The sequence below is a fragment of the Monodelphis domestica genome, chromosome 1 (genome assembly GCF_027887165.1).
Source record: "Monodelphis domestica isolate mMonDom1 chromosome 1, mMonDom1.pri, whole genome shotgun sequence".
Classification (NCBI taxonomy): Eukaryota; Metazoa; Chordata; class Mammalia; order Didelphimorphia; family Didelphidae; genus Monodelphis; species Monodelphis domestica.
The window spans coordinates 714,564,613-714,636,701 of record NC_077227.1 but is presented as its reverse complement, the minus strand read 5'-3'; the positions used below and the strand labels follow the sequence as shown (position 1 = coordinate 714,636,701).

Genomic DNA, 72,089 nt, shown 5'->3' with positions numbered 1-72,089 from the left:
CACCAAGAGGTGGAGATAGGGATGGAATGAGAATCTAGTCCAGTGATGGTGAGTCTTTTAGAGATGGAAGACTGTGCCCCACTCCCACTCCACTCCCCAGATGGAGTGCCTTGTTCCCCCCTTTTACCCCACACAGGGGAGGGAGGAAGTGCTCCCATTGGGCTGCTGGGCAGAGGGGTGGGGCATGTGAGAAATGTCTTTAATGAGTGTAGAGAGGAGGAGAGGAGTGACCTGAGTGCTCTGCTCCCCTCCAACTCTGCCACCTGTGGGCTTCCCACCTTACCCACTGTGGGCTGGACAGAGGACAGAGGGGTGGGGGATGGGAAAAATGTTGTCGGACACTATGGAGAGGGGGAGGGTAGTAGTCCCACCAGTGTCCCTCTGCCTTTCTAGTAATAAACTCTTGAGTGGATAGGGGAGGCCAAGAGTCCACAGAGAGTGCTCTGTGTGCCATCTTTGGCACCCATGCCAAAGGTTCGCCATCACTGGTCTAGTCAGTGGAGGGGTGATGGCCTAGGAAAGAACTAAGGAGTGATAGGAATAAAAGTCCCATTGAGGGCGAACAACTGGGCTAAGACAATGGGAAAGATATAATGATACCTATCTTCTTTGTGGACCCATTGGTGCTTTATTTCCTTTGTTTTTTATCATAAATGGTTCACTTGTTTAGAAAGGCAGTGAGAAGAATACATTTAGAAATTAGATAATATAAAAACAAATACTTTTAGAATAATTTTAAGTAATAATGGCTAGCATTTGAAGGTTTGCAATTTTATCTTCTCAACAACCATGAGACACAGGTGTTATTTTTTATAGATGAGAAAATTGAGGCCAACCAACATAGGTTATACTGTAGTACATGTCTGAAGCTAGATTCTAACTCAGTGCTATCACACTAAATCCTCCTCCCTTCTTGACTCTCAATTTTGTCACTTGTTCAATAGGGCAGGGAAGATGGGAGTAGACAATCTTGAAGGTCCTTCCCAATGCTAAAATCCTATAAGGTAGAGCATTCTGTTTGTCTCTGTTGCACATTTGCTTGGGTCAAAGCTATGAAGGCCACTTTCATGGACACTCAATAGATTCATCAAATGCAGCTGGCCTCTGTGGGTAGAGTGGGTGGAGAGAGGAGTCATAGGGAAAGGGAGGGATCAAGTCTATTGTGTCTTATAGAGCTCCACAGAACAAGGGTGGCTTCTTCCCTATCCAACACCGCCTTGTTCATTGTGTGATGCTTTCCCTAGGAATCCTAGGAGGCTTCAAGGCCAAATCCAGGTCCTCTAAGCTGGTCTGGCCAAGACGGGCCCCATTCTCAAGGGGAGGGAAATTCCAGGAAGCAAATGCCAAGGGAATGGAGAGAAAACTGATACTGGATGGGCATCAATTCCATTCTGGATGGGCAGAGAGGGGGGCAGTGAGTCTGCTTATTAGAATAAATAATCATTTTAGCCAGGGGTGTTATGAAGTTCAAATGAGATAATGAATTGTAAAGTCCTTTGAAATCCTTAGAAGGCCTATGTAAATATCAGTAATTATTATTATTAGCCTCTGGGTTGGTGGTGACTTCATTTCCTGAGCCTTCTGTGTTCCTCAGCTAGCTCAGCTCAAGAAATCTTTATTGACCAATATGGGGGTATGCTGGGAAATGTTTAAGAACTGGACTCCCTTGCTCTGCTGCCTGTAAAGATTAAAATTTAGGGAGACTGAGGCAGGTAGAAATTAGTTTCTCTCTGCAAGGAGTATTATATTTTTTAGAGGTTTATTAAGGATTAAAGAATATACAAGTAAGAAACATGTGCCTAGGCCAGAGGCCTAGACAAAATAACCTCACATCATGGAAGAGACCCCTCTGCTCCAAAACAGAAGTCCAAAAGAGCCCCCAAAACCTTTGCCACCAGTTTAAAACCTTCCTCGATCTCGGCCCACCTCAGAATTCCCATGAGATTACAAAGCATTTTGGGGAAGTGGAGCAAAGGCTTGTGGGGATTGTAGTCCTGTATTTGAGTCTATTTTTTACATGCCTTAGAACTGATGCTTACTAGTGATTCTAAGACAGAAGAAAAGGGTTACAAAAATTAAATAAAATGTTTCTAAAGGATAGGGGCATGATGAAGTGGCTCAGTGCATAGAGTGCCAGGACTGGAGGTAGAAGGTTCAAACATGGGTTCAAATATGACTTCAGACACTTCCTAGCTCTGTGACCTTGGGTAAGTCACTTAACCCTGATAGCTTAGTCATTGCCACTATTCTGCCTTAGAATCAATACTTAGTATTGATTTTAAGACAGAAGGTAAGAGTTTAAAGAAAAAAAAGTACCAGGCTCTCTAGCAAATATGTACACACATATATATTTTTCAGTTTAATCTACGTTGTTAATATTTTCTTAGTCTAGACAATCAACAGAATGATAAATCATGTACTTCTCTGTAGCAATTTCTGTGGCATAAATTCTCACACCAAGAATTTAACAATAAGTCTACAATACAAGTTGGTAGAGCTGGTTTCTGCATACCACAGGCTTTGTTTTTGATATCTGGCTCTTCATGATTCCATTTGGAATTTTCTTGGCAAAGATCCTGGAGTGATTTGCCATTTCTTTCTCCAGCTCATTTGACAGATGAGGCAAACAGGATTAAGTGACTTGTCCAGAGATCCACAAGTAGGATGTATCTGAGGTCAAATTTGAACCCAGATCCTCTCAACTTCAGGACTGGAACTTTATCTATTAAGCCACTTTGCTGCTCCTTATATCTTTTTTTTTTTACTCTTATGTTCTATCTTAGAATTAATACTGTGTGATGGTTCCAAGGCAGAAGAGTGGTGAGGATTAAACAATGGGGATTGTGACTTGCCCAGGGTCCCCCATCAAGGAAGTATCTGAGTTGACATTTGAACCCAGGACCTCTCCTTTCCAGGTCTGGCTCTCAATCCATTGAGCCATCTAGCTACCCCCCATCCCCCCGCCCTAGTGTCTTAATAAATACTTATTAGATTAATTGATTGTAAGCCATAATCCTAGAAGCACAGAATCTCAGCATTATTCTTATCCCTAAGAGTAGTCGCTGCTTTCTTGGGACCTCCCCTTGGGGTGTTAGCCATGGCATTAGGCTCAAAGAGTGCCACTGTAGGAACTTTCACAGATGAGTATGGAGGACAAAGTAGGCAAAGGTGATGGATGGAGTTGGGGGGGGGGTCACGTGAAGTGGATCTGGACAGAGAGATGGCAGCCAGCTTGTAAGGGTCAAGCAAAGGGATGTTTGCTTTATTTTGTGTGTGTGTGTTTTTCCCCCTCAAGAAGCAATAGAGAACCTTTCTGGCTTTTTGAGACTGTGCTTTAAGATTGTTTTGACATCTGTGCAAAATATTGGAAGCAGGAGGATCAGTTAGAAAGCAATCGCAATAATCCAGACAAGAAGAAATGAGAGCCTGAAGTAGGCTAAAGGCCATCGGAGCCAAAGGGAGAGATGTGCGACATGTGGAAGAAGCAGGAACTATGAGCCAAGACAAAAGAATCTAAGACGGTGCCCAGCTTCAGGGATGAAAGCATGGCAGCACAGAAAACCATGTTGGCCATCGGTTACCTAGGCAGCTCGGGAGGGCCACAGGGCACAGAGAGCTGGACCTAGAGGCTGAAACCTCTCAGTTCAGACCTGACCTCAGACCCTTCCCAGCTGGGTGATGCCATGCAAGTCGCTTCACCCATCTACTTTGGTTTTCTCATCTGTAAAATGGGAATAGTCCCAGCACCTGCATCCCAGAGTTGATGCGAGGATGAAATGAGATGATATTTGTAAAGTGACTGGCAAACCTTAAAGGGCTTTTATACATGTTAGCCATTATTAGCATGAATTTGAGTCATTTGCTTGACTTCTCCAGGAACTGGTTTTCCTCATCAGTAAAATAAGGATCTAGGTGGCCTCTGAGATCCCTTCCAATTCTAAATCTGTTGCCCTATGAGCCTTGGTCCTCTTACTCTGAATCTACTTCCCTTGCCACCAAACCACTGCCCAAAAGTCAGGGAGAAAGGAGAAAGGAAAGGAAGACAATTAGCATTTATATGGTACCCATTATGCACCAGGCACTCGCTAGCTGGGTGACCCTGGGCAAGTCACTTAACCTCCATTGCCTAAAGTACCAATTCAATTACCACTCATTTACTTCTCACAGTGACCCGGGGAGGTAGGTACTAATATTATCCCCCATTTTCTAGATGAGAGAACTGAGGTAGACAGAAGTCAAGAGATTTGCCCAGGGTCCCAGGGCTAGTACAGTATCTGAAGCCAGATTTGGACTTGGGTTCTTCTGCCTCCTGTAAGGGGTAAATATAGGGGGTTTTGACTAATATATTATTCTTATGGTCACCAGGGATTCATTCAAATCCCAATAAAAATACTCAAGTCAGTTTGGGAATTTTATGGTGGTTTAATTAATATAGAGGGAAGGAATTAAGAAGAAGAGAGAGCGAAAAGGGTATAAGATTTCTCCGGCCTAGCCTGAGCCAAGGGGAGTTCAGAGACCTTTCAGTCACAACACCTCCTCCAAGATGAGGGGCCTCCTAGGAGGATGGCATTTTTAGGAAAGGTAAAGGAAAAAAAGGAATCAGCCTAAATTCCGAGAGAGCTCAGGGAAGATGCCTCACCTGAACCACGCTACTAAGCTTCTCCCAGTTACCTCATCAAGGATGCTCACCACCAAACCTGGACAAGAGCTGCAGCCACACCAAGATGCCACCAGCCACCTCTCCGCTGCAAAAAAAAAGAGCCACCTCTCCACCAAAAGAGACCGGAGAGAGGAAGTGATGCGAAATATATAGATCGTTTTTTAACATCACTTCCTGAGTCTCACATGTGCCAATGGTAGCTTAAGCTTGACTTAGGACAGCCCAGGGGTCTGTCAGTTGTTTCTGATTTGTCATTTGCTAGCACATGTTTGTCATAGGCCATCCTTCTCAACACTTAATCCTTAAGTAGGGGTGTAGACATTCCTGTTTGTTAGACTAAGAAGGGTGGAGTAAATCTAAAATTCACACTCCAGACCTAGCATACTGCTCACTGTGGGACCATCTTGATATACAAAGGGACACAACAGGGGCAGTTGCTGGAGTTGAGGCTTTTGGTAGCAGTGAGGAAGCATTCTGAATCTGGAGTCAGGAAGTTCAAATTCTTGCTTGGGCCATCTGTATGATTTTGGGCAAGTTGTTTAATCTCTGGGGCTCAGTTTCTGCATTTACAAAATGAGGAGGGCTAGAGAGAGAGATGGCATATTAGAGTGGAGAGATCAGTGAATAGGAAATGATAAAAGGAGGATCTGGTTCAATTTCTGACTCTGTCTTGCTACCTGCGTCGTGTTGGGGTAGTTATTTAACTAAGACAAGCCTCAGGGTTATCAGCTATAGCGTGATGAGGTTGGACTTCAGTGATTTCCAAGGTCTCTTCCTAGTTCTATATCTGGGATCTCAGGAAGAGAGCTACTAGCTTTTTGTGGTGGCAGAGAATTAGAAATTGAGGGGATGTCCATCCATTGGGGAATGGCTGAACAAATTGTGGTATATGTTGGTCATGGAATACTATTGTGCTATAAGGAATGATGACTATTTCAGAAAGAGCTGGAAAGATCTACGTGAACTGATGCAGAGTGAAATAAGCAGAACCAAACGAACACTGCAGCCAGTAACAGCAATAGTGTGGAACTATAAAATGTAATAGATTTAGCTACTTTCAACAATACAATGATCCATTCTCAAAAAGATGATGTCTATAAGCAAGGTGTCCTGCCTAAGCTAAATTATGGATAGATCTGGTACTATAATCTACTGTCCTGATTTCCAATTCAGTATTCTATGCACTGGAACAAGATAGAGTACATTTTAGTTAAAGAATGCTCATTCCTTAAATGTCCTTTGGTCCCTGATGAAGCCTTGTCTATCTTTAAATTTAAATACTTTGGGGAAAATTCTAAGGATTCTTTTTTTTTTTTTTGAAATATTCTTCCAGACAGATGTACAAATGTTTAACATGACTGTTGAAAGCAATCATTTTCATTACTCTATTATGTATCTTTTCCCACAAATCAAAATTTCATTGTCTAAATAAATAATAATAAATAATAAATTAATACAATAAATACAATTTATTATATTTATTTATATTTATATATAATATATAAATATAAATAAATGTAAAAATAAAAATAACAATAAATAATAAATTAATAAATAATGAAAATAAAACAATATGATGATCCAGGACAATCCTGAGGGACTCATGACAGAGAATGTTCTCTGCCTCCAGAGAAAGAACTGTTGGAATCAGAATGCAGATAAAAGCCGACGATTTTTCACTTTGGTTTATTTGGGGGTTTTGGTTTTATGTGATTATTCTCTTACAAAAATGAACAATATGGAAAAATGTTTTGCATGTAATACATGTATAACCCAGACTGAATTGCTTGCCAGCTCTGGGAAGGGGGAGGAAGAAGAGGAAGGGTGACAATTTGAATCATGTAACTCAAAAACATATATGGAAATTTGTTACATGGAGTTGATAAAATATATTTTAAAAAAGAACAGAGAAGCACAACCAGAATGTGAGAGCAGATGGAATGAGTGCTGAGCCTGGAGTCTGGATGACCCATGTTCAAATGGGGTCTCCAATCCTCACTAGCCTTGATCGTTGCCCATCTCCATTTTCTCAGCTGTAAAATGTGCTGTTATGAAATGATCCGCCACCATAACAGTTCCTTTTCATTTTGTGTCTGAGCAAATTTGGATAATAATGTCATCTACCTTGTAGAGGGGTTGTTGTAAGTTTCAAATGAGATTAGCACAGAGGCCGGCATGCAGTAGGCATTTTGTAAATGATTGATAGGTTCATTTGGATGAGGAGAGATTATCATCAGAGGATGGTGGGAGGGATGCTGACAGGTGCTATTCAGCAGCAGAATTTCCTTCCTGGTCAACGTGATGGGTGGATCACTTGGGGCTGTGAGTGGTGGTTGATTGCTACACTCTGTGCAGGGTTCTCAGATGACAGGCTCAGAGGATGCTGCAATATGATATAATAGCTGGTGCTGGGTGTGTGAAATAGAACCCATTATTCAGCCTGGGGGAGACACTAAACCCTGGGGAAGGTTGAGGGTGAGGTTCAAAAACTGCATTTTTTACAGGAAAGGGCAAGAGCTATCCCCCATTTTAGCAGCAGAGGGCAGCTTTGATTCACTCCTGGATCCCTAAAAGACAAGAACAGGTAGCTGCCAACACTACCCTTTTTTTGATATTCTTGGGATTTCCTTCTGTAAGTCTGCCCTGAACCAACACTGTGGCCAGGGGATGGACCCCATCATCCAAAAAGGAACAGAGCCTGGGCTCTGGAGTGCTGGCACTGCCCATATTCTTCCCCTGCCAAGTGCTCCTGTTTTACATGTCACCATAAACCCTACACAGGCAGCTAGGTAGCTCAGTGGATAGAACACAGGCTCCTAGAGTCAGGAAGACCTGAGTGCAAATTTGACCTCAGATACTAATCGTGATGCCAGGGAGGTCATCAGACCCTATATTCCTCAGTTTTCTCATCTGTAAAACTAAAAAGCTAGAGAAGGAAATGGCAAACCACTCCAGTGTCTTTGCCGAGAAAACCCATTGAGCAGTGGGATGTGGTCCACAAGAATACTATGTGAAGAGTCACATATGACCAAACAACTAAAGGACAATATCAACATACTAGACTAGAAGGTCAAGGACACTGCTGGTCCCTGAGCCTGGAGCAGGAGTGAGAATCAAGTTAGGTCCTTGTCCTTTTAAGGAATAAAACTTCACATGCATCCGTCACCCTCACTGCTTGCCCTTTCTTGTGTCTTTTGGCACAAGGTATGCTGGTTTGCTAGATGGTAAAATCCTTAAGCATCCAGTTAATGAAATGCTGCTTTATTATGATTGCAAGTAGTCACTAATCTCTGTAGGTTTACTATCTCTTAGCTCAGAGCTCCTTACCTCTCTAATCCTCATCTCATTGGAACTTCAGAACCTGCATCTAAGAGTTATTTTAAAAGGACTTTTCTGCCCTTCTCAAAAGGAAGGCAGAAAAGCTTGAGAGAGAGGTGTGAGGGGTAGCGAGTTGTCTCGTTCAATAGAGACCCAAGATTCTGGGTTCAAATCTGGCTTCAGATACTTCCTAGCTATGTGACCCTGGGAAAGTCATTTAACCCCAATAGCCTAGCCCTAACCACTCTTCTGTCTTAGAATCAGTAGGTAGTATCAATTAGGACAGAAGGTAAGAGTTTAAAAAGAGAGAGAGAGAAGGGTGGGGGGAGAGGGAAGGAAGGAGAGAGAGAGAAAGAGAGGAAGAGAGAGAGAGAAGAGGGAGGGAGGGAATTAGTGAGGGAGGGAGGGAGGGAGAGAGAGAGAAAGATGGAAGGAGGGAGAGGGAGAGGGGGGTGTTCTGGAGAACAAAGATCTCATCTTGAAAAGAAAATATAGCACAGTAAATGGATCACTAGATTTGGGGTCAAGGAAGAACTGAATCTGAATCCTGATTCAAATACTTCTGTGATCTCAGCCAAGTCACTCAGCCTTATTCTCCTCAACTGAAAAATGGGGATAATAATAGTATTTATCTTACAGAGTTGTGAGAATATTTTAGACTTGAAAGAGCTATGTAAATACTAGCATCAGGAAGCAACATGAGACAATGGAAATCACTCTGAATTAAAGTACAAACTCAGAGATTCACTAGTATAAGAGGAGCTAGACAGGTATGTGAAAAGCCAACCACTTATACCTGACTTAGTGCTGCCCTGTTCAACCTCTTGCTAACACAGGAACCTGTCCAAGTGCCTTAAGTTCTCTGAGCCTCAAGTTCTCCACCTGTTAAATGGGCACAACAGGAAGATAAATGTTTGTTTGCCTCACCTACCTCACAGGGTCATTGTGAGAAAAGCATTTTATAAACTTATCATCCCATTGCCATCTCCCAAAGTCCAGGATGTCCTGGGTCAATCAGGATGGAAGAAGATGGCTTGAGGAGGAAATGCATTCCAGATGAAATCTAGAGAAAAGACCATTTAAAAGAAAGCAAGAAGTCACTCACTCAAAGTCATGGAAGCTTACCCAGCCCAAAATGATGAAAGGAAAGTGAGTCAGCCCTTTTCTAAGACTCTCATTCTCTAAGAGTTAATGAGACTAAAGCATGGTGGTAAAGGAAGGGAGTAAACATTTATAGAGCACCTGCAATGTGCTTAACACTTTATCATACCTCCTTTGATCCTCACAACCACCCTGGAAGGTAAATGCCATTATTTATGGAAATATATGTCTTGATCTGTGACACAAGTAAAACCCAATGGAATTGCATGTCGGCTATGGAGGGAGGAGGGGAGGGAAAGAACATGAATTATATAACCATGTAAAAATATTCTAAATTAACTAATTAAATAAAAAAATTTCAATTTGGAAAATAAAAGAATAAATGCTATTATTATCATCAAGTTGAAGAAAGTGAGGCAGATGTAGATCAAGTGACTTTACCAGGGTCTCTACCAGGAAGTGTCTAAGGCTGGATTTTAATTCGAGTCTCACTGAATCTGAATCCAGAGTTCTATCCACTGGACCACCTAGCTACCTCCCAAGAGGGGAAGCACATACACATATAAGTATATACAAAGTGAATGCAAAATGGTCATTTTGCAGGGAGGAGAAATTAAGTAGCTAGAGGGATTGAGAAAGACTTCTGGTAGAAAGTAATTTTTGAGTTGTTTGGAAGGAATCCAGGGAATGATTCTAAGATACAGAGATAAGGATGAACTATATTGCAGGGATAAGGGAAGCCCAAGAATGCAACATCATAGAGCCAGGAGATAGAAGGCTTGTGTGATGCAAGAAAAGAAGGCAAAGTGGATGGGTGAATGATATAGTCAGTAGAGGGGAATAATGAGTAAGACCTTTGGGAAGGTAGGTGGAGAACCAGGTTGTGAAGGGTTCTAAGTGTCAATCTGGGCAGTTGATATTGGATGTTACAAGCAATAGGGAGTTGATGGAGTTTGTTGAGAAAAGAAATGACACAATTAGAATTTCCTTAGGAGAAGATCTTTGGCATTTGGATGGAGTATAGCTTGGAGTAAAGAAAGATTTGAGCCTGAGAAACCAGTTAGGAGATTCTTGCATTACTCCAGGCCAGAGGTATGACTATGGTCAGGACAGAGAAGAAAATGGATGCAAAAATATTGAGGAGGTAGGAATGGCAAGATTTAGCAACTGATCAGACACAAAGGAGAGAGGTAAGAGTTGAAGATCACCTCCCGGACGAGAACCTGAGTGACTGGGAGGATGGTGCGGTCATTGACAGAATAAAGGAACTTCAGAAAAGGCATGGGTATGGGGGGAAAGTTAATGAGTTCTGCTTTAGATACGTTGAGTCTACTCACTAGCTCCCAATAGATTATATTCTCTAGTCACTATTTCTAGTGAGATGTCTTTGGGGCCACCTGTCTGAATGAACAATGGGTAGTTGGTGATATGAGACAGTTCAGGAGAGAGATTAAAACTAGATATGTAGATATGGGAATCATATGAAAAGAACTTATCATTAAACCAATGGGAGAAGATGAGATCATCAGGTGACTGAGTAGAGAGAGAAATGGGTCCAAAAAAGAGCATTGGGGAACATCCATAGTTATAGTTATGACTCATTTAAGGAATTTTAGAAGGAGGAGTCATTCACCCATCCATCAAAGAAGCCCAGTTCATTCACTGTATCCTGAGCCATCACCAGTCATCTTGACTTTTGTCTTTTTTTTTTTAGTTAACTACTTTTTATTTTTTTAATAGAATTTATTACAGGTATCTCAGCCCCACCATCCCATCCCCTCATCATAGAAAGCATCATCCAGCAAACAGATATGTATAAATAGATTATGAACTTTGTGATTCTCTGGAGGTGGACATTTTGTAATAAATAATAAGAGACTATATTTGATTGGTAATTGATAACTAATAGATCAGGCAGTTATTTTTCAAATATTAAATGTGTAGCAATTGTACAAAAAATCAAGCCATTCTCCAGTTGACAAATGGGCAAGGGACATGAACAGGCAGTTCTCAGCCAAAGAAATCAAAACTATTAATAAGCACATGAAAAAGTGTTCTAAATCTCTTATAATCAGAGAGATGCAAATCAAAACAACTCTGAGGTATCACCTCACACCTAGCAGATTGGCTAACATGACAACAATGGAAAGTAATGAATGCTGGAGGGGATGTGGCAAAGTGGGGACACTAATTCATTGCTGGTGGAGTTGTGAATTGATCCAGCCATTCTGAAGGGCAATTTGGAACTATGCCCAAAGGGTGATAAAAGACTGTCTGCCCTTTGATCCAGCCATAGCACTGCTGGGTTTGTACCCCAAAGAGATAATAAGGAAAAAGACTTGTACAAGAATATTCATAGCTGTGCTCTTTGTGGTGGCCAAAAATTGGAAAAATCAATTGGGGAATGGCTGAACAAATTGTGGTATATGTTGGTGATGGAATATTATTGTGCTAAAAGGAATAATAAAGTGGAGGAATTCCATGGAGACTGGAACGACCTCCAGGAAGTGATGCAGAGCGAAAGGAGCAGAACCAGGAAAACATTGTACACAGAGACTGATACATTGTGGTACAATTGAAGGTGATGGACTTCTCCATTAGTGGCAATGCAATGTCCCTGAACAACCTGCAGGGATCTAAAAAATACTATCCACAAGCAGAGGACAAACTGTGGAAGTAAAAACACCGATGAAAAGCAACTGCTTGACTACAGGGGTTGAGGGGATATGACTGAGGAGAGACTCTAAATGAACACTCTAATGTAAATACCAACAACAGGGAAATGGGTTTGAGTCAAGAACACATGTGATAACCAGTGGAATCGTGCATCGGCTATGGGAGAGGGAAAGGAGGTGGGCGGGGCGGGGAGGAAAAGAAAATTATCTTTGTTTCCAGTGAATAATGTTTGGAAATGACCAAATAAAATAATGTTTAAAATTAAAAAAAATGTGTAGCAGCATATAATGCTCTCTTGGTTCTACTTGTTTCACTCTTTATTATGCCATGTGTTTCTTCACAAGTTTTAAAAAAATTCATCTGCTTGCCACTTCTTATGGTACAGTAGTATTCACAATCATATATCACAATTTGTTTAGCCATTCCCCTCAATTGATGGACATCTCAATTTCCAGGTCTTTGTTTCCACAAAGAGAGCTGCTTTATAAACATTTCACAATATATGGGTTCTTTTCCTTTTCTCCTGGATTTCTTGGGAGATGGACCCAGCAGTGGCATTGCTAGGTCTGGGAATATACACAGTTTAATAGCTCTCTGGGTGTAATTCCAAATTGTTCTCTGAAATGGTAGGATCAGTCCACAGTTCCACTAACAGTGTATTGGTGTCCCCACTTTTCCACATCAATTTTTTTTCTTGCCACTGGACTTTGATAACTCTTGAAGAGAAAGGGAGGCTGACAACATTGCACAATGCTCCCTCACTTAAATCCAATTTTTTCTAAGTCAAAAGACATAATCAGTGATGTAATTTTGGTTTTCTTTGAGTACAAAGGGTAACAACCATCAGGAAAAAAAACCCAAACATATGGATAGGATAATCAAGAGAGAACAAAATGTAAGACTTTATATTTAAATCTATTAAATTCATCTAGATTTGGTCCAGTGTTCTTATTCAGTCCAGTCATCTGGTCTACCCCCTATCTTTGCTCTGCTTACCATTTGATAAGCAAGTAATCTATGATTTTATCTAGGTCAGTAATAAAAAGAGCCACTAGCAAGGGACCAACATAGGTCCCCAGGAAATTCCAATTGAGAGATTTTCTTTCAAGTTAACATAGAAACATTGATAATCACTCTTTGGGTCCAGCTATTGACCCAACCCCTGACTCTTCCTCACTGTATAATCACTTGTGGCTTGTATCTCTTCACCTTTTATGAATAACATGAGGTGCTTTGTGATAGTCTAGGTAAACTCTTCCTCTGATATAATTATGATAATAATAGTTATCATTATATATGCATATATACATATATTTAATACTATGAGGTTTCCAAAGCACTTTACAAATATTATCTCATTTTATCTTCCCCACAACCAGGAGAGTTAACCTGTCAAAAAGGAAATGAAGCTTCATCTGGCATACCTTATTCTCAAGGGAGCCATGTTGACTCTTCATGATGTCTTTCTCCTTTACTAGCTAATCACTCATGATCTTTTTCATAGTGTATCTTAGAATTTTGCTATGAACAAAGTCAAGATCATTGGCCTATAGCTTGCAAATTCCATTATCTCCCTTTTTTTTTTAATTTGGGACATTTGCTCTTCTCCAGTCCCACATGGCCAATCTGCTTCTCCACAAACATTCAGAAGACACTGACAATTAGCTGCTCATTATTTTGGTCCTCTAGAATGGAGTTTATCTGGGCCAAGTTGATTTGAACTCACCAAAGGTGTCAGAGAGTCAGAGAGCACTCAGCAGCCTTCCATGAGGTCAAGTGTGCCTAAAATTGAGCAGGCACTTAACTACTCCTTCAACTGAGTTAAACTTCTTGACTTAAAACGGTTAAGAAATCTCTTATGCCTCTACAGAAAATAGTAACCTCACACCTGTTCTAACCCTACAAGGATTGGTTTCTCCTATTAACCCCAAGTAGGAGAATGGAGGGATGGAATTTTGGTCCATGTCACCCACAATGAAGGGATCAATAATGGATGTCCTGATTCTGTCAGTTTTTTGTAACCTGAGTCTCCTAGTTTGAGCCTCCCTAGCTCCGGGAAACCTGAGTTGATATACAGCCATCCCATGGGGCTTTTTGGGGAGGGGATGTGGGGAGCAGAGATGGTTGGAGGACTGTCTGGAACTGGATCTAGGCGGAGCTTGCTACTTGTGGGCTCTGGAATTTCATGGATATAAGGAAGGAGCAAAGAAGCCCTAGGGACAAGAACCATCTCTCAAACGTCTTGCTCTATTCTCTGTCTGGCGGGGATGGCCACCTTTGTCCCAGTAAGTAGTATGATTTCCGCTTCAGAAAGGGCTTGGGGAGCAATGCCTAGACAGGTATCCTGGAAATTTATTTTCTTGGCAAAGCTATCAGTCCCTTAAAGGCAGCATCCAACGAAGTAACTCCATCTTAGCCAGAAAGCCAAGAACTCCTAAATTAGATCATCACCGAGTCTCCATCTTTAATTTTTTTTGTTCCTTAAAATGCAAAACTAGTCCTTGAAGACATGGAATTTTGAGGGGGGGGGGGAGAGGAGCTAGCCCATAAAAAATAAGATGCTTGTCAAAGGCAGGTCCTAGAGAGGACAGAAACTTCTATGCCCACTCATGTGCATGAGAATTTCTCAGCCTTTAAAGGGTGGCCAAAGGTCCCTACCTTGAGGAATATTCCAGACTGGGCTCACTCTCCAGAATTTCTTTTGTAGTCACTTTGCATTTTATTGATGCGTTTTATTTTCACATAACGATCATTTACATACAGGTCTTTATCTGTCTATCAGGGTCCATCATTTGAGGAGAATATTGTTGATATGGCAGATGCAAGCATGGAGGCATGGACCATTCATGCACAAACTCTTCTCTCTTTCTGTGTCCCTTATAGTACGCATCCACTTCTCACCAGAAGAAGCGAGCCATGCAGCTGCTGGGACATGGGAGCTATTTGTCTCTCTTGTCCAGGCCTCCCTGCCTTGTTGGCCCCCAGAAGCCACTGACCTGTCCAGCCCCGGAGATGACTCTGCGACAGATCATTCGACTCACCCGTGGGCTAAAGCAACTAAGGCTCCAGGACAGGACATCCCACTGTCTGAACCCTCCGGGTGAGTTTCGGGAGATGAGCAAGGCTAGAACTAGGATGGGGAGGGGATGGCTTTGCTACAGAACAATGATCCTGGGGGGTTGGTGCATTTCTTCCTCCTGGAGCTCCCCTGCCTCATTTCATGCCCTTCTATAGGGCTATGTTGCTAAGCCTGGCATGATTTCTCCTAGGCTATCTCCTGAAGGCAGTAGTTCTTAATGTGAGGTTCAAGCATAGATTTCAGGGATCCATGAACTTGGATCTATAACTGATATTTTGTATTTCTCTTCAATCATTTAAAAACTGGGGAGCAGCTGGGTAGCTCAGTGGATTGAGAGCCAGGTCTAGAGATGGGAGGTCCTAGGTTCAAATCTAGCCTCAGACACTTCCCAGCTATGTGACCCCGGGCAAGTCACTTAACCCCCATTGCCTAGTCCTTACCACTCTTCTGCCTTGGAACCAATACACAGTATTGATTCCAAGATGGAAGGTAAGGGTTTAAAAAAAACAGAATAATTTAAAAACCATTCTCTTGAAAAGGAGTCCTTAAGTTTCATCAAAATGCTAAAGGGGATAAGAGCCCTCACCTAGGATTCTGTAGCAGTGGTGCTTCTCATGGGTAGAGAACTAGATCTTAACCCCTCAGGGGGCAAGGGTCAAACTCCTCTTGACATGACTATGACCATGATTGGACCATATCTTCCATGCCACCACCTTTTCCCTCTCCTAATTGTTTCTGCCTTGGGCAAAAATATTCCTAGTTATGACCTGGCATTAGGGAATTCCCAGATGGACCTGTTCTCCAGCATGAATTAGAGGGGCTGACCACTCTGGTCACTTTCCCCCTCTATAATAAGCCTCCTCTCCACCTGCAACAAGTTTAAGATTGAGATATTGGCAAGTTTTGCTAATTGGGAAGGTATGGGAGGACTCAGTATTTAGTTTCATTAAAAGCTGCCATTTTGTTGCCCATATCTCCCGCAGGGAAATGACTTTAAGACCTGAGTTGTTCATAACTCCTCCATCACCTAAGAGCAGAGGGCAGGACTTCCCTAAAGCTGACCGTTCTTCCCCTTCTTCCAACAGTTGAAGCCATGCAGACAGCTTCCAGACATACCAAGAGTCCTAAGGAGTCTAGCGGTGGTGCAGTCCAAGCCCTGTCTACAAAGGATGAAGAAAAAAGGTCTCTGAATTCTGCCTTGGGAGTGCAGAGTGAAATGATTCTTATACACACACCCTGAGCTAGCAGAATGGGCCTTAATTTCCTCATCTCTAAGGAGAAGTTGGTCTTAAATACCTTTAAAATCCCTTAGAGCTCCAAATCCTTTGATCCCGAGAAGAAATCTCAACCTAACCCTTCCCAACCAAAGTCCACTTTACTTTGTAAAATCCACCTTCCAAAGATGCTACCTCTCTTCTTCCCCAATACATGCTCATAGAAAATCCGCTAAGCCTCTCCTTATTTCAGTTATGCATGGGATATAAGCTCCTTAAGAGCAGGGACTGACTCATTCGTCTCTGAATCCCTGGTACCCAGCACACTGCCTGGCAAATAGTAGGCAATAAAAAAATAATAGGTCAAGCCCTAATTTGTAGCAATTGCTGATTTTTGAGGTATATTGAATATGTAACAATCAAGGGGCAGTTGGGTGGCTCAGTGGATATAGAGCCAAGCCTGGAGACAAGAGGTCCTGGGCTCAGATTTGACACTTTTTAGCTGTGTAACCCTGGGCAAATCACTTAATCTCAATTGCCTAACCCTTACTGCTCTTTTGCTTTGGAACCAATTCTGAACTTGATTCTAGGATAGAAGGTAAGGATTTTAAAAAGAAAAATTTAACAACCAGCTATCGAGTTAGAGCTGGCTCCAGCACACCTCTGTTACTCTTTCTCTCATCTCTAGGGATTCTCTCTGATTAGCTGAATAAGTCACTTCAATTCAATCTAACGCAACTCAATTTAATAAGCATTTATTTAAGTTCTAATTTGTTATAGGCACTGGAAGCATGTTAAGTCCCCAAGCATTTCTCCCTCTAAGTGCCAGACACTGTGCTAAGTGCTAGGGATCAAAAGAAAAGCAGAAAAACATCTCTCTCTCTCTCTCTCTCTCTCTCTCTCTCTCTCTCTCTCTCTCTCTCTCTCTCTCTCTCTCTCTCTCTCCATCTTCCTCCCTCCCTCTCTCTCTCTCTCTTCTCTCTTCTCTCTCTCTCTCTCTCTCTCTCTCTCTCTCTCTCTCTCTCTCTCTCTCCCTCCCTCTCTCTCTCTCTCTCTCTCTCTCTCTCCCTCTCTTCCTCTCTTCCTCTCTCTCTCCCTCTCTCTCTCTCTCTCTCTCTCTCTCTCTCTCTCTCTCTCCCTCTCTCTCTCTTCTCTCTCTCTCTCTCTTCCTCTCTCTCTCCCTCTCTCTCTCTCTCTCTTTCCCTCTCTCTCTCTCCCTCTCTCTCTCTCTCCCTCTCTTTCTCTCTTCCTCTCTCCCTCTCTCTCTCCCTCCCTCTCTCTCCCTCTCTCCCTCTTTCTTTTTCTCTCCCTCTCTCCCTCTCTCTCTCCCTCTCCCCCTCTCTCTTTCTCCCTTTCTCCCTCTCTATTTCCATCTCCCTCCCTCCCTCCCTCTCTCTCTTCCTCTCTCTCTCAGTCTCTGTGTCTCTGTGTCTTTCTCTGTCTCTGTGTCTCTGTCTCTCTCTGTGTCTCTGTGTCTCTGTCTCTGTCTCTCTCTCCTTCCCTCTGTCCCTCCCTCCCTCCCTCCCCTGTTTCTCTGTCTCTGTCTCTGTCCCCAGTTCTTTCCGTTAAGGAGTTTATATTCCCACTGAGGAGTAACCTCTTTGGTTTATTTGTAAAATGAGAAGGTTGGACACCTAGACTTGTGAGGTCCCTTATAACCCCAAATCTGATTCTAATAATCTAGGCTTCCCTGAAAGCATGCTACCCTATTTAAACGTGTTGACTTGTACCAAATCAGGAAGATGAATGTGAGTGAAGACCCACGATGTTGAGTGAAGGTGGGGAACCGAAAGCAAAGAAAGTCTATCCAAATAAAGTAAAATAAAATATACTTCAAGAAGAATGCCACTGTGTCACTGTGGTCACCTCTTGATTTTCCAGTGTACTGGGTTTCCTAAGTGAATTTTCTATCTCTGGAGGTGCTGGTAGATCCTGCCACAAACAGGCTACCTTGGGAGTTAGTAGATTTTAGCAGAGACTAGATGCCCTTTGGTTTAGGATATGGTTGGGACATCCCTGGTCAGGTGGGGGTTACACCAAGTGATCTCCATCTGTGGCTTCTCTCAACTTGGAGATCCTCCAATTCTGGTAACGCCTCCCTCAAGTCTTCCTTTTCAGCTTTGTCATGGCATAGAAGTGAGCCTCGGTTCTTGAAGGCTTCTCCAGCAGCATATCTATGTGTGATGTCGTGTGGCATAATGGAAAGACCAGAAGTTGAGTCCTGGCTCCAACCACAGTTAATAGCCATCTGGCCCTGGGCAAAGCACATAACTGATGTCTTATCTATAAAATGGAGGAGAGTCCTTATACTACCTCCCTCCTGGGATCATTATGAGGAAAGCCCTTTGTAAACATGAAATGTCAATGAATACGAGTCCTTCTATTCAGGTATTCCCCTGATGCCTCCTCTTAGTGGTTCCATGACCCTGAATTCTTGAAGGTCATGTCAGTGGCTAATGGACTACCAAATTGGAAAAACTCTGAGTGTGAATCCTATCACAGATAATGTATCTGTTTATCCACTGACCAACCTAAATTCAGAATGATTTATCTCCAGCTCACCTACAGGGTAATTTTTTAAAAAAGGTTTGGTTCAGCAACTCATAAAAGAAGATCATCTAATTAGTTGCGGTTAAATTGGTCTCTGGGTTGGTGGACCAAAGAATCACAGACCTTGAAATATTGAATATAAATATTAGTTTTTCTTTCTATTCTCCTCTTCCTCCTCACTGCTAAAGAAGGACTTTTGAACTTTGGGAATTCATTAATATGAAGGAATTAATGGATGAGGATCGAAGTTCATTTCATACTTCCTCACATTTAGAGGTCCCAGAGTGTGGGGGTTCCAAAAATGTTTATATTTGCTAATACCATCAAAGCCTAGGATTGGGAGCTAAAAGGAACTTGAGGAATCATCTCCTTCCATATCAACTCATTTGTTCTGGACTGGGCTTGAGTCAGGCCAGTCTCCTGGAAGTTTAGGTTTAACAGTAAAATGAAATAACATACTGGTAAGTTGGTCGTACAATGGTTAACAAAGGGAAATTTGCTTAGTCAGATCAGGAGGAGATTCAACAAGGATATGTACTGAGAACAAGTGGCCCAAGCTGATTCTGATGAAGGGAGCAAAGAAAGACCCTGAAGAGATCCAGCTGCTGCAGCTGGTCCTTAGGTTCAGTTCATAGCAAAGATGAGTAAAGATCTCCTGCCTGAGTTGTCCTCTCTGGTTCACTAGCCACCTGTACACCTGAGGAACATTCATCCTTCTTTTAAATTTAAATTTGTTTTTATTCCAGTAACAAATTTATACATAAATTTTCCAAAGGTACACGATTCATGTTGTCTCCCTCCCTTCTTCTCTCCCCCTGCCCAGAGTTAACAAGCAATTCCATTGGGTTATACATGTATTATCATGCAAAACATATTTCCATATTATTAATTTTTGCACTAGAGTAATCTTATAAAACCAAAACCCCAAATCATATACTCAAAGAAGCAAATGATAAATTGTATGTTTTCTTCTGCATTTCTACTTCCACAGTTCTTTCTGTGGAGGTGATAGCATTCTTTCTCTTAAGTCCCTCAGAATTGACCAGGATCATTGCATTGCTATTAGTAGCAAATTCTATTGCATTTGATTGTTTGATTGTCCCACAATGTTTCAGTTACTGTATATAATGTTCTCCTGGTTCTGCTTATTTTACTCTGCATCAGTTCATATAGGTTTTTCCAGCTCTTTCTGAAATCCTCCAGCTCATCATTCCTCATAGCACAGTGGTATTCCATCACCATCCTGTACCACAATTTGTTCAGCCATTCCCCAATTTAGGGACATCCCCATAGTTTCCAATTTTTTGCCACAACAAAAAGCGCTGCTATAAATATTTTTGTACAAACAGATCCTTTCCCTTTTTTAATCTCTTTGGGATATAAACCTGGTAGCGGTATGGCTGAATCAAAAGGCACACATTCTTTTAAAGCCCTTTGGGCATAATTCCAAATTGCCTTCCAGAATGGGTTAATCAATTCACAATTCTACACATGTAAAACCCAGTGGAATTGAGCGTCAGCTATGCGGTTGGGGGGAGATGGGGAGGGAAAGAACATGAATCATAGAACCATGAAAAAATATTCTAATTTAATTAATTTAAAAATTTTGCAATTAAAAAAATTCACAACTCTGCCACCAAAGCATTAGTGAGGGACATTCATCCTTGACCTTGATAAGCAGTCTTCTCCATAAGAAGGTAAGCCAGGGAGAGTCTTTGTATTTCCAGTGCTTAGGACAGGGTGTAATTCTTTTGTACTCAGGCTACTAGGAACAGAATCTGAGCTTTTAGTCCCTCCAGCCAATCTACTCTAACAGGTGTTAAAAGTTGTTTCTCCTTCGTTTGGAGGAGGACCAGTGATACCATAGGGAGATGTCTTGACTTTCCAGTGAAGTGGATCTCAGTAAGGCAGAGTTGCATAAAGTCATCAGCCTTACCATTTTGTACAGTCAACAAAGTCCAGTGACAAGGCAAAAGTCAAGACAGTTGGCCTGAGATGTCTTGATGGCCTGAGATACAGTGGATAATCTTGGCATCTCTTATGTCTGACTGTACTCTAAAGCACTCCACTGAGCTGGCTTCAGCCACCTTCATTGCTATTGGAATAAATTGTTCTCATCTTCCCATTTTGCCAGAGGAAGTCCTCTCATGCTTGGGATAGACCCCCACCCCCAACTCATTGACTCTCAACTGGCAAGGGTGTGTCCCCCACCCATGCTACAGCTTCTTGAAAGCACAAGTGAGATTTGGGTGAAAGGTGGATAAGAGTCTCTGAAAAGGGCTCAGCAAGCCCTCACACCAGAGGTGTTAAAGTCCTCCCTGAACACCCCACATATTCCATGGTCAAAGACCATTTAAGAAAGAAAACAAGCAAACAGCCTAACGTGCTGGAGAGAGAATAGGACAGGTAGAACATTTCATACTATCTTAGAGATCAGCCAATCCACAAACTGGTATTGAGTACCCACTCTGTGCCAGGCACTGTGCTGGGGATCCCAACACAAAAAGGAAATCTCTAGGGTCTCAAGGAGTTTACTGTTTGGGGAAAGGCGCTATGTATAAAATATAAGCATAGAATAAATTCCAGGTCATTTGTCACAAGAGGGCACTAACAAATGGGAGATCAGGAAAGGCGCTGGAGTGGAATCTTGAAAGAAGCGAGAAATTCTACAGGGTGGAGATGAGGAGAAAGCACACTCCAGGCCAGGAGAGATGGGGAGTGTAAAGGAGATATCCTGCCATGTGGGAGAAATAGTCAAAAAGCTGGCTTTCCTGGACTGCGGAGTGTAGGAAGATGGGATAAGGGACAGGTTGTGAAGGGCTTTAAAAGCCAAATAGAGAGAACAGCTGGGTGGCTCAGTGGATTGAGAGCCAGGCCCAGAGATGGGAGGTCCTAGGTTCAAATCTAGCCTCAGACACTTTCCAGCTGTGTGACCCTGGGCAAGTCACTTGACCCCCATTGCCTAGCCCTTACCACTCTTCTGCCTTGGAACCAATACACAGTCTTGATTCCAAGATGGAAGGTAAGGGTTTAAAAATAAATAAATAAAAGCCAAACAGAGGAGTTTATACTTAATCTTAGAGGCAATAGGGAACCAGGAAAGTTTATTGAACAAGGGAGTGCCTTAAAAAATACATGGATCTTTTTATTTTTCTTTTTTTTTTGGAAATGTTCATGACAAGGAAACATCTATCAAACCATAATTTTATTTTATTTTTTTTAACTCTTACCTTCCATCTTAGAATCAATACTGTGTATTGGCTCCAAAGCAGAAGAGTGGTAAGGGCTAGGCGATGGGGGTTAAGTGGCTTGCCCAGGGTCACACAGCTAGGAAGTGTCTGAGGCCAGATTTGAACCCAGGACCTCCCATCTCTGGGCCTGGCTCTCAATCTGTTGAGCCACCCAGCTGCCCCCAGAAGTCAAATCTTAGATATAAAGTTTGGGGCCCTATTCCCCCTAATAATAACTAATGTTAAGAAACTTTTTGAGCCTAAAAATCACATTCCCTAAATGAACACTATTTAAGGGAGCAGATAGATATTCTTCTAGCCTGGTAACCTTCTTTCAGAGGAAAGCAGTGTCCGAGCTTCTGGCCCCAACCACTTGCCTGCCGTCTTGTAAATATTAAATTATTCCTAAAATATGGATGGTAGTGGGGATGGAAAGTGACACAGACGTCTACTGTACTTCCCTTCAAGTCATACAATGACACACTACATATGGGAGACAACTCTCTCTAATATATCAATTAGGAGAGCAAAGAAAGACCCCAAGGAGCTCTGCCTGTTGCAACTGGTCCTCAGGTTCATGTAGGAGTCATTCATAGCAAAGTGGTAAAAGTGTCCCAAAAATTTACTTTCAACTAAGTAAGAAATTCTTTTATGTTACCACCTATAAAACCTGTACATAAGAACCACCCAACATGCCTATGAGATCCTATTTGTCAAACTCTTTTTAGACTTTAAGGTGCTATAAAAGGGTGTCCCAAAACCGCTATTAAAGCTTAAAAAATAACTTCAAGACTTTTGGAACACCTTGTATGAATGCTAGTTTTTACTTCTGTTATTAGGGAGCAGCACAGGTATTATTATCTCTGTTTTAAGATGAAGAGACACCTCAAAGAGCTGAATCTGAGGTAGAACAAAAGAACTCTACGGTGGAAAGATCCTTGAATCCAGAGAACATGACTTAATTTGGAATTTTGGCTCTGCTACTGACTATGGGATCTCTTCAGCTCCCTTGGATTTAATAACCTACTCTGTGCTAATGATTCTCAAATCCACCTTTTCTGCCCAATCTCTTAGCTCACGTCTACACTGGCATTTCTAGCTGCCTTTCAGACCTCTCAAACTGGTTGTCCAGTAGGATCTTCCATCCAACATTTCCAAAGTGGAACTCATTATCTTTGCTTCTAAACCCACTCCTACTTTTCCCTTCCCTTTTACTATAGAAGGTGACACCAGCCTCCCAATAGCCCAGGTTCATAACCTAGATGTGATTCTTCATTCCTCATTCTTTCTCACCTCCCATAGCCAATCAGTGGTCTTCCCAACCTTAGAGCATCTTTTGAATGTGCTCCCTTCTCTCCTCTGACATTTCCACCAATCTGGTGCTAGGAAGTGTCTGAGGCCAGATATGAACCCTCATCATCTCATGTCTGGACCACTACATTAGCCTACTAGGGGACCTTCCTGCCTCAGTTTCTCTACACTCCAATTCATCTTCCACTCAGTTTTCAAGTTGATCATCCTAAATCTCAAGTCTAACCATATCACTCCTCTATTCAATAAAGTTTAATGGCTTCTTCTTGTCTCCAGGAAAAAATACAAAATGTTCTGTTTGGTGCTTAAAGTCCTTCAAAACCTAGCCCCCTCCTACTTTTCCAGTGTTCTTACATCATTCCCCAATATGTATTCTGTGTTGGAATGACTCTGACTTCTTTCCTGTTTTTGTATAAGATGGTCCATTTTTGGAGACTGTGCATTTTCACTAATGGTCCCCAGGTCTGGGATGTTTTTCTTTCTTTTTTTTTAACCCTTACCAATACTGTGTATTGGTTTCAAGGCAGAAGAGTGGTCAGGGCTAGGCAATGGGAGTTAAGCGACTTGCCCAGGGTCACACAGCTAGGAAGTATCTGAGGCCAGATTTGAACCTAGGACTTCCTTCCTTCTTTCCTTCCTTCCTCCCTCCCTTCCTTCCTTCCTCCCTTCCTCCCTTCCTCCTTCCCTTCCTTCCTTCCTTCCTTCCTTCCTTCCTTCCTTCCTTCCTCCCTTCCTCCCTTCCTCCCTCCCTTCCTTCCTTCCTTCCTTCCTCCCTCCCTTCCTTCCTTCCTCCCTTCCTCCCTTCCTCCTTCCCTTCCTTCCTTCCTTCCTTCCTTCCTTCCTTCCTCCCTTCCTCCCTTCCTCCCTCCCTTCCTTCCTTCCTCCCTCACTCCTTCCCTCCCTCCCTCCCTTCCTTCCTTCCTTCCTTCCTTCCTTCCTTCCTTCCTTCCTTCCTTCCTTCCAATTCAAAGACAGAAGGGCAAGGGTAAATGGAGTTAAATGACTTTCCCCAGTCATACAGCTAGGAGGAAGTGTCTGGGGCCATACTTGAATCCATGTCTTCCCAACTCCATGCTTGGAGCTCTATCCACTGAGTCACCTAGTTGCCCCTACCTATGATGTGTCTTGTATTTGTCTTATTTGTACATAGTAGTTGTATGTTGTCTCCCCTATTAGACTGTGAGCTCATTGAGAACAGGGTTGATCCTTTATCTTTCTTTGTGTCCCTAGCACTTAGCCCAGTACTTGGTACATAAAAGATGCTGAATGAAGGCTAGTTGATTGATTGCCCTTGTAGAAATCACTGAACATCAATGGGCCTCAGTTTCCTCACTTGCAAAATGAGAATGTTGGACCAAATGAACTCTGAGGTTCTTTCCACCTTTCAATCCACAATCCTATGCCCTAAGCTCGGTTCCAGGATGGCAGAGTGGAGAATGTTCAATGTAGTAGTAGACAGAGCCCTGAACTTGGAGTAAAGAAGATTTGAATTAAAATCTTGCTTTGGATACAAGCTGTGTGACCCTGGGCATTTCACATATTCTTTCTCAAACACTCTATGTGTAAAGCGCTTGGCAGACTTTAAAGTGGCACATACACTTGTTGTTGCTGTTAGAGCCAAGACGAAAACCACATTAGTAAAGAGAGTGTTCTCATCCAGAAGTTTCCTGCACAAAAGAAATCTCTATTATTTAGCAAGAGTGGACCTGGCTTCACATTGTTAGTGACCTGGAAAAGTAAAGTCATTTCTCTGGGCCTCAGTTTACTCATCTGTAAAATGAGAAGACTGGACAAGGTAAACTCTAAGATTCCTTCCAGCTCTAGATTTAGTCTCATGCTGATCACACCTCCCTCCCTTTCCCTCCACCTACTTATGGCACCTAAGAATCCTCAGTGACTCTCCCATCCATTGTAATGGCTGTGTTCCCTAGTTTGTTCTGGGCCAGAGCAGCCACATTCTCCTTTTGTCTCACTTAAATTGATAATTACGGAACAAACCTTTCATTCCTAGAAATAGCTGAAGGGCTGTCTAAAAAGATCCTGCTTTCTTTCCCAGAGTTCATGAATAAAGCTCCACTCCAAAATTCCTCTCTGGGAGTTGGGAAGCGTATCTAATCCTTTCTAATCTGTAAACATGCCTCACCAAAGACTGAAAACCTGCCTGTTCCTTATTCATGGCTCTTCATCAAAATTGGAAGAGATGGAGATGTAATTCATGCCTCTGTGAGCTAGTGACAATGTAGACATAGTAACTGGAGACCCTGAGCTGGGCTTGGGTTACAGCATTATGATAACCAGTGGAGGAAGGAAGACACAGACAAGGAATGGAACAAAGGCCACCATGATCCTAGAAGTCTAGAACCTTACATTCAAGTCAGGGACCCAGATTTTGATTTTGATGATTAGAACTTCAGGATAAGATCATCACCCTCTCTTGTCTGTCTATAAGATCTGACAGCCAGAATGCATTCCAAGAGGGGCCAGCACAGCTAGCAAGATGAAAGGAACGGCATATAAAAAGCTACCTACCCCATTCAGTGGCTCTCTCCCTCCTCTCCCCCCATGTTCTTCACTCTCAAAGACCCCGGTGTCCCAAGAGCTTATTCCCTTCCACCCCAGAGTTTTCACACATTTTGCACAGAGATGCCATTCCCACCTTTGTGCAAAACCTCCAAATGCTGGACATTACTTAGAGGGTCACGGCAGGATTGTACTGGTAAGTAATTAACCAGCTCTCAAAGGGGGAAAATTTGCCTATATAACACACTTATAACTTTAATCTGCATTAACATTTTCTCTGTTAAATCTTAATCTAGATAATCAATAAGTCAAGATACTTTTAAATTGAGATAATCAATAAGTCTTAATCTAGATAATCAATAAATCAAGATAATCAAATCGAGATAATAAATCTTAATCTAGATAATCAAGAAATTGAGATAATCTTAAATTGAGATAATCAATAAAACAGTAAATCAAATCTTGATTTGTAGCATTTGACTATTTGTAACTTTTTAAACAATCAATACTGAAGAAACATAATGTTATTATGGGAACTTGCCCTTCAGGTGATGCCCTAATGGGCCTCTTGTCCCAAGAACTAAAACTGGCATATCCTTATTTATGTACTGCCATAAGGATATGTTAGCTCAAGGCTTAAGGTTTCACTGACCTAGGTCACCAGCCAGACCATATGTTAAAAGGAATTATCTGGGACTAAGATTGATGTGTCTTCACTTTTGGCGACCCCCACCCCTAGCTCCTCTATATAAACCAGGCCCATACAATGCTCGAGGTCTTCTGCTTCTTGTGGAGCTATAGCTTGAATAAAGTACCTCTTGTGTATTGCATTACTGTGTGTGTCTTCTCCTTGGAATCTGAACCAGAACCAGACCGAACAATACTAAATATCAATTCTAAGGCAGAAGAGCTAGGATTAAGTGCCTTGCCCAGGATCACACAGCTAGGGGATATCTGAGGTCATATTTGAACCCAGGTCCTCCCAACTCCAGGTCTGGTGCTCTACCCATTTTGTTACCATGCTACTCTGAATTTGACTATTTGTGAGATATAAATGTTTACATTGAAAATTTAATAACCAGCTCTAGCCCATCAAGATGATCTGACACATCTGGTAGGGCTATATGGAACCTAAAGATCCAGAAGAAACTCTAGTTAAATTATTGAGGGCAAAGTTTAGTATTTAAAAGATATAATTTGAAGAAGTGTGTGCTAAGTTTCCTGTAAAACCACACTTCTGACCAAGGCTTTCCTAATGTATCTCTATCAGCAGTATCTTTTTTATCAGTCGCAAGCAATATCTGAGAACTGTTTGCCCTGCTCATGTCATCTTGTATAGAATATTGTTTTTCTCATATTTTATGAAAATTGTGGTATAGCCTACCTTTTTTCTCCTTCATTTGATGTTCTAGATCCTTTTGGAAACTGCTTGTAATATAAGTTCCTGGACTAAAAGGAAAAAAAAAAAACAAACCAGAAAGTCTGCCAATCCAAGTGTTCCCAGGAATTACTTGTTGGAACCATAAAAAATGACCCAAATTACTTAAAATAAAAATTTAGAGTGAAAATCTCTTTCAAAGTGGAAGAAACCTAAGAGAGCATCTCATCCATTCCTCTCATTTTCAGATGAGAAAACTGAAGTCCACAAATGGGAAATGACTTGTGCAAGATAGCATAGCTAGTCAGGAGAATCAGGATGCAATGGCAAGCCTTCTGACTCCAAAATCTAGAAATTTTTTATATTTTAAAAAATTATGTGTTTTTAGTATTCTTCTTTTTAAATTTGAGTTACAAATTCTCTCCCTCTCTTATACTCTTCTCCTGCCTACTGAGAAAGCACATAAAATGAGATAAATTAATTACACAGTGAAATCATTCAAAACAGTTTCATATTGCCACATGGTAAAAAAAATGAAGAAAGTGAGAAAATTTACTTCAATTTGCACTCAAAATTCATTAGTTCTTTCTCTAGAGGTAAATGGTTTTTTCCTTTATCATTAGTCATTGATTATCTCAGATCATTGTATTGAGCAAAATGTCCAAGCCTTTCACAGTTGCTCATCATTACAAGATTGAATGGTTGAACCCGTTCATATCTCCCCAAAAGTTTATTAGTGTATCTATTCTTCTGCATTCCCTTTAGCAGCTATTTCTGATGGGTATAAGGTGGTACTTTAAAGTTGTTCTAATTTGCATTTCTCTAATCAATAGTGATTTAGAGCATTTTTTCACATGACAATATTCAATGTCTTCTTCTGAAAAGTACCTGCTATATCCTTTGATTATTTGTCAATTGTGAAATGGCTCTTAGTTTTAATATTTTTTTACTTGATTCCCAGTATATTTGAGAAATGAGGCCTTTATTAGAGCAACTTGTAGAAATATTTTATATTACTCCATTACTTTTGGTGCCTTTTTGGAAAATGAAGTTTCACTGATTCTCTTTTAATTCATTATATTTTTGCTTTTGCTTTGAGATCTTATTGCTATTCCTGTCTTTTTTTTCTTTTCTTTAAAAAATGTTTCCATGGTTCCATGATTCATGTTTTCTCCTTCCCCTCTCCCCTCCCCACTTCTGGAAGTGATGAGTGTATTGTTTTAATTTCTATTTTATCCTCTGGGATCTAAAATATCAAGGTAGTTTTCCTTTATAATTTCTTGAAATGTGATGATGAGGCTCTTTTTTTTAATCATAGCTTTCAAATAGTCCAATAATTCTTGAATTATTTCTTCTTTATTTATTTTCCAGGTCAATTGTTTTTCCAATTAGACATTTCACATTTTCTTCCATTTTTTCTTTGTTTTGACTTTTGTAAAAATAGACTCGAATCCAGGACTTCAATCCCCAGAAATTCTTGCTCCATTTCCCCAGAATGTCCTCTAATCTCACTGAATTCTCACCTGGACTGAGATCGAGAAGGGGTATTTAACCTGATTGAAAAGGCTTTTGCGGCCCTTTCCTGTTTCCACTTGCAAGCAGACGCGGCTTCTTTTCATGATGTAGGTGAGATTGTCTAGGCCTCTCTCTGGCCTAGACACGTGCTTTTCTTACTTGCATATTCTTAAGTTCTTAATCTTCAATAAACCTCATAAAAATAATACTCCTTGCAGAGAGAAACTAATTTCTACCTGCCTCATTTCCCCAAAATTTTAATCTTTATACTTTGTTTTATTATTTCTTAAAGTTCATGGAGTCATAAGCTTCTAGTTGCCCAATTCTAAATTTTAAGGAATTATTTTCTTCAGTGAGGTAGTACTCTGGAACTATTCTACATGTACTTAGAAATACTCCAGTTTGGTCAAATTTTTCTTAATGTGACTTGCTAATTTATACGTTCTTAGTTTTTTTAGCATTATTTTGCCACCTTTCAATTGCATTTATAAGGAAAAAATGTACAAGCATACTACTTTGGATCATTGTGTTAATGTTGTGTAGTTTTTAACATGGAAAAATATTTAACAAGAAAGAAAATTATTTTTTTCCATTAGCTAATTCTGCTTTTTAAGGAGTTCTTTTTTTTCCTTCAGTGAATCTTTGTACCTCCTTTTCCTTTTGGCTTTCTCCTTTTCAAGAAGTTCTTTTTTTCAGTGAATTTTTGTGCCTTTTTTTTGCCATTAGGCCAATTCTGTTTTTTAAGATGTTATTCAGTATTTTTGTGCCTCTTTTATCAAGCTATTAATGCTCTTTTCATAATTTTCTTACATTATTCTCATTTCTTTTCCCAATTTTTCTTCTATTACTCATTTCTTTCTTTAGCTCTTCCAGGAATTCTTATTGGGCTTGGGTCTAATTAGCATTTTTCTTTGAGACTTTGTAACTATTTTCACAGTATTGCCTTCTGAGTTTATATCTTGGTCTTTCTTGCCACCATTATACCTTTTCATGGTCAAGGGTTTTTTTTGTTGTTGTTGTTGTTATTGTTATTAGCTCATTTTTAAAGCCTTTTACTTGACTTTGAACTCTTAGAAGGACAATTTGATAACACTATTAAGTGTTTAAAAGGGCATAATATAAAATAAACTTGGAAAAGTTTGTTGAGCAAATTATAAAAAGCTTTCAAAGTCAAACAGGGGAGTTTGTTTTTTATTCTAAAGATGACTGTGGTTGCCACTGGAGTTTTACTAATAGGGGAATGATGCAATCAGACCTGAGCTTTAGGTAAATCACTATGGTAGCTAACTGGAGGAAGAACTAGAGTATCAACTTGAGGTAGAGAAACCAATTAAGAGATTATTGTCATGTTCCAGGCAAGAGACAAGAGGACCTGAAGTAGGGTGTGGCTTTGTGAATAGAGAAAAGGGGATAGGTGTCAGAGATATTGTGGATGAAAGACCAACAAAACATGACAATTAATTAGTTATGTGAGTGAAGAAGAGTAAGGAATTGATGACTTTGAGATTTCAAAACTGAGTGACTTAGAAGATGCTGGCATCTTGACAGATTTAGGGAAGGTTGGAAGAAGGGCAGGTTGTGGGTAAAAGATAATGAGTTGTACTTTGAAAAAGTTGATCTTGATGCCTACAGAATGTCTTGTTTAAAATGTCCAGTAGGCAGTTGATGATGTGAAATTGGAACTCAGGAAAGGACTTAGTCCTGGCATAGTAGCTAGAGCACAGGACTTGGAATCAGGAAGTCCTGAATTCAAAGCCTGTTTCAAACACTTAATAGCTGTGTGACTCTTGCCAAAGTCACCAAGTCACCAATATCTTTACATCAATTTCTTTATCTATAAAATGGTAATAAAAGACCTGTCTCACAGGACTATCATGAAGATGAAAGGAGACAATTATAAAAAGTGATTTGCAAATATTAAAAGAGCTATGAAGATGTTGGCTGTTATGATAACTGTTGTGAGAGAGCTGGTTCTCACCCAAAGAATTGTAGCTCAGACCCCTTCATCTTAAGACATAAAAGTGTTTAATCAAGGATGTTATAGATAGTATAGCCAGGATGATGGAAAAGCCCAAAACAGAATTTCAAGTTGCTATATTTATTAATGGTCTGGGATATTGCCCTCTTCTCATCCTGGGAATTCTCTGCCCTCTCTCAGATTATTACTCTCATCAACTTTCATGGGGAAGGGACAGGGAAAGAATGTAAAGATCTCAGTGCATTTGGGTGATGTTCCCTCCCATGTCCTGTCTGTCCAATTTTCAAGGTTGTTTGAGTGCTTGAGTGTCCTTTCTTAACTTTGCAAACTTTTATCAAAGGGAATAAAGTCATAGCATAGTATAAGTGCTCCCCTCACTCCCTTTAGGATTGTAATATCAAGCAAACCCTTATCAACTAGGAGGAAGGGCACAGAGAAAACATAGTTTGTCTAACACCTACTAACTAGTAAAGAGCTTAAGATCTACAAGCACCATTAAAAAAAGGATTTCATAGCATTTCTGAGATTTTGAAGCACCATTTACCATTGCCAACCTACATCATTACTACATAAAGATATGTATATCAGCTGTTGAGGTCACTAAGAAAGGGAGTGGGTAGAGAAGGAAGAGTCAAAACCTTAAGATATGCTTTTAGTTAGAAGACAGAATAGATAATGATTCAACAAAAGAAAGTGAGCAGGTGTTGGATTAGATAGGAGAAGAACCAAGAGAGAGCAGGAAAATCATGAGAGGAGAGAATGTCTGGGAAGAGAGGTGATCAACAATGTCAAAGGTAGAGAGCTAAAGAAGGATGAGGATTAAAACCACATTACTGGCTTTGATTATTAAGAGATCATCGGTAACTGAAGAAGTCAATTCATTTCAATGGTGAAGTTGGAAACCAGTTTGCAAAGGGTTGAAGAATGAGAGAAGACATGAAAGCAATAAATAATGACAACTTTTTCTAAGAATTTGGCTGAGAAATGGTGGAAAGAAATAGGTATCTGAGTATCATAGAAAGAAGTGGGAACAATCCTAGAAATTAGGACTGACAAGACCCATCTAGCCTGACCTTCCCTGGTTAGGATCATGGAATCTAACACTAACCTCCTAGCCCATATCAGAGAGGACCTTAGAAGTCATATAACCTAGCCTCCTCATTTTACAGATGGGGAAACTGAGGCCCATATAAAAAGTATTAAGTTTATAATGAACTCACTCCACTAATTGAATTAGTGAAAAAAAATTGTTGCTTCATTTATTCAGAATACTCTCAGTATCTCTGTGCTATCTACACCTTTCTAGGGAATGCATTGTTTTTAATGGTTGAAAGTAGAAGGAAGGATTTATCAGAAGCCTCCTTTTCTAGTTCTAATATTAATTTGTAGACAAACTTTTTTTAAAAGGAGTGATATTGTCACTTTTTACATCAGAACAATGTATAGCAAAAATTCTATAACATATTTGGTGCTTCATTCACACTGAAGCATTCCTTTCCTTGATGATATTGGTAGGACTTGTAGGCAGAATAGAAAAGAAAGAGAGGTGTCAGCAAGAGTCAATTTAACATTGTACTAGAAACACTAGCAGTATCAATTAGAGAAGAAAAAGAAATTGAAGCTATCAAAATAGGCAGTGAGGAGACCAAGCTATCACTCTTTGTGGATGATATGATGGTCTACTTAAAGAATCCTAGAGAATCCACCAAAAAGCTAGTGGAAATAACACCTTTAGCAAAGTTATAGGTTACAAAATAAACCCACATAAATCATCAGCATTTCAATATATTTCCAACACATCTCAGCAGCAAGAGTTAAAAAGAGAAATCCCATTTAAAATCACCTTAGACAATAGAAAATACATAGAAATCTATCTGCCAAGACAAACACAGGAACTATTTGAACACAACTATAAAACACTATCCACACAATTGGAACTAGATCTAAATAATTGGAAAAACATTAATTGCTCATGGGTAGGATAAGATATCATAATAAAAATGACAATCCTACCCAAACTAATTTACTTATTTAGTGCCATACCCATTAAACTACCAAGAAAATTTTTTACTGTATTAGAAAAAACTATAACAAAGTTCATTTGGAAAAGCAAAAATTATAGAATAAAGAGAAATAGTGAAAAAAAATGTGAAGAAAGGTGGTCTAGCAGTACCAGACCTCAAACTATACCATATATCAGTGGTCATCAAAACAATATGGTACTGGCTAAGAGACAGAAGGGAGGATCAGTGGAATAGACTTGGGGTAAGTGACCTCAGCAAGACAGTCTATGATAAACCCAAAGATCCCAGCTTTTAGGACAAAAATCCACTATTTCAAAAAAATACTGCTGGGAAAATTAGAAGACAGTATGGGAGAGATTAGGTTTAGATCAACATCTCACACCCTACACCAAGATAAACTCAGAATGGGTGAATGACTTGGCTATAAAGAAGGAAACCATAAGGAAATGAAGTGAACACAGAATAGCATACTTGTCAGATCTTTGGGAAAGGAAAGATTTTTAAGACCAAGCAAGAGTCAGAAAAAAATTACAAAATGTAAAATGAATACTTTTGATTACATTAAATTAAAAAGTTCTCGTACAAACAAAACCAATGCAACTAAAATTTCAAGGGAAGCAACAAATTGGGGGGGAAATCTTCATAACAAAAAACTCTGACAAAGGTCTAATTACTCAAATTTATAAAGAGCTAAATCAATTGTTCAAAAAATCAAGCCATTCTCCAATTGATAAATGGACAAGGGACATGAATAGGCAATTCGTAGATAAAGAAATCAAAACTATCAATAAACATATGAAAAGATGTTCTAAATATGTTATAATCAGAGAAATGCAAATCAAAACAACTCTGAGGTACCATCTTACACCTAACAGACTGGCTAACATAAAGGAAAGTAATGAATGTTGGAGGGGATGTGGGGAAATTGGGACAATAATGCATTGCTGGTGGAGTTGTGAATTGATTCAACCATTCTGGAAAGCAATTTGTGTCACAGGCAAGGTCCAGCCTCACTTGCGACTCTAGGGGTTACTGACAGGTGGTGAACAATCAGTCAAAAAAAATAACAAACAGAAGACAGCTGTATCTTTACAGCCATGGGAATGCTTTGCATCTGATAGCTGCTCAGCCATCCACAGGCCTGGTGTTTATTTTTATACCCATTTTCGTGGCACACAGATACATTGCCCAACACACATGTCTAAATTGAGATAATTGGAAAAGTGATACATTAACTTTTAACAAATCACTTGATTAACATTCTATATTCTTGTATTATGGTTATAGATTCTTGACAGAACAAAGGTTTCACACAAGATAAATGATTTCATCACAGGTGGCTTAATTTTCTCACTACCCTATGTGGAGTGTTGAACTTACAAACAATCAAGGAAATTTACTTATTACTTTTAATAAAATGGAATAATTAGTCAGAAGTTCTTAAAAGACAATTCAACAATCATATCATTGAGGTGGAGGGGTGCTGGGGACACAATTCAGATTTAATATTAGACTGATCATTTCTCAGGGTTTACTAGGGAGTTTCTTGGTTACTGGTTTGTGAAGTCGATTCACTGAGGCATATTGAAGCTTAGTGTACCTGTACATTTTCTATAGGCCTTTATGGTTGATTTATATGCTGGCTTCATGAGAATAGGTTTCTGTGAGTGGGAAGGTTTTGGGCTTGGCCTGTAGTTGCATTTTCACTGGGGATTATGTACCTAAGTAAAAGTTAACCCATAGTAGCCTTTTGGGATTGAGTTTGAAGGTCTGATCTTTTGGTGATGTTTTAGAGAATTAGGGTACAGGTATTTTGCTCTTGTATTATTCCTTCTGAGACTAGGGGGAATAATAATCATGTCAGTTCCATAAGTAAGGGGTATTGATGAGAGAGGTCATGCAAGGAAAGGGTAATGATGAGAGAGGTCATGTAAGGGGGACTGAGTGGGCAATCACATCTTGCCAAGGGTCACTCTGTGGCCTCCTTAGCTACCATCTATGACTCTGTCAAGGTGTTGTGGCCTGATGGCTCCCAGCATATACCCCCTTTTTAAAATTTTTGAGCTGAAGAGATTTCAGTTCGATTTGGACTTGCCAAATGGTCCACCCTAGGTATTGGATGAGGACTGGAAAGCAAAAAAAAAATAAGAAAAATTAAGACAAGAGCAAATCCACAAGCAATAAAAGTATGGGTCAAACCACTGTTGGAAATAAAGGAGGAGATGCTGTCATAAAATGAATTGGCAATGGATGAAGCTGAGTAAAGAGAGGTACCAGAGTGATCGATATCCATGATTTGTCTGTATAGTGTGGACTCCTTGTAGGGAAGGTGGCTAGTGATGCAATAAGTGCAGTGATAACCAAAATAAGGGGTGCAATGAAGGGGTTAGGATGGTTTAAACTGTTGGAAATTAATTGCAAGGCATAAATGCCTGGACCATCATACCAGTCAATAGTCATATTAACAGGAAGCATAACAAAGGGTGGTTATTTAACAATAAATACAATGCTAGCAGGAATGGAGGGATTAAGACAATTTGTTAAAATACATGACAAGAATTTCTATAAGTCATGGGAGAAACATGTTGTAGATTTGGAACTTTTCTTGTCACTAGAGTGCAGTAATACAGCAGGGGGAGAGAGAAGCAATGAATTTCTACAAAGAGAAATGAGTAATGGGAGATGAGAGGCTTTCAATGGCAGAAATACCAGGGAGTACAGATGAAATGGCTACCATGGCAAGAATTAAGGTAGCAGTGCAATCAGGAGGTATAAGTTGTTGCTTGTCCATTCTTTGTTTTGCTTGGGTTGCAAGTGTCCCAATTTGTCCTCAAATTGGCAGAACATCTTGTTGTTTTAGCACAGTCTCGATATCTGCATTCTCCCAGGCTTGTTGTTGGGATGGGAGTCATGGCAGGAATGGGTGAATCCTTCTGGAATCCAAGTGTGTATAGGAGTACCTGGGGGAAAAACACAAACAGATCCTTGCCCCCAAAAGAGGGCTGGGACTAACAATGATTAATAATGATACTTTTCCAATTGACCTTTTGCCTGAGGAGTATATGGGATTCCCTTTTTTGGGGGGGGGTTAATTTGAAATTAGCAAGACCTTAGGATGTATGTGTTGGGTCATTATCTGTTTTGAAGGTTTGGGAGATGCAGAGAGGATACTGCTTCAGTAGTATGGGTAGAAGTAAAATTTAGATTAGAAAAGGTATTCAATGAAATACAGATGGGCAGGATTTAACATCTATTCCAAATAGCAATTAGTAATATTGATGAAACTTTAGCTGAATTTTCTTTTCTTTTTATCTTTATGGATCCTCTTTGTCTGGACTTTGATCTATGTGCTCCATGTTGCTTTGAATATGTCTTTTTATTAAGAAAAATTTTGGTGGAACTAACATATTGTGAAATAAATTCTTCTACTTCAGAAGATATAAAAATTCCTGAGGTCCTAACCTTTTATTTAAATTTTGATTATCTTTCCCTTATAAATAACTAAATTATATTTGTGACACTTAATTGTAGGCCAATCAGAATCTCAGTAATGCAAGGGAAAAAAATTTTGTTTAAAAATATACATGCCTAGACTAAGCAGTAAAATCAATAAAAGCAAAGTAGAATGGATGTGGTTATTTTTTTAAAGAACAAAAATTCCACTCATAATCAATAATACTCCAATTACAATCATTGTCATAATTTGGAAACAGGTTGCTTGCACGTTTACATAATCTAGAAATTGTTAAAATATTTACCTCAAATAGGTGTAAGCTTCTCACTAACTTTGCTGCATAGAAGCTTTAATTATGTACATGCCACTATAGTGATGAAAAACTAGCCTAGCCTATCTTAAAGTCTATTTAAAATTAGTATGATAGAAATTTTTAGTGTTCTCTCTAAGAATTCTCTTTACTATAGTAGGAAGAGGGAGGGGTAACAGGTGACTTGTAGTTGGAGAAAGGGGTGGTGGTGGGTGTGATGAAACAAGTTTACTCAAAAATTAAAACAAAATCTTTAATAGTAGTGTTTTAAGATCATAGGATTTTTGTTTTCAAAATTATATGTGGATTCCCGTATATGTAGGTGGATATTGGAATCCCTTTTCCAATAACCAATGAAATTATTTGTAATCAAAAACTGCTTCTGTTTGCCAGCTAGTATATGTGGGGAGAAACTAACTGTGGGGAGAAAGAAGGGAGGGGAAGTAAGGACTCAGAATGAGTCATCAAGTTTGTATCCTATTCAAAAAGCAATTCTAAACAATTCCTTTGAGGGATTAATATACTTAACTTTTCAATATATGATCTTAAATTTATATCATGAATGTATTATGGTTCACAAAGAAACATTTACAGAAAAAAAATTGACATGTTTCTGTATAAAAAGCAATCTAGATATTTTCTCAAAAAGTATTCTACCTGCTTGAACAATAAGTCTTTCAATTCTAATATATTCACATTAGCATCTTAAACAGTTAATCCAATTATTCATAAATCATTGCATTTTTATTTTTGTTTAACTAACTGTAATATATCAATTGTTGTGATCAAAAGGAAGGAACATTTTCTAACCTGAGCTTCTTTAGGATTCTGGATTTATAGTTTGAACTTTTGCAGTTGTATCACATAGCCAAAATCTTTTTTTAAACCCTTACCTTCTGTCTTGGAGTCAATACTGTGTATTGGCTCCAAGGCAGAAGAGTGGTAAGGGCTAGGCAATGGGGGTCAAGTGACTTGCCCAGGGTCACACAGCTGGGAAGTATCTGAGGCCAGATTTGAACCTAGGACCTCCCGTCTCTAGGCCTGGCTCTCAATCCACTGAGCTACCCAGCTGCCCCCCACATAGCCAAATTGTGCAGTTTCAATTAAGAAAACTTTTATTCTTGTCTGCTTCTAGAAAAGCTCATATTTTGACTTAATAGCAGTTTATAGAAATTATAATATTTAGGCATACTCAAATAAACTCTTAAAATTCCTGTTACTTCCTTAAGCCTTAGTTGTAATATATCTTATTATCAGATCAAGATTTATTCCAGATATCAGCTAACCTCTCAGGTCTTTCAAATTATATCTCTAAAGTTTAGATAAGTTTAAAATATTTTGTTGTATTGGTCACTTAATATAAATGTAAAATAATTGCAAGCACTTTTGTTCTCCTTCCTGTACCTGAGAAAGGAACTAAATTCCTTTTGGAATGTTTCCAAGACAGTAACTGCACTTGTAGTGTAAGGGTTAAAATAATGACTGAGACTGAATGTAATAATATTTTTTGGTCACTATGGATCCTAATGAACACCCAAGTCAGCTAGAAATTTTATATTGATTTAATTGATAGTGGAGGAGATTAAGGAGAAGGAAGAAGGAAAGGAGTAGGTTTTCTCCCCCCTGCCTGGCTAGTACTGAGCGGGGAGATTAGGAGATAAGGTTTTGGAGTATGAAGGAGGAAGGAGTCAGGCTTGAACTCCAAAAAGGAAAGGCCAAGATTCCCGAACCTGAAATCAGCTCCAGGGCAAAACTCACCACCAAACCCAGACAATAGCTACCACCACACCAAGATGTTGAATGCGTAGCACTCTGCCAGTCAGAGTCTTCTCTCTGAGGAAAGAGGAGAAGAGAGGAAGTGATGTGCCTTATATAGACAGTTTTACATCACTTTCCTGCATCTCATCTGTACCAATGATGGCTTAGCTTGACTTAGGACAGCCCAGGGGTCTGTCTTTTTTTCTGCACATGTCTGTTGAAGGCCATTTCCTCAGATAATTAAATCTTGAGTTTGATTCAGACCTTCCAAATCTTGTTAAACTAAGAAGGGAAGAGAAATGTAGAGTTTCCAAGACCTGATTCTGTTATTCCAAGTATCTCCATTGTTACTGATCAGGAAATAGCTAAATCAAATCTTCTAAAGAATAGTCTGATTAGGGTGGAATAGTTTTAAAATTCACAGTAGTCTGAGAAGATCCTTCCTTTCTTTCCAATCCTTTTTTAATGCTTCAGTTACATGTTTTAAAAACCTCGATATTAAATCAGTCCTAATATATTAATTAAAAACTTAACAACTTCCAAATTGACTTTGTTTAAAGTTCCCTAACAATGTTTCCTTAAGATTCCAGTTTTCCTTTCAAACTTTGGCTCCAAGCAGAATAAAACCTTCAGTTTTTGTCTCTATTACTCTTACTATAAATAGGGGAGAGGCAACTACCTTTTACCTATATTTAATTGCCTAATAATGAATCTTATTTGATTTCTGGACTGTTCAAATTTCCTTTGCCAATTTCACTATACACAATCTGAATAAAAATTAATTTTCTTCACAGCACAATTTCATACATATTTTGTGTACATCTATGATGACATTATATCAAATTATATTTGAATAGATATGTCTCTTCTTATTCATTGCATATATATTCCCAATCAAGTATAACATTGTTCAGAACTTCCAACCGTAGCCATACATCACATACTTAACAACTATGCAAATTCACATGTGCTAATTACCAGTTCTGAATGTCGACAATCTCAATTGCTAGCATGCAATCACTTGTTGCTCTCTTTGAAGGACACTCATTTTGAAATCCAACATTTAATTCTTAGAAAAAAATTCTCCACTATAACTGTTGCGTGACTGAATTTTACATATAAATATCCTATGTTTTAGTAAGCATCCATTATGGTTTTTTGATTTTTAGAAAGGAAAATTCCTCTTGGTGTCAAGCTGTCTATTGATTACCTTCAACCAGTTCTGAACTTATTTCAATCACTATCTCTTATCGGTCCTAGTGTTGATAAAAAGACCCCTGGCTTGAACAGAATTGAATTTAGCTAACATATCACTTCTAACTGAGACACAATCATCACCAAATAATTCCACTTATCACAGTACTTTCAGATTAATTAGCAGTTTTCCAATGTTGCTTATATGGATCTTTAATATTAAATTTAAGAGAATAGCCAGTTTGGGGGATAAAAGTTCCCTTTGTGTGATCCAAGTCCTTCTTTCTCTCTCTTTTTCCCCCTGGATGGGCCCTTTCCAAAACAAAAGGAGAGAAGATTTATGGAACATAAATTGCCTCTTTTCAGCGGAGGACTTTGAAGTATTTTTTGTAAATGACAAATTAAGGAAACACAGACACAAAACTTATGATGCAGACACACATGGAGTCACACATAACAAACATTGAACACGTACTAGGGGAAGCATGCTTTTAAGATTCAAGGTGTTTACTCAAGATCTTGAGGAAGAAAGAAAAAGGAAGAAGAAATGAAAAATTCCATCTTGCTGTTTCCAAGGTACTGTCCCTTTAAACTTGTTAGAGGTGAAAAAGTGGCTTTAAGTGTAAACATTTGAAAAGGGAGGTGACAAGGGATTGAAAAATGGGCTTTTCTCTGCTAAAGCCGAGGATCTGGGGGTCATAGAGGTGGAGGATGAGGGGGATCCTTCATTCCTGACCATTCACTCCTCCTTCCCTCAGGTGGGGGGGGGGGGTTGCAGGTAGTTGTCTAGCCTGAATGGGAATGGTATAAGATTTTAAGTCAGGGCTAACTTTTTCTTCTGGGTCTAAATCTACCATCCTTACATTGGGGAACCACAGATTGCAATTTTGAATAAACTCCAAGAGCTTAGTCAGCTGTGACTTGCTTACTTTCCTCTCTTTTACTCCTCTTTTCTGGAAACTGTGTTTGATTATTTCAGTGAATAGCTTTCTTTCTTTCAATTCACTGTGTCCCATGGCAGCCCTTTTCTTCTCCTAACTTCTCCTGTTCTGAACCGCTCCTCTTATATTGGGAGCCCTGGATTACTCCCCCCCCAAACCCTGCTCCATCCTGATGGCCCCCAGTAAATTTGGAACTACGCCCAAAGGGCACTAAAGCCTGTCTGCCCTTTGATCCAGCCATAGCACTTCTGGGTTTGTACCCCAAAGAGATGATAAGGAAAAAGACATGTACAAGAATATTCATAGCTGCGCTCTTTGTGGTGGCCAAAAACTGGAAAACGAGGGGATGCCCGTCAATTGGGGAATGGCTGAACAAATTGTGATATCTGTTGGTGATGGAATACTATTGTGCTAAAAGGAATAATAAAGTGGAGGAATTCCATGGAGACTGGAACAACCTCCAGGAAGTGATGCAGAGTGAAAGGAGCAGAACCAGGAAAACATTGTACACAGAGACTGATACACTGTGGTACAATCAAATATAATGGACTTCTCTACTAGCAGCAATGCAATGATCCAGGATAATTATGATGGACTTACGATAAAGAACACCATCCACATTCAGAGAAAAAACTGTGGGAACAGGAATGCAGAAGAAAAACAACTGCTTGATCACATGGGTTGACGGGGATATGATTGGGGATATAGACTCTAAATGATCACCCTACTGCAAACATCAATATTATGGAAATAGGTCTTGATCAAAGACACCTATAAAACCCAGTGGAAATGCACGTCAGCTACAGGAGAGGGGAGAAGGGAGGGGAGGGAAAGAACGTGAATCTTGTAACCATGGAAAAATATTCTAAATTAATTAATTAATACAATCTTCCAAATTGAAATAAATAAATAGGTTGTGCCTTTTCACTACATGATTATTGGGATATGTTCAGTGTTACATATTTACATCAATTCTCAGAGATTTGAGATATGATTTTTAACAAACATACTTGATGTCAAGATTTTCATTACCACCAAAAACTTCTCATTCTAGCTACATTGATTTTGCTAATGCAAAAGCTATTTCTTTGTGTATTCAAAATTTTGCCTTTTCTTAATCACCTCAGGAGGTTCAAATTACTTGAGAATCTACCTACCAAGATGTACACAAAATTTATACAAGTATGGCTACAGACCATTTCTTATAGAAATAAAGGCAGACTTAAATAATTGGGAAATTTTCTCATGGATAGGATGAGTTAATAAAAATATAATGCAACCTAAATTAATTTATTTTTATCAGTGGCATTGAAATAAAACTGACCAAACTACTTTATAGAACTAGAAAAAATAGTCATGAAATTCATGTAGAGACAAAAAAATGTCAAGAATCTCAAGGAAAATAATGAAAAGAAGTGGGGATAAAGGGAACCTAGTGTGGTAACTCAAATTTTGCTTTTGTTGTTGTTTTTCAGTTAAATCTGATTCTATATGACTCCATTTGGGGTTTTCTTGGCAAAAAGTACTAGACTGGTTTGCCATTTCCTCCAGCTCATTTTATAGATGAGGAAACTGAGGCAGGCAAGTTGAAGTGACTTGCCCAATATCACCCAGCTAGTAAATATCTAAGGCCAAATTTGAACTCAGGTCTTCCTGCCTCCACACCTAGAACTCTATCCACTTAGCCACATAGCTGCCCTCAAATTATACTATGAAGCAGTAATTCTCAAAATAATTTGGTATTGGTTTCAACAATAGGTCAATTGGTGAAACAGATTAGCTACATGATATTCAGAAGCAAATGTATATAGTACCCTTAGTATTCAATAGACCCAAAGACTCCAACTATTGGGATGAGAAATATCTAAAAAAAACTGCTGGGAAAAATTAGACAGCAGAATGGAAAAAATTGGGGTCAGGTCAACACTTGACACGTTGTATCAAGATAAACTCCAGCTGCATATGTGGCCTTGATATAAAAGGTCACTTCATAAACAAATTAGAAAATCATGGGAAAAGCTACTGATCAGATCTATGGATAGCCCAAAAATTCATGCTCCCCCGGTGGATAGAGAAAATCACAGAAGACAAAATGTATGCTTTTAATTACATTTAACTAGGGGAAATAGGTATAGTAAGTTTTTTCTGATAAAGGTCTCATTTCTAAGAAACATAAGGAACGAATTCAGATTTGTAAGATCCATTTCTCAACTGATAAATGGTCTAAGGTTATGAACAGACAGTTCTTAATGGAAGAAACATAGGCTATCTCTTGTCAAAAGGGGGGGAAATTTCCAAATGGCTACTAAAGAGAGGAATACAAATAAAAACAATTCTGAGACTCCACTTTCAGAGGGGCGAAAATGACAAATGTGGGAGGGGCCATGGGAAAATAGGTATATTGATAAATTCTTAGACCTGTGAATGGGTACAACCATCATGGGAAGCAATTCAGAGCAACGTTGAAAAAGTTCACCAACGATACATGCTCTTGAACTACCCATATCCAAAAGGGATCAAAATAAGAGAAAAAAGTCTTTCACGTACAAAAATAATTATAGCTGCTCTTTTTGTGGAGACAAAAAACCCAAATCCTGGAAATTAAAAAGATGTCCAACAATTGGAAAATGACTGAATAAGTTGGGAGGTATGAATGGAATAGAGAAATTTTGTGCTGTAAGAAATGAGGAATAGATGATTTCAAAAACAAGTGGAAAGGCAGCTAAGTAGAGGGTCAGACCTGGAGATGGGAGGTCTTGGGTTCAAATATAATCTCAGACATTTCCTAGCTGTGTAGCCCTGGGCAAGTCACTTAATGCCAGTTGCCTAGCTTTACCACTCTTCTCCCTTAGAACCAATAGTTAGTATCAATTCTAAGACAGAAAATAAAGATTAAGTACACACACATGGAAAAACTTAGATGAACTGATGCAGAGTGAAGTAAAGAGAATAAAAATTTATGCTATAACATCAATATTAGAAAAATGAACAATTTTGAAAACTATAAACTGATGAAGAATAAAGTCAGTGGAACTAGAATAATTTAGAAGATGATTCCTTTTCATGAGAATAATTTTTATATCATAAGCATAAATTGCCCTTTAAATGTTTAATCAAATACTCTTGAGTAATCTATCTGAACTTGAAGTTTAGCTAAGACTTGCTCAATTTCTCTTTTTTGAGAGTGGATTGTTCAATGGCTCTATTTCTTATTAACTGGAGTATTTTATGGTTTGGTAGGTAATTATCCATTTGCTGAAATATTTTGCACCTACTTGTTCCTGGTCATTCTCTTTTTTCCCTACATTTGTGATTTCATCTTGTTTCATTTGTCAGTTTAAGTTTCCTATTAAAAAACAACAACAAATCAAACAATGGTCAGTATTTTTTAAAAACCTATTTCTTTCTTTTGTTTATTGACTCTATAGTAGCTTTTTTGTTTCCAATTTCATCTATTTCTCCTATGATTTCCACATTTTTTTCTTTTGTGCTTGCTTAGTTTTTTTCATTTGACAAAATTGCACATCCAGCTCATTGATCAACTTTTGATCATCACCTTTTTTGTGTGTTTTGTTTATATATACTTTCAGAGATGATATTTTTCCTGTGATGACTGGTTTTTTTTGTCATATCCCATAAACTTTGATATATTATCTCATTGTTATCCTTTCCCTTAAAACAGTTTGTTGTTTCAGTGATTTGTTCTCTCACCTATCCATTATTTACAACATCAGCACACTGGTCTGTGAAGATAGGATTAACTCTCCCCTTGTCTATTTTTAGCTAAACAAATCAAGAACTCAAAGTACCCCTACTTAACACTAAGTAAGAGAATTCACAAGTCACTTACTAGAATAAGCTCACACCTCCAAAGGTTGCTGCCCCCCACCTTGGGCAGTGCTTGGCAAATTGAAAGACTGTGATTGGTCCCTGTAAAATGGGAGAGCTACAGGAAGTGACATGAGAAAACTGCTTTAAAAAGGCCAATTTTAGGATTGATGTATGGTAGAGACTTGAAGAGAGAGAGGTTTTGCAGGACAAGCCATGATTCAAAAACCAAGGCTGGGGACCTGGCTGTCAATCAAGAAGAAGGTTCCAAAGAGAATGTTCCCAGGAGTTGGCAGTTGAGGCTGGCTGAGGATCCTTGTAGAGCTGACTTGGTTTTGGGAGCTCTCTGACCAAGGGAGAAACCTCAGCTCTCTCTGAGATTTGACTGACCAAGAGTTGTAGGAAAGCCACGCTGAAGGAGAGACTTTTCTTGGTGGCTTTGTGAAGAAGAAAGAAGGTTTTAACTGTTGTCTTTCATCTCTGTCTCTCTCTGTCACCGTTTGTGACAAGACTGATTATTTCCATAACCCTCCTAAATTCTCCTTATAGTTTAGGGAAATCCTCATCCCTCTTGCCTCAGTTCCCATTCTGAGAAAGGAAACTAGAGTATCTTTATAGTTCACTCATTGGGGAGGGAAGAAGCCAAAGGCTTCAAGAAGAACTGGGAGGTGAGGGAGACAGGGAGGAGAGGTGAAGGAGGGAGGGAGAAAGGGTAGGAGGAGATTAGGAAAAATATTGATCCACTAGTCATCAGTAGGGATCAGTAGGCAAATCCCAGAGCATTCCCCCATATCTATCTAGAGCATTCCCGAGTACCAGCAGTGTCTGTCATCTCTCCACCATTGCAAATAGGCAGGTGTGTCCCCATATTTAGTAGCAGCTCTCTCTAGTAAGCCAGAGCATTCAGTCATTGCAACAAGTAATACAGTAACACAGATGAACATTTCTATTTCAATCAGTAATAATTTCTACAGTTTAACCATTTCTATTTCAAGGATTCACTCTTGCTGCATTGGTGAGTGGAGTGATTCCTTCCTTGGTTCTTTGGTGAGGAGACCCTCTCTGCTCCTTGGCACTTTGGTGGGACACTCCCTTCAGCATGAGTTCTGGTGAGATTCTGGCAATCTTAGCCTCCTGTGCACTGAAGGTTCTCAGTGGATTCTTCAGCATCTCCTTTCTCTTGGCATTTTGGCTTCCTAAGACTTGCTTTTGATTTCTCATTTGTCCAAAGATATTAGGATTAAACTTAGTTTATTTGTAGCTAGGCAGTACTTTCTGTCTCTTTATCTACATTTCCCCACTTGCACTCTTTCCACCTCTGTGAAAAAAAGCTGCTAAAAGTTGTTTTGACTTAAGCTGAAATATTTTTAAATTGGCGACCACAGTATTACTTTAGAATTTTCATATTAGCATAAAAGCTAAATTTAAATTCTTACAGGTCTCCACTTAGGTCACAATCTTTTGCTTTTGCTTCTCTTACTGATGTTTATTTTTGTTGCATCATAGTCTATAAACTTGCAAAAGACCCAAAGATTAGGAGGAGGATGTGGACCAAGATTGAAAAGTATCTCAACAAGTGAAAACTGAAATGAAATAAGATGAAATCTAATGGGGATAAAAGTAAAGTCTTACAATTAAGTTTGCATAATTCATTGCCTAACTCCAGGACCTGATTAAAGAACACTTCATGAGGAAAAAACAACAACCAAACCTATGAGCCAAGAGTGTGGCCACTAAAAAAATGGAAATGCAAATGTAGATGATAGAAGTATGGTATCCAAATCAAACCAAATGGTGGTGGTGGTAGTGGTGGTGGTGGTAGTAGTAATGAAACAATTCATTGAGGTGTGACTTTATTGATTGACTCCTTCCTTTGATGCAGCTTGTTGTCTTCTTCTATTACTTAGCAGACAATATTTCAACACTATTTTGGCTAAAAACCTTCCTATCCCATGACTTACCTGCTGATAAATCTCTTTAAAGTTAGCCAGGCTGATCTTCAAAGAATGGACATGACAGTCCATTTCTAGACCTATCCATGAAACTCTTCTAGCTGATTAGGACCTGCCAAGGCTGGAGTTTCATTAACATTGTCATCTAGGTCTTCCATACAACAATGAAGAATTTGATTAGGACCTTCATGGAGAAATAATCAGCTATACTTGGACTTCACTTTGATATTTGGAAAGTGATCGAGGGAAACAATAATCCCATTGCACCCTGCACCCATCAGGTCCCATCAGAACAATGGTCTTCACTTCTGGGAGTTACAGTGGGAGAGTAGCTTTGATAAAATGAGACTTCTGACTCATTGGGTTATCTTTGTACTTGTTTTCCCAGTGCCTAGCATGACAACTGGCACTTTGATGGTATTTAATCAGTGGTTGTTGAATGATGGACTGATTCCTTAACCCTAAATTATCAGCCTAGTGCAAATATCAATAATATGGAAATAGGTCTTAACCAATGACACATGTAAAACCCAATGGAATTGCACATTGACTATGGGAGAGAGTTAAGGAGCGGGGAGGAAAGGAACATGATTTTTGTAATCCTGGAAAAATACTCTAAATTAATCAATTAAATAAAATTAAAAAATAAAAAAAGGAGACAGGACTGAAAAATTGTATAAGAATGAGTATAAAAATAAAAATATAACAGGCATCCTAGCTTTACCTATTGGGAAGGACTCATTTAATCCCTTTATAGATAGTACTTGCTCTTAGTTTTAAATTGATATTAATTATCGTATTAAGGAAAGCTCCCTTTATTCCTAGGCTTTCAAGTGTTTTTAGGAGAAATGAGTGCTATATCTTGTCAAAAGCTTTGTCTTCATCTATTGTTTAACTTTTTAAAAATACCATTATCTTCCATCTAAGAATCACTACTATGTATTGGTTCCAAGGCAGAAAAAGGGTAAGGACCAGGCAATGGGGGTTAAGTGACTTGCCCAGGGTCACACAGCTGGGAAAAATCTGAGTTCAGACTTAAATCCGGGATCTCCTGTCCATGGGCCTGACTCTCAATCCACTGAGCCACCCAACTGCCCCCCATATCTGCATCTATTGATAAGACTGTAAGATATTTGTTGGTTTCCTTATTTATATGGTCAATTATGAGAATAGTTTTCCTAATATTGAATCAGCCCTATATTTATAATAGAAAAATATGCATATCTTTGTCATATGCTGCTGGAATCTCCTTGCCAATTTTTATTTAAATTTTTGTGGCATCAATATTCATTAAGAATATTGGCCTATCGGACATTAATTCATTGCTGGTGGAGTTGTGAACTGATCCAACCATTCTGGAGGGCAATTTGGAACTATGCCCAAAGGGCGACAAAAGAATATCTACCCTTTGACCCAGCCATAGCACTGCTGGGTCTGTACCCCAAAGAGATAATGGACACAAAGACTTGTACAAAAATATTCATAGCTGCGCTCTTTGTGGTGGCCCAAAACTGGAAAACGAGGGGATGCCCATCAATTGGGGAATGGCTGAACAAACTGTGGTATATGTTGGTGATGGAATACTATTGTGCTCAAAGGAATAATAAAGTGGAGAAGTTCCATGGAGACTGGAACAACCTCCAGGAAGTGATGCAGAGCGAGAGGAGCAGAACCAGGAGAACATTGTACACAGAGACTAATACACTGTGGTATCATCGAACGTAATGGACTTCTCCATTAGTGGCGGTGTAATGTCCCTGAACAATCTGCAGGGATCAAGGAGAAAAAAAAACACCATTCATAAGGAAAGGATAAACTATGGGAGTGGAAACACCGAGAAAAAGCAACTGCCTGAATACAGAGGTTGAGGGGACATGACAGAGGATAGACTTTAAATGAACACTCTAATGCAAATACTATCAACAAAGCAATGGGTTCAAATCAAGAAAACATCTAATGCCCAGTGGACTTACGCGTCGGCTATGGGGGGTGGGGGGGAGGAAAAGAAAATGATCTATGTCTTTAACGAATAATGCTTGGAAATGATCAAATAAAATATATTTTAAAAAAAAATAAAAAAAAATATAAAAAAAGAATATTGGCCTATCAATCACCCTAGTGCAAATATCAATAAGATGGAAATAGGTCTTGATCAATGACACATGTAAAACCCAGTGGCATTGCGCAGCAGCTATGGGAGGGGGGGGAGGGAGGAGAGGGAAAGAACATGAATCTTGTACCTATGAGAAATATTCTAAATTAACTAATTAAATAAAAAAATTTCAAAAATATATAAAAAAAGAATATTGGCCTATAGTTTTTTTCTCTGTTTTGATGCTTTCTGGTTTAGGTATCAGTCCCATATTTGTGTCAAAGAAGGAATTTGGCAGAATCTTTCTTTTCCTCCCCCCCCTTTTTTTTTTGCAGTGTTTGAGTTAATTTTTCTTTAAATGTTTTTAAAAAGTCACATATAAAAAAATAAAAATGAATGAATGAATGAATGAATAAATAAATAAATAAAAAGACACATATGGTCCTGGGGTTTTTTACTTTACGAGTTCATTTATGGTTTATTTGATTTCTTTTTCTGAGGCTGGGTTATTTCCCCCAGGCCTCTAAATTTAGTAGCTACTTAGTTTTCTGTGATCCCGACTATGATTCCTTGATATTTATATTCTTTTTATATGGATATTCACAATATTTTTTCTTTATCCATCAATTTCTGGATTTTGCCTGTAACATTTCCAGTAGTCTTACCTTTAGGGCTTCTTTTAGAGATTGATTTGTGTATTATTTTACTTTTGTTTTGCATTTTGATCCTAATAGGTCTGGGTAGTTTTTATTCATGGTTTCTTGAAATATGGCATCTAGGATTTTTTAGTTTCGTTGGTAGGTACAAATTTGATTGTTTGGATGTAAGTTTGAAATTATGCCAGAAAAGAAGCTAAATCCTCCTAACTTCTGACCCAGAGATCACACTACTAAAGCAAATATGCCAAAGACATAAAAGATAAAAACAAAGATCCTCAAATAACATAATATTCCTAGCAACACTCCTTGAGGTAGTATAAGGTATATTATGTCTTCAAGACCTTTTCATAAGATGTTAATGGTTAAAAGGGCAGAAAAAATTTTTTGTGTGTAAATGAAGAGATTATATTGATTGTCACATGATGTGGGATATTGTTTCTGTAATGAATTAATATTTTGATCCCATATAGGATTCTGAAAAAGAACTTTAATATATACTCCTAAGTTTGTGTGGTTTTCAGATGGGATTATGAACAGTTTTGAAGAGGAAATGCTCTATAATATAAAAGTGAGGTCTTTGAACTCACCGATAATTATGATTCTTCGCTTGTGTGAGAACATTTTAATGTTATAAAGAATTAGAGGAAAGACCTCTTACTTATTTTTTTAACCCTTACCTTTTGTCTTAGAATCAATCCTGTGTATTGGTTCCAAGGCAGAAGAATGGTAAGGGCTAAGCAATGGGGGTCAAGTGACTTGCCCAGGATCACACAGCTGGGAAGTGTCTGAGGCCAAATTTGAACTTAGGATCTCCCCTCTCTAGCCTTGGCTCTCAATTCACTGAGCCACCCAGCTACCCCCTCTTACTTATTAAAAACTAGAAAAATATGATTGTAAAGAAGCACATTTTTAAAGGCACCAAAGAGACACCCCACCTCTTTGGAGATGTCAGAACTAAGACATGATGGCTACATCAGCTAATTTGTATGTAAATGCTTATGTCTAAAGAGGATAAAAGAAAGAAAATAAGAAGTCACATAAGCATCTGGGGACTGAGGTATTTTTTTTTTCAAAAAGGATTGTTGATTATTTGAAATTTGACTTTTTTAAAGTAAAAAGTGAGTGTGATAGCATTAATATTTACCAGCTTTCCCCTGATCCCCTTTTTCTTCATCTACAACATGGAAAGGTCCAGGTCTATTCCTTTTTCCATAATCCTCAGATATTAGCTTTATTGGGCTGTCAGGGAGACCTTAATGAGTCAACTTTCTGGTCCACGTAAAGCATAAAAAAACCCAGGCATGGGAAGTTTGGCTCCCTCTGACTTAGTGGATTTCTGAAGAGCACTTGAGGCATCACATTCTGCCCTGAGGACCAGCTGTATTTCCACCAGAGACGTTAAGCTCTAATATAATTTTGTTGTTTATTCTCTATGTATTAGAGCAAACTATGATTCCTTTTAAAAAAATATTCAGTGACTTGTAAGTGTCTTCTTTCCTCCTAACATTTAACCTGAGATATGAAATTGCCGTCATGAGAGTTACGTCTTCAGCTTTTGGTCATGGTTATGGCAGATTGGGATGTGAGATTTTAAAATGGTTTCATGGTTGAGTTGGGGGAAGAACCATCCAAATATGGAAAAGGGTTAGGTTAGTAAATGGTGGTATGTTACATGGTTCTCAGTTGTTCTCAGGCTCCTCCTGGAGAGATTAGCTTGGGAGTTTTAAGGATGATATTAGAAAATACGTATTGTTTTATTAGTTTAGTGATAAGAAGTGAAATGGCTGGCTTAAGAAAAGAACTGGAGTTTGTAAATCTTAAAACTACTCAGACTCTACTTCAGAAGATTTGATTTAGCTATTCCCCATTTTTAACAAAGGAGGTACTTGGTCAGGAATGTATTGAGAACTTTTAAAAATACTTCACCCTACTCAGACAGTGCCTTAGGGGAAGATAAGTTTGCAAACTCCTGATTGAACAATGAAAGTCCCCTAGTCATACCTTATAGTAAAGCTAGAACCTTAATCTAGTTCTATTTTTAGATCTAATACAAAAGGTTGCTAAGTACCTATAAAGGTTAAATTAATCACTAAAAGGTCAAGCAACTTACAAAAGGCAAGCTTAACAAAAGAGGTGTGAAGTACTCAGTAGATTTTATTTAACCAGAGAAGGTGAGAACAAAAGAACTAAGAATGGGCAGTCCTGGGGAAAAGAATCTACTGTGATTGGTAGATGTGAAAATTTAGGGGAGGTGACATAAGAGAAAATTTCTTTAAAAGGAGAATTCAGTTCAGTTTGGAGTTAGTTCACTTTAGGAGTTTTGGGATTGGAAGTTAGTAGGACTTCAGGAGTTCAGTGGAGGACTGGAGCTTGCTTGAAGACAATCTTGTGGTGAGTGATAAAGACTGACTCTCTCTCCCTTAGGCTCAGGTCTAGGCCATTTGGCCTAGGCCCTTTCTACTATTTTCCCTTTCTCTCTCTCTCTCCCCTTCCCTTAATTCCTTCATTTGTATTAATTAAAATCTCCATAAAACCCAGCTGACTTGGGTATTTTCATATTTGGGTATTTTCCCATGGTGACCACTTAATTTTAGATTTTAAATCAAGACACTAAAAATTATCTTTACAGTTTGGCTGAAACATTTACAGTTTTGGCAATTCACAAGTTTGAAGTAGAGCTGAGAGAGCATGTTAATTTCAGATGTGACAGTTACAATCATTTTTCTATGTCAATTACTCTCTCTCTGGCAGTTGGCAGAGACACACACTCAGATACTCTCTCCCAGGACTGGAGGAGGTAACATCTTTGCCTCTCTTTCTGTCTGAGGGAAAGATCTGAAAGAGCTCAACTTCCCAACTTGGGAAACACTATTGAATATCTATTGTGGTTTTATAGATTGTTTAACTCTGAGAAGACCAAAGAAAAACCTGGTCTTTGGTTTGGACTCTGAGTCTTAACAGACTTGATTCTTGTTGAGACTCAACCAGCTAGCCTTTGCTTTTTTATAATTTGAAGGTGAATTTAAGATTTATAAGGATAATAGAGATAGTTTTTATTTAGATAGTATCAATTTGGGTTAGTCGGATTAGAGAGGATTAGTGTAGCCTGTGAAACACAAGAGAAGTGGTTCTTTGTGGAACCTGGGAGGTTATTTGGGTGAATTTAGAATCCCTTAGAATTAGAAATCCTTTATTTATCCTATTTATATATTTTAATAAATATTTTATGTTTACAATAAGAGTCGCTTTAGTGTCCTTGCACCTGGCCTTAAAGGGAAGTTCACATTTGAGCTTCACTTCATCACTGAGGATACTTTTGATTACCTCTATCAAAAGTATCCGAACACCCGCATAAGTCATCAGCATTTCTATATATCTCCAACAGAGCTAAGTAGCAAAAACTAGAAAGAGAAATCCCATTCAAAATCACCTTAGACAAAATAAAATACCTAGGAATCTATCTCCCGAGACAAACACAGGAACTATATGAACACAACTACAAAACACTTTCCACACAATTAAAACTAGACATGAGCAATTGGAAAAACATTAACTGCTCATGGATAGGATGAGCCAATATAATAAAAATGAACATCCTACCCAAACTTATCTATCTATTTAGTGCCATACCCATTGAACTCCCAAAAAATTTCTTTACTGATTTAGAAAAAACCATAACAAAGTTCATTTGGAATAACAAAGGATCAAGGATATCCAGGGAAATAATGAAAAAAAAAAACACAAATGATGGGGGCCTTGCAGTCCCAGACCTTAAACTATATTACAAAGCAGCAGTCATCAAAACAATTTGGTACTGGCTAAGAGACAGAAAGGAGGATCAGTGGAATAGACTGGGGGCAAGCGACCTCAGCAAGACAGTATATAATAAACCCAAAGATCCCAGCTTTGGGGATAAAAATCCACTATTTGATAAAAACTGCTGGGAAAATTGGAAGACAGTGTGGGAGAGATTAGGAATTGATCAACACCTCACACCCTACACCAAGATAAATTCAAAATGGGTGAATGACTTAAACATAAAGAAGGAAACCATAAGTAAATTGGGTAAACACAGAATAGTATACATGTCAGACCTTTGGGAGGGGAAAGACTTTAAAACCAAGCAAGACATAGAAAGAATCACAAAATGTAAAATAAATAATTTTGACTACATCAAATTAAAAAGCTTTTGTACAAAGAAAACCAATGTAACTAAAATCAGAAGAGAAACAACAAATTGGGGAAAAAATCTTCATAGAAACCTCTGACAAAGGTTTAATTACTTAAATTTATAAAGAGCTAAATCAAATTGTACAAAAAAATCAAGCCATTCTCCAATTGATAAATGGGCAAGGGACATGGATAGGCAGTTTTCAGATAAAGAAATCAAAACTATTAATAAACACATGAAGAAGTGCTCTACATCTCTTATAATCAGAGAGATGCAAATCAAAGCAACTCTGAGGTATCACCTCATACCTAGCAGATTGGTCAACATGACAGCAGAGGAAAGCAATGAATGCTGGAGGGGATGTGGCAAAGTAGGGACATTAATTCATTGCTGGTGGAGTTGTGAACTGATCCAACCATTCTGGAGGGCAATTTGGAACTATGCCCAAAGGGTGCTAAAAGACTGTCTGCCCTTTGATCCAGCCATAGCACTTCTGGGTCTGTACCCCAAAGAGATAATAGGGAAAAAGACTTGTACAAGAATATTCATAGCTGCACTCTTTGTGGTGGCCAAAAATTGGAAAATGAGGGGATGCCCATCAATTGGGGAATGGCTGAACAAATTGTGGTATATGTTGGTGATGGAATACTATTGTGCAAAAAGGAATAATAAAGTGGAGGAATTCCATAGAGACTGGAACAACCTCCAGAAAGTGATGCAGAGTGAAAGGAGCAGAACCAGGAGAACATTGTACACAGAGACTGACACATTGTGGTATAATTGAAAGTAATGGACTTCTCCATTAGTGGCGGTGCAATGTCCCTGAACAATCTGCAGGGATCTAGGGGAAAAACACTATCCATAAGCAGAGGACAAACTGTGGGAGTAGAAACACCGAGGAAAAGCAACTGCCTGACTACAGTGGTTGAGGGGACATGTCAGAGGAGAGACTCTAAACGAACACTCTAATGCAAATACTAACAACATGGCAATGGGTTCGAATCAAGAACACATGTGATACCCAGTGGAATCACGCTATGGTGGGGGGGAGGAAAAGGAAATGATCTTTGTCTATAATGAATAATGCTTGGAAATGATCAAATAAAATATTATTAAAAAAAAAAAAGGATCCGAACAGTTTGAATCTGATTGGTGAGTTAAAAAGTTTTGAAAAGTTTTGAACTTATATTGGAACAGTTTTTCCATCTAAATATTTTATTTTATAACTTGCCAAATTTTATTTTTACAGGCTGCTGGAGCAGGCTGCTGGAATGGATATTTTTTACTTTTTAAAATTATCCTTTTAATCAAAAATTTTTCTTTAGTAAATTAATTTAGAATATTTTTTCCATGGTTACATGATTCATGTTCTTTCCTTTCCCTCCTCCCTCTGCCCCCTCCCCCAGTCAATGGGCAATTCCCCTGGGTTTTATATGTATCATTGATCAAGACTATTTCCCTATTATTAATAATTGCACCAGAGTGATTGTTTAGAGTCTACATCCCTAATCATATCCCCATCAAACCATATGATCAAGCAGTTGTTTCTCTTCTCCCTTCATACCACTCTCCCTTACTCCCTCTCACCCTCCATTGTCCCTGAGTTAGTAAGAAAGTCAATACAGATTTTACATGTGCAATCATGTAGAACATTTTCCCCTATTAGTAATTTGGGGTAAGAGATCTCAAACAATAACAAAAAGAAAGAAAATGGAATATAGTATGTTTCAGTCTACATTCAGCCTCCATCCATTCTTTCTTGGAGGGCAGACAAATGCTTGCCCATCTTTGGGGAAATCACATCCTATCCTCTGGGTGGAGCCCCATCTGAACGACTTAAGTCATTAGTTATGAAATGTACTCAATAATATTCCATTATATTCAGTGTAGTGTCATGGTTGGGGGCAGGCCTCAAAGCCAAGCCAGATTTAGGCCCAAGTCTTGCCTCTGACATTTACTGGCAAGTCACTTAATCACTTAGTTTTGTGGAAGAGAAATGAAGAGAGAGAGGACTTGCTCTCTCTCTCTCTGTCTCTCTGTCTCTCTCTCTGTCTCTCTCTGTCTCTGTCTCTCTGTCTCTGTCTTTCTCTCTCTCTGTCTCTCTCTCTGTCTCTCTCTGTCTCTGTCTCTCTGTCTCTCTCTCTGTCTCTCTCTGTCTCTGTCTCTCTCTCTGTCTCTCTGTCTCTGTCTCTGTCTCTGTCTCTCTCTGTCTCTCTCTGTCTCTCTCTGTCTCTCTCTGTCTCTCTCTGTCTCTGTCTCTCTCTCTCTGTCTCTCTGTCTCTCTCTCTCTGTCTCTCTGTCTCTCTCTGTCTCTCTCTCTCTCTCTCTCTCTCTCTCTCTCTCTCTCTCTCTCTCTCTCTCTCTCTCTCTCTCTCTCTCTCTCGTGGACTAACCAAGAAAGGACAGAGAAACCTCTGCTATGGTTTTTCTGACCAAAGGAGGCAAGCCTGGCTGAAGGGGGAAGAAACTGAGAACTAATATTATTAGCTTCTGTCCCAGGCTGAAGACCCTTGGGGTGGGGGTGGGGGGGTGGAGCTTCTGGAGTTAAGCTGAGAGACCTTGGTGGTTTTGTGACTTGAAAGAAGAAAAGAAGATTTTAAACAGTTGTCCTCCATCTCTCTGTCTGTCTTGGAGTCACAGCTGTGACTGGACTGATTTCCCAAATTCCTCCTATCCCTCATTATAGACTAGGGAAACCCTCATCCCTCTTACCTCAGTTTTCCATCCTGTTGTTTCCCAATAAACCCCTTACCGGAGAAAGAAAACAAGAGTATTTTATAGTCCACTCAGGGGGGGAGGGAGAAAGCCAAAAGGTTTCAAGAAGTGGGTCTAGATTGGCCTGCAAGTCCTCTCTCTCCACAGTTTTTTAGGCAACTCTGTCTCCTAGAAAGTGTTGATCTGCATTTGTACAGGAAGTTCCTCAGCCAGGAACTGCCCCTATCATTGAACTGAAAGGTCCAAGCCCTATTCCTATCTTTCTTCAGCTGAAAAAGAAGGGCCAATTGATTTTGTACCCTTGAGGTCACAGGCAGGGGGACACCAATCAGCTGAGAATGGACCATTCCTCATGAGGAGGTTCCAGAGAACCAGGGACAAGAGAGAAAGGAAAATGGAAAATAGTGAACCAACAACCTGGTGGAGAGAGAAAGACTAGGTGAGAAAAACCAGTGGAATTTCCGGACAACACCATTTGCCTGAGCTGGAACCCAAGTATTCTGATTCCAAGTTCCGTGCATCATAGGATGGTCCGATCATACATCTGGAATAGGAAGGACCTCAGGAGTAATCCAACTTAAGTCCTTCATTTTACAAACAAGGTCTAGAAAGTTTGTGCAAGGCTGCGGGATCCAGGTACTGGATTTTACAAGGAGAGGGATATAAAGTAGACCCAAGCAAAGATAGAAAGGCAAACAATCTTTGAAGAAAGTCTTTGATTTTTAAAAAATGGGATGAATAAATGCTGCCATGGATAGAATGTTCAGGTTGGAGTCAAAAAGAAGGGGTTCAAATCCTGCCTAAATGCTTACTATTCGTGTCCCCAGGCAAGATCCCTTGGCTCTTTGGCTTCTGTTTCCTACTCTGTGAAACAAGGGAGTTGGAATCAGGGACTTCTAAGGTCCCTACAGACTCAAAATCGATTATCCTATGAATTCAGAAACAAAATTTATTCATGATATATGTCATTAGTGGATATAGCAAATCAACATAGAAAATGGAAACATACTAGGTATTGGAATGCTGGTTATCTGTGGGATTGATGGGGGGTTTGTGGGGAACTTCTTCAAGTCTAAGGTACTTAAAAAAGGATAAAGGAAATTCTATATTGAGCATAAAAATTTTTTGTTTATTTTTTCAAAGTTACTCATTGAAACTGGTGGAGGACACACATATATATATATAGTCTATCAAATGGGATGAACTGTATAACCCTGCCTCCCCAAAGGTTGTTTTATTGGAGAAGTCTTCAAGTCTTGGGTTCTTAATTAAGGTAAATTCTTTCATTTATTTCATCGCTAATAGCTTCTTGTAATTTCATTTACATATTTTTATATTTAGGCAAACTGCTGAGCTCCAAAGGTATTAGAGCGAGCCAGTGAGCATGAAAAAGAGGGCATGACCAAGGGGCCCACCTTGAGCTTGGCAGTCATTAATCATCTGTTCCCCACCAGGCAAGGTCAACACCACCAGCTGACTTTCCGCCCAAATAGCTGTGCTGGCTATCGTTTTAGTTCAACAATTTCTCTCCCTGCCCTGTGTGTCCTTGGTTGTTAATCTCTTTCTGGGCTATGGCCAATCCATTAACAAAGAGACATCACATCTTATGAAAGATGTGATTTGCTTCTTTGTCCTTTAACCTACTGTTCTTATATTCTCATTTCAGGGCGTGTGGCCTGATGGCAGTGAGAGTTTTGTAAATGAAACCAGTACATAGGATGGATTTGGATGATGTACTGAATTTATTCACTAAGCTCGTGTTCTCTAGCTTGGATCCAAGCATCGGTCAAGCAGCCTGAAACAACAGCCTTTTCTCCCATGTTTTCTTTGAATCCCCTTGAGATTTCATAGATTTCAAGGAAAACATCACTCCGCAAGCCAGTGCCAAGGGTGCAGATAGGTTCTAGACATTCTCTGACACATTATTCAATGTTTCAAGTCTTAACTTCTTTGGAGCATTTCCCAACAACTAAGTACTTTTCCATTTCTGATGTTACCTAAGGTTCCGGAGGGAAAGGCAGAAAGAAATCCTTTCAGATTTTATTTGGGCAGACTAAGGATAAAGTGGAGGAAGAAAAGGCCTTTAAATGGATAGTACTTTGGGTGTTTTGGTACTTGCCCCTTTTCAGAGCTTCTGATCGACCTTTGGTCTCCATCTGGCACTCAACTCTCACCCATGGCTCCAACAAGCTATAACATGCTCAGCAGTCACACCCCAGGAAATTATCTCAGCAGATGAGCTAAATCAGGTTGAGGAATAATTGATAGGCTTAAACCTGTCGATGAGTTAAAAGGGTTGCTCTCCAGGTATATGAAGTCTTTCCCTGGATGGAATGAGCAGATGAGATCAATTGGTTCCAACAGTGGAGGGCTGACAGTTTGGTCAGACATGGAAGAAGCCAAGATTATCCAATGCATCCTGGGTCATTTCCTGTCATCTTGACTTTTGCCTTGCCATTGGATTCCAATGACTGGAAGAGAGAGAGTGAGGCTGAAGACTTTGTGCAATTCTGTCTCACTTAAGTCTAATTCCAAATGAAGGACAAAGAATAACAACTATGGAACTGTAGTGTGAGGGATGGGAAAAGAGATGGATTCAGGAGGGGACATCATAGTATAAACTTGACTTTTGCTCCTAGTTCTAAACATGTTTATTCAATTTTAATGATGATAATATTACATCATAATATTAAATCTTTATGATCTTCCTTCTCCAGCAATTCTGCTAAGACTAGGCTTGTTCCTCTGCTCTGTCACAAAATTCCCATTGCAAAGGAGCCTTTCTAAACAACCTAGACCAAAGTATCCAAATGTAGAGATACTCTTCTCTTTTGTTTTTGTTGAATGACCAAGCAGATTCGTTCAGTTAGGCTAACATTAGAAGTGGCTAGCTGCATTTCTATTCCTCCTTACTTGTGGGGAAAATCCCAAATCCTAAACTAATTCAAGAACCCAAGAGCCAGATACATACAGGATTGCCTTGGTCTAAGTCACCCTGAGTGGTTGGAATGAGTCACTCATCACTCCCTTCTTCCTTCTCTATTCAGTATGGGGATATCTTTCAGTTCCTGAGCTCCTCTTGAGTTTCATTAGGAGCTCAGAAACAATTGGAGAAATGTGGCTCTAAGCAACCCCCCTATCTGACCATCGGTTTCTTTGGCCTTTGGCTACCTGAGCTACCCTCCTCAGTTACAGGCACAGCAGTGAGATGAGATCTCAGCAGTCAAACCCCAACCAATGGCCATTGTTGACATCAACAACGGGGAGCAGAGTTCAGTTGAGTCACGTTGCTTGGTTCAGATAGAGAAGAAACCGAAATAACTCTTGCCACTGAGTTCTCAAGGAACAGAATAATTTTTTAAATTACTCCCTCCCCAACCCCTTAGAACTCCTCTTCTCTTTATTTCCCTCACTTTATTTCATTATCCCTTCCTCTCCTCCTTTCTCCCCAGACTCAGGCAGGTAAGCCACAAATATTTACCAAGAACTGCCTCTGTGCACTGTGCCAAGTACTGAGGATACAGATACAAGCAAAAAGAAAGAGAATTCCTACTCTCAAGGAACTTACATTCTAATGGGGGGAAACAATATATAAAATGGACCTGATAAGGAGAACATTAATGGTGAAGTTCAGAGAGTCAGAATTACAGTAGGGAGGGAAATGAAGGATAGCTTGAGCCCATTCCCAAAATGGAAGTCTTCCAGAAGGACATCACCAGTGGAAAAATGGGGCTGGCATAGCAAAGGGAAGCTCCAGAATGAGAAAGCAGATATCATGGTGGTTCCTGGAATCACTGACTAGGGCAATTTCACAATGAAGGTATGAATCTACACTGATCAATAAATTCCATGTATTTACTTTCTGTTGTCATTATGGAGAGACAGTGTGGCATTAGAGGTAGGGTAGAAGAGTGGCCTGGGAAGTAAGGAGACTTGGATTTGAATCAGATACTAGCTGTATGCATGACCAGCGTTAAGTTATTTAACTTTTCTGGGTCTCAGTTTCCTCAAATGCAAAAAGATACTTACTTGTAAAATCTCTTTTAACTAAATCTGTGATCCTGTGATATCATCAAAGGGGCCCTAGCATGATGGGTAATAAGTTGGCTTTGGAGCAAGGAAGATCAGCATTTGAGCCTTGTTCACTGCCTGTGTGATCACAGATAGCCACATCAACTCTCAGAACCCCAGACAACTCTCTAAGACTAAAAGTTACTGAAGAGCCACTGACCTAGAGAGGTGGGAAGAATGGAATTCCATGGGAAATCCCCCAGGTAGAGTCCAGATATGGGTTTAGCAAAGTTGATTCATCAGAATCCAGACCATGAACAAAATTTCACATTTTTGTTTGTTGTGAGCTCATGAGTCCTTGGGAATGGGGGTGTATCCTGGCACTATGGGAATGTTTCCAGAGTAAGAGCACAATCTTATCCCTATGAAAACAAGCCCAAAGTCAACCCATGAGATGAGTCAGACTCTCCTTCCTTTCCTTTTTTCCCTCTTCTTTACCCCATCAACCAGCCATGTTGCTCAAAGAGCCCCAAAATCTAGCTCTGAGAGGAGAGGTCAGAGATAGCATCCGGTTTCTCTGCTGGTCATTGTCCTAGGGCCATGGAAAGAGTGGGAGTAACAGATCAACATGGTTGGAAGATGGAAACTTTAATAATAATGATGATGATGATGACACATAACACATCTATCAACTAGAAGGTCTGTAAAACTTTTTATATCCATTATCACCTTTAATCCTGACAACAACTCTAAAGGCAGGTGCTATTATCATCCATATTTTGCTTCTGAGGTCCACTGAGATTCAATGACTTGCCCAGAGTCCCATAGCTACTAAGGGTTGGAGGCCAGATCTGAACTTGGGTCTTCCTGACTTTAAGTTCAATACTCAATATACTGTACCACTTACCTGCCACTGTATGGGACAGAAAGGAGAGCAATCCTGTAAATTATTACTCTGGCCTCCTCCCTGCCCCCTCCAAAAAAAAAATCAGACTGGCTACAGATGGGAAGATCTGCTGATCCCTGACACTCTCTCCAATCCCCTCAGGCTTTGGTAGATGATAAAACGATGACTTCCATCTACCTCACTGGGCTGAGGGAGCTCTCTCCAATGCTTATTTACCCTAGAAACACTTAGAGGGAGACAAACTGGTTGCCAGATGTAGGAATTAAAATACATAGAAGGATTCCATCAATTCCTAAATCTTGTGGATCTAGAAAAATAGCATTCTATTCAAATCCCTGATTTTCTTGACTTTTGTCTTGCCACTGGACATCGATGACTCTGAAAGAGTGAGCCTGATGACTTTGAACAACTCTGCCTCACCCAAATCCAGTTCACAAGCTATTCAAGATATTACCCCATGACGCCTTTGGTCCTTTTCATTAAAACGAAGGACAAACAACTAGTATCAGGCACTATATTAAATACTTTATAATCATTATCTTATTTGAACCCAACAATAAACCTGTGAGATGTTAATATCATTCCCATTTTATACTTGAGGAAACTGAGGCAGACAAAAGTGAAATGACTTGACCAGGATCACACAGCTAAAAATGGTCTGAGGTTGGATTTGAACTCAGGTCTTTCTACCTCTAGGTCCAGTGCTCTACCTATTTATGCCACCTTGCAGCTTCTGGGCACTTGACAGATAGCCTTTTGCCTTACTTTGCCAGGATCCTAATATAAGCTTTCTTTAATCTGTCTACAAATGTTTGCTACCTATTACATGAGGCATTATATATAAGACAAAAGTCTTACACCTAATGAGAAATAAAAGACAAATTCTCCTGGTACTGCAACCACTTGCACAGAAGGGTGCTTTATGGCAATTTTGGGTTCAGAGCTGGAAAGACCCTCAGAGGCCACCTCATCCAACCTGCTCCTAAACCAGAATCTCCCCACAACACATCGGCAGATTAGCCATCCAACCTTTGCTTAAAGACTTCCTCTAAGAGGGAACCCACGACCTCCTAAGGCCATCCATTCTGTTTTTGGACAGCTCAAATTGTCATGAGGGCAGTGAGGGGGTGCCATAATACATAGAGTGCCAGTCCTGGAGTCAGGGAGACTCATCTTCCCAAGTTAAAAATCTAACCTGCTTGCCTCAGTTTCCCTTTCTGTAAAATGAGCTGGAGAAGGAAATGGTTAACCACTCCAGTGTCTTTGCCAAGAAAACTCCAAATGGGGTCATGAAGAGTCAGACACGACTGAAACAGCTGAACAACAATCTTGTTTTTACATCAAACCTGAGCCTAGCTCCGCGCAACTTTCATCTACGCTGTTCCTAGTTTGGTCCTTTGGGATCAGGCAGAAAGAGTGTAATCTTGCTTTCATGTGATAATCTTCTGAATGCTTGAACACAGCTATCATGTCTGCTGTTCTCCAGGACAACACCAATACCTAAAGGACTCTGCTCCAGACAGCCTGGACTATGCACCATCCCTGCTCCAAGCTTCATTGCCTCCACACTTTTGTTTGGAATGTGCTTATTGAATTCCTCTCTATTTTTTAAAGCTCAACATAGATGCCATCCCATGATGCCTTTTCTAATCTTGCCAGCCAAGAAGAACCCTTTAGAGAACTTTTTTTTTACACTTTAAATTTCTTTACTAGCAAAAAAAAAAAATGGACCTAATTTGTTCATTCTACTAGACCCTAAAGAGTCTGGGTAATATTTCCTGCCTTGTTTCAGCCCAATAGATAGAAGCTTAGGTGAGCTGACTTCTAGTCACAAGTGACCAAAGGTCTGGTATTCTGCTGAGGGACAAAAGTTCTAAGAGGCAGAGGAGGAGCCAGAGCCACATTGGAAGTGCCTACAGAAGATGCTAATCCTCTTTTCTTTGGAGGCATTCAAATAAGGAAAACTGCTTTGAGCCACCAGGTGGGAAAGAGCCAGGTTTTCCTCCCTCTCATGTGGTTGCCATATGCCTCTGAGTCCATAGTGCCTCTGTTGCAGTTCACTTCTTTTTCCTGATCTCAGAAGCACCCAGTTGATTGGCGAGCCTGGGAGGTCCACCTGAGGTCCCACCAATAACCAGAGCTAGGGAACCAGTGGCGTCAGAAGCCCAGTGGAGGGGTCAGCAGAACAGGTGAAGAATCTCTTAACCCAAGTCAGAAGTAGATGGTTTGTCAGCTGAGAAATGGTGCATCAGGAGGAACAAATCTAGCTAGGCAGGGAAGAAACTTTTCCATTGCCAAAATAATTCCCTGAAATGAATTTGGTGGGAACTACACAAAGGAGTCCAAGGGCCAAGAATCATGGAGCACCCTTCTATTCCATGTGATCTCAAAATGTGAGGCTCACCGCCTTTTTTAGCAACTATTTTAAGTGTGAACCCACTCTCCCTAGGGATCACGTGTGTGCAAGGAAAGAGCATGGTCTCTGGGTTTTTGTTTTTTTTTTGGCAGGGTGGTTGATTTTTTACTACTGTTCTTGCCCTATCTCCTCAGCAAATAACCCTTTGTAAAAGTGAATTGATATCAGCCAATCAGTAAACATTAATTTACTTAAAAACCCTTATCTTATGTCTTAGAATCTATGCTACACATCATTTTCAAGACAGAAGAATCATAAAGGCTAGGCAATTGGGGTTAAATGACTTGCCTGGGGTTACAGAACTAGGAATTGTCTGATTCCAGATTCAAACACAGGACCTCCAAGCCTGTCTTTCTATCCACTGAGTCACCTAGCTGCCCCTTCAGTAAATATTTATTATGTGCTTAAGAAAAGCAAAAGCCAGTCTCTGCCTCCAAGGAGCTCACAATCTAATATTGTAGCATTTAAAAGAGTTGTCTGCCATAAACTGTGGCAGTTAAAAGAGTTAATGCCATAAACTGTAATCATTAAAATGGTTGAGGTTGTAAACTGTAGTAAGTAAAATAGTGGAAGCTATAAATTATAGTGGATATAAGAGTGGGTGAGTAAATTTGTGACCGCAGAAAATATGTTTCACTACAGTGTCTTGGTTTTAAATCAAATATAAGGTGGTTGCCAGGGAAATACTCCCAATTATGAATATACCCAAGTCAACTAGGTTTTATAGAGATTTTAATTAATAATACAATGAGGAATTAAAGAAAGAGAGAAGGAGAGAGAAAAGGAATTAATGAGAAAAGAATAGGCTGGCCCAGGGCAGCCCTGGCCAACCCAGGCCTAAGCCTTAAGAGAGAAACCAGTCAGTCCTTAATCACTCACCATAAGATTTGTCCAAGCAAGGGATTCAGAGGGACAGTCTCCCCAGAGGGAGTTCCAGCCAGAGTCAGCCTCCCTTGAGAGATCTCCTTAGAGATTTCCTCCAAGAGATTCTTTCTCAAGAGACCCTCCACACTTCCGGGTAATCATGGCTGCAATCTAGACGCGGCACGCTTTCTCTCCCCAGCACCGAACGAAATAGACTACATCAAAGGAGCATAAAATCACCTTTGGAGGAACAGAAGGACTCCCCAGTACCCCACAGAGGCAAAGGTACGTGGGGCTTGAACATTTCCACACTAAAATAAGAAGGAAAAGCTTGCACAGAAAAGTGAACTGAGCCGCCCTTTCCCCACCCCACCTCCCTCACTAAACCAGAGTGAGCTACCTGAGCGCTCACCGGGACAGCGAGTGAGTGGGGAGCGTCTCTGTCTGGGGGGGCACTCCAGGGTCCTTGGGATCTGGGGACTGCCAGGAAAAAAACGTCTCAGGGTGCTTTCACTGGAGAATCCAGGGGACCTGGACTCGGTGCGGGCTGCGCTGAACAACGCGCGCTGATTATCTGGGCGGAGCTGAATACCTGGGCTCTGAGGCTGGGAAGAACTAGTCTGAAGCAACCTAAATTCACAGAAAAACCGCTCTTATAACCCAGACCCCAGACCAAAAAGGAAAGGGGAATAAAACCACCAAAGGGATGGCTCACATGGCCCAAAATCAAGCCTCCAGGAAGAAAGAGAAAAAAGTGACTATTGAAAACTTTTATGGTGGAAATACCCAAGGAAAAGAGGAGAATGAGGAGGAAATCCAAAAAAATTCAGAACACGCCTCCCAAAATGGAAACTATCAACAAGCTCTGGAAGATCTCAAACTGGAACTTATCCAAAAGATGGAAACCTTCTGGAAAGAAAAATGGGAGAAAGAGATCAGCTGTCTGACAGATAAGACTGCTCAATTGGAAAGAGAACTCGAAGCATCCAATAGAAGGGCAGACAAGGCTGAAAAGCAAATCCAGTCCCTAATGACCAGAATTAAGGACCTCGAAGAAAGTGAGATGATAAAACAGCAAGAATCAATAAAGCAAACCCAAATAATTAATGAATTGGAAGAAAACAGAAAATATCTCACTGAGAAGGTCACGGACCTGGAGAACAGAGGAAGACGAGAAAATCTCCGTATCATCGGTCTCCCAGAAAAACCAGAGGTAAACAACAAATTGGATTTTATTCTAGAGGAGATTATAAAAGAAAATTGCCCCCACGTTCTGGAGCAAGGGGGCAAAATAGAAATAGAAAGGATTCATAGAACACCTTCTATACTAAATCCCCAAAAGACAACGCCTAGGAATGTAATTGCCAAATTCAAGAGCTTCCAAGTAAAGGAGAAAATCCTACAAGAAGCCAAGAAGAAGAGCTTCAGATATAAGGGGGCTCCCATAAGGATCACACATGACTTAGCGGCTAATACACTAAGAGACCGCAAAGCATGGAACACGATATTTAGAAAGGCAAGAGAGCTGGGCCTCCAACCAAGAATCAACTACCCAGCAAAACTGACTATATACTTCCAGGGGAAAGTATGGGCATTCAACAAAATAGAAGATTTCCAAGCATTTGCTAAGAAAAGATCAAGAGACCCTCCTTAGAGCCTGTCTCTCAAGAGCTCTTTCTCAAGAGCAATCCTTTCTCAAGAGATTCCTTTTTCTTATATAGGGGGTTTTCTCCTATGTCACCTCCCCTAAGTTCTTATATCTACCAATCACTGTAGACATTTTCCAAAGGACAGCCCATTCTGAATTCACAGCTGAGTAGATTAATCCTTTTAGTAATCCACCCCTGAGTAGGTTAGAATCTCTGAGTAAGTTTCTCACCTTTTTGTCCTGGCAAGTTTACAAGTTACCTGACCTTTAATAGGTACTTAGCACCTCATTGTATTAATTCTAAAAATAAGCATGGCTTAAGTATGGGTGTAAGCATTTCTCATTGTTCAGCAAAGAGTTTTCTCCCCTAAAGCAGTCCTAAGTATGGGTGAAGTAGAGGTCCTCCCATTTCTGATCCAAGTAGAGTTTTCACATTTTAGATCTAAGTAGCTTCACTGTTTAAAATGGGAATGGTCTTAACCAAATGTTCTAAGGTAGAGTCTGAGAATCTTTTAACATTCACAAGTCTGAGAAATTTCAAGATTCACAATATGGAAGACCCCAAGCATGCAAATGTGTACAAACAAACCACACACAGGATAAAGAGGAATTAATCAACAGAGGGAAGACCCCAGAATAGAGAAGGGTTGGGAAAGTTTTCTTACAGAAGGTGGTAGGATTTGGGTTGGAACTTGAAGGAAGTCAGGGAGGCCAGGAGGTGACGATGAGGAGGGAGGACATTATAGGAAGTGGGGACAGTCAGGGAAAATGCCTGGAGTTGGGAAATAGACTTTCTTATTTGAAGAACAGCAAGAAGGTCAATATCACTGGATCAGAAAGTACATAGTGGGATGGAAGATGTAAGAAAACTGGAGGATGGCAGATAAGGGGCAAGTTAAGAAGGACTTTGAACACCAAATAGAGGGTTTTATGTTTAATCCTACAGGTGTGTAAGATTAAAAATTAATATCAAAATCTTCCAAGTATTATACTTAATAAGATTTATTAATAATAACTTGAAGTAAAAGGAATAAAAAGCTAGAGCAAAGAAGGAGTTAACCAAGCTGTGGTCATGAGGAAAAGAGAGCGAGAGGCAGAGTTACAGACAACTATATACAATTTACAAGCATGCAAGGTGGGGATGAAAGAGGAAAGGGATGCTGGGAGATATAGTTCAAAGGTACAAAATTTCTATTTATACAGGTGACAGGGAGCCATGAATGGTTACATGGGGGTGTCATGGTCAGACTTGGAAGATCATTTTTGATTGCTGAGTGCAGGATGGATAGATGGTTGATATGGAGGGGGAGCAAACAAGATGGGGGCTCAGGAGCAACAGTGCAGTAAGAACTGGGGAATTCGAAGAGCAGACAGGATAGCCCTTATGTGAAATGGAAACAAAGCTGTTTGTGTAATGATAACTATCAGTTCCAATCAGCCTATCAACCATTTCATGATATTAACATCAATAATCAATCATTACCAAACAACAACTATGAAGGAGAGCCCTAAGATACCAATCTTCTTTCACAGAGAAGGAAATGGAAGTTGAGGTTGATGAAGTGACTTTCCCAAGGTTACATGACTCTGAAGTATCAGAACCAAGATGTGAACTAATTTGCTGGCGTCAAATCCAGAGCTCTTTTAAGAACCCAACACTGCCTTTCCTTTGTGAATGGAAAAAAAGGTTTTATTAAGTGCTTACATGTGTACTTTCTCCAGGCACTCCTAGTACTGAAGAAGCAGAATATTACTAGTACCACAGAAGGGAACCACAGTTTGAAATGCCTTAGCTGAGAGCCATCATTCACCAGCATAAATACCACTTTTCAACAGTCTTACATCTTTTTTAATAGCATAATTAGCATAATGTTCTACTCACATGACATAGAACATGGGACTCCATGGAAGAAGGACCAACACATCCTTATCCTCAGTGCTCACCATTTAATAGTGTAGACATTTTCTGGAATAGAAAGAAAATGAATAGTTTCCACACCTGCCTGAAAAAAAAGAGAATAGATAAGAAAAGCCCTTGCCACACTGCAATGCATATATTTTTCTACAATCTGATTCTTAATGTTTAAGAATTTTGCCATTTTATGGAGTATTTTCTTGGGTTAATAAAGATTAAGTGAAATTCTTATTAAATTTCAAGGGAAAGCAGCTGTAAAGTTAGTAAAATAGAGGTGGTTCTCTTTGAGAACAGTCTCAAGGTCAAAAAATGGATTATGACATCCTCTCTTATGAGAAAAATAACATGAGCTATCTGAAATAGAAAACAGGAAATCACAGCATTATCCTCCCAGGTCCTCCCACCAGCCTCTATTTGTGCTTCCACAAATAGCACATGTCGGCAGCAAAGGATGGTACAAGGGATAGACATTAGCATGAAATTCAATGGGTTTTAGAAAAGAAAGTTCTTTGGTTTGGGTGAGGCAGTGTGAGGTATGAAAGGCAGACACCAAGGTTGGAAATGCAGGTCTGCTTCTTATTAACTCTCACCTTGGGCATGTCACTTCAACTCTTAGGACCTCTGCCAAATAAGGGGGTTGAATTAGATGATCTCTAAAGTTCCTTCTAGCTCAAAAATATGATTCTAATGGAAAAGCCTTTCCTGATGGATTTGGGTCCTAAATCTTGGCTTTGCTGCATGTTCCCATTGGACAAGTTGCTTCCTAGTTGGGGAACTTAGTTTCCTCAACTAGAAAATAAGAGAAGTGGGTCAGTTGGCCTCTCAAGTCCTGTCCAACTCTAAATATATGAGCCCATTAGTCTATGATCTGATGTCTAGATAAGCTCTCCTGTCTCTTCTAGTTCTAAAAGTCATGATAATGTGAGTTTATAATACCCAATTCCTTATTAAAATACTAACTGAAACTCATCCCACCTTCCCAATAATTTCTTGCTGTCCTTTACTTCATCTAAGTTCCTTGTTTGTAGTGTATTACACCTTTCCCTTACTCCATTGCTCTGTTTTTTTGTTGTGCAATCGTTTCAATCACGTCTGACTCTTTGTGACCCTATGTGGAGTCTCTTGTTTGAGGAGCAGCCAGAAGGCTGGATCACTGGACTCCAAGTCCAGAGCTCTGTCCATTGTGTCATCTACACCAAAGAAGCTCATCAGCCTGTGACCAGCGTGGTTACAAGCTAATCTAAGATGAGTTAACCCGATCTGATGATGTCAAACTAAATCTAGCCCTGGGTCCATTCAAAAGCCTTTTCATCTCAGGAGCACTTACTGGATGGAGCTCGTGTTCTGCTGGAACAGCTTTTGAGAATCCAAGACCACCCCTATGCTCTGGTCTAGCCAAGTTCATAGACACTCACTGTCATTGGGTTGGCTATAAGGTAATGAATGATGTCACGCGTTGACACTACAAACTCTCATAACTGATGCACAAAGCCACTGGGTTTTACATGTGTCATTGATCAAGACCTATTTCCATCTTACTGATATTTGCACTAGGGTGATCGATAGGCCAATATTCTTAATGAATATTGATGCCACAAAATTTTAAATAAAAATTGGCAAGGAGATTCCAGCAGCATATGACAAAGATATGCATACTTTTATATTGTAAATATAGGGCTGGTTCAATATTAGGAAAACTTTTCTCATAATTGGCCATATAAATAAGGAAACCAACAAGTATCCTACAGTCTTATCAATAGATGCAAGTATGGGGGGGGGAAGTTGGGTGGCTCAGTGGACTGAGAGTCAAACTCAACATTATTGATCTCATCATTTTAGGTTGGGTGGCAGGGAGGGGGGAAAGCTTAACTTAATGTCTGATGCTGAAGGAAGAGTCAAATGACTAACAAGTGTGTACTTTGACCCTCTCTCTGGGCACACGACTTACCAGTTTTCTTTTTCTACTTACCAAAAAAAAGGTTAAGCAATCAGTCCATTATTCAACAATCACTGATTAAATACCATCTAAGTGCCAGTTGTCATGCTAGGCACTGGGAAAACAAGTACAAAGATAACCCAATGAGTCAGAAGTCTCATTTTATCAAAGCTACTCTCCCACTGTAACTCCCAGAACTGAAGACCATTGTTCTGATGGGACCTGATGGGTGCAGGGCGCAATGGGATTATTGTTTCCCTCGATCACTTTCCAAATATCAAAGTGAAGTCCAAGTATAGATGATTATTTCTCCATGAAGGTCCTAATCAAATTCTTCATTGTTGTATGGAAGACCTAGATGACAATGTTAATGAAACTCCAGCCTTGGCAGGTCCTAATCAGCTAGAAGAGTTTCATGGATAGGTCTAGAAATGGACTGTCATGTCCATTCTTTGAAGATCAGCCTGGCTAATTTTAAAGAGATTTATCAGCAGGTAAGTCATGGGATAGGAAGGTTTTTAGCCAAAATAGTGTTGAAATATTGTCTGCTAAGTAATAGAAGACAACAAGCTGCATCAAAGGAAGGAGTCAATCAATAAAGTCACACCTCAATGAATTGTTTCATTACTACCACCACCACCACTACCACCACCACCATTTGGTTTGATTTGGATACCATACTTCTACCATCTACATTTGCATTTGCATTTTTTTAGTGGCCACACTCTTGGCTCATAGGTTTGGTTGTTGTTTTTTCCACATGAAGTGTTCTTTAATCAGGTCCTGGAGTTAGGCAATGAATTATGCAAACTTAATTGTAAGACTTTACTTTTATCCCCATTAGATTTCATCTTATTTCATTTCTGTTTTCACTTGTTGAGATACTTTTCAATCTTGGTCCACATCCTCCTCCTAATCTTTGGGTCTTTTGCAAGTTTATAGACTATGATGCAATAAAAATAAACATCAGTAAGAGAAGCAAAAGCAAAAGATTGTGACCTAAGTGGAGACCTGTAAGAATTTAAATTTAGCTTTTATGCTAATATGAAAATTCTAAAGTAATACTGTGGTCGCCAATTTAAAAATATTTCAGCTTAAGTCAAAACAACTTTTAGCAGCTTTTTTTTTCACAGAGGTGGAAAGAGTGCAAGTGGAGAAATGTAGATAAAGAGACAGAAAGTACTGCCTAGCTACAAATAAACTAAGTTTAATCCTAATATCTTTGGACAAATGAGAAATCAAAAGCAAGTCTTAGGAAGCCAAAATGCGAAGAGAAAGGAGATGCTGAAGAATCCACTGAGAACCTTCAGTGCACAGGAGGCTAAGATTGCCAAAATCTCACCAGAACTCATGCTGAAGGGAGTGTCCCACCAAAGTGCCAAGGAGCAGAGAGGGTCTCCTCACCAAAGAACCGAGGAAGGAATCACTCCACTCACCAATGCAGCAAGAGTGAATCCTTGAAATAGAAATGGTTAATCTGTGGAAATTATTACTGATTGAAATAGAAATGTTAATCTGTGTTACTGTATTACTTGTTGCAATGATTGAATGCTCTGGCTTACTAGAGAGAGCTGCTACTAAATATGGGGACACACCTGCCTATTTGCAATGGTGGAGAGATGACAGACACTGCTGGTACTCGGGAATGCTCTAGATAGATATGGGGGAATGCTCTGGGATTTGCCTACTGATCCCTACTGATGACTAGTGGATCAATATTTTTCCTAATCTCCTCCTACCCTTTCTCCCTCCCTCCTTCACCTCTCCTCCCTGTCTCCCTCACCTCCCAGTTCTTCTTGAAGCCTTTGGCTTCTTCCCTCCCCCATGAGTGAACTATAAAGATACTCTAGTTTCCTTTCTCAGGTAAGGGGTTTATTCTGATGACAGAATGGGAAACTGAGGCAAGAGGGATGAGGGTTTCCCTAAACTATAAGGAGAATTTAGGAGGGTTATGGAAATAATCAGTCTTGTCACAAATGGTGACAGAGAGACAGAGATGAAAGACAACAGATAAGCCACCAAGAAAAGTCTCTCCTTCAGCGTGGCTTTCGTACAACTCTTGGTCAGTCAAATCTCAGAGAGAGCTGAGGTTTCTCCCTTGGTCAGAGAGCTCCCAAAACCAAGTCAGCTCTACAAGGATCCTCAGCCAGCCTCAACTGCCAACTCCTGGGAACATTCCCTTTGGAACCTGCTTCTTGATTGACAGCCAGGTCCCCAGCCTTGGTTCTTGAATCTTGGCTTGTCCTGCAAAACCTCTCTCTCTTCAAGTCTCTACCATACATCAATCCTAAAATTGGCCTTTTTAAAGCAGTTTTCTCATGTCACTTCCTGTAGCTCTCCCATTTTACAGGGACCAATCACAGTCTTTCAATTTGCCAAGCACTGCCCAAGGTGGGGGGCAGCAACCTTTGGAGGTGTGAGCTTACTCTAGTAAATGACTTGTGAATTCTCTTACTTAGTGTTAAGTAGGGGTGCTCTGAGTTCTTGATTTGTTTAGCTAAAAATAGACAAGGGGAGAGTTAATTCTATCTTCACAGACCAGTGTGCTGATGTGTAAATAATGGATAGGTGAGAGAACAAATCACTGAAACAACAAACTGTTTTAAGGGAAAGGATAACAATGAGATAAGATATCAAAGTTTATGGGATATGACCCAAAAAAACAGTCATCACAGGAAAAATATCATCTCTGAAAGTATATATAAACAAAACACACAAAAAATGTGATGATCAAAAGTTGATCAATGAGCTGGACTTGCAATTT

At 39.6% G+C, this 72,089-nt stretch overlaps 1 long non-coding RNA gene across 2 annotated transcripts; it reads right to left on the bottom strand.

Annotated features, from left to right (window-relative positions):
• Nucleotides 1-33,638: 33,638 nt before the first annotated feature.
• LOC103104517 (uncharacterized) lies at nucleotides 33,639-67,603 on the bottom strand. Of its 2 annotated transcripts, none has more exons than XR_008915171.1 (2): nucleotides 67,357-67,603; nucleotides 33,639-38,151 (listed from the first exon to the last, which is right to left on the bottom strand). It is a non-coding gene; the product is annotated as an uncharacterized LOC103104517 (long non-coding RNA). The 2 variants fall into 2 exon arrangements; XR_008915173.1 differs by lacking the exon at nucleotides 67,357-67,603 and adding an exon at nucleotides 55,626-56,050.
• Between the last annotated feature and the right edge of the window lie 4,486 nt (nucleotides 67,604-72,089).